At 45.7% G+C, this 72,089-nt stretch overlaps 2 protein-coding genes across 2 annotated transcripts; both read left to right on the top strand.

The window, feature by feature from the left end:
• The first annotated feature begins 23,541 nt into the window (after nucleotides 1-23,541).
• Nucleotides 23,542-31,189, top strand: LOC119268761 (general transcription and DNA repair factor IIH helicase subunit XPB1-like). The gene is made up of 19 exons (XM_037550465.1): nucleotides 23,542-23,639; nucleotides 23,720-23,836; nucleotides 23,947-24,115; nucleotides 24,917-25,139; nucleotides 25,230-25,286; nucleotides 25,547-25,687; nucleotides 25,770-25,850; nucleotides 26,881-26,968; nucleotides 27,648-27,985; nucleotides 28,085-28,160; nucleotides 28,249-28,442; nucleotides 28,810-28,973; nucleotides 29,047-29,119; nucleotides 29,212-29,325; nucleotides 29,892-29,972; nucleotides 30,112-30,171; nucleotides 30,289-30,372; nucleotides 30,456-30,598; nucleotides 30,706-31,189. The coding sequence occupies exons 1-19, from the start codon at nucleotides 23,624-23,626 to the stop codon at nucleotides 30,779-30,781; spliced, it is 2,295 nt and encodes a 764-aa protein (XP_037406362.1). The 5' UTR covers nucleotides 23,542-23,623; the 3' UTR covers nucleotides 30,782-31,189.
• A 2,725-nt stretch (nucleotides 31,190-33,914) lies between these two features.
• Nucleotides 33,915-40,246, top strand: LOC119268760 (phytochrome-associated serine/threonine-protein phosphatase). The gene is made up of 10 exons (XM_037550463.1): nucleotides 33,915-34,226; nucleotides 34,468-34,614; nucleotides 34,711-34,778; nucleotides 37,467-37,524; nucleotides 38,322-38,432; nucleotides 38,517-38,567; nucleotides 39,296-39,439; nucleotides 39,518-39,613; nucleotides 39,746-39,817; nucleotides 39,928-40,246. The coding sequence occupies exons 1-10, from the start codon at nucleotides 34,146-34,148 to the stop codon at nucleotides 40,009-40,011; spliced, it is 912 nt and encodes a 303-aa protein (XP_037406360.1). The 5' UTR covers nucleotides 33,915-34,145; the 3' UTR covers nucleotides 40,012-40,246.
• The last annotated feature ends 31,843 nt before the right edge of the window (nucleotides 40,247-72,089 follow it).

Genomic DNA, 72,089 nt, shown 5'->3' with positions numbered 1-72,089 from the left:
AAGCAAAGTAAGGGCGCTAGCAGCTCACTTAAGTTGTTGAGCGGACTCGAAAACAAAGTAAGGGCGCAGCTAGCTACGAGTTGGTTCTTCCGCGCACAGGTTTTCCATACAAAGCACGGTCGTTCAAGGAAAATAACTCAAAAACTTAAAAAACTGATTGCTCAAGCTTTAGCAACTTAGCTTTTCTGTCGTCTGCTTCCCGGCAAGGAGAAACTTTCTTGAATAGCCTGGTCCACACCATTATCTTCTCCTTCCCCCCCCCCCCCGGTAAACCTTGTGGGCGATGGAACCTTCCTCCTTTTGAGAAAGAAACAGAGAAATAAAGTAATGATATGGAGCCTTGGGCTCGCTATTGCTTACCGGGATCTGGTGCTGCACAAAGTGTCAGATAACATATGCGAAAAAGGATTATAGCATAAAAAAAACTGACAAGATGTGCGGGGCACATGAGCTTTACTGGTGCACGGGGTCTGCGCCCGGCTTTGTACAAAGGATTACATGCAACAGCGGCAAGACTTGTACAAAAGGTGGTTGCCGGAAAAGCTTCCGGCAACCGCGCCTTACGGGTAAAACTTACGAAGATGTTCAATGTTCCAGGAGTTGCTCACCGGAATGCCATCTTCGGTCTCAAGGCGGACTGCGCCGGGCCTAGTGACTCGTTTCACCCGATAAGGGCCTTCCCACTTCGGCGTCAACTTGTTGGAATTCTTGGCGGACTGAACGCGCCGAAGAACAAGGTCGCCTTCCTCGAAGCTTCTGGCTTTAACTTTGCGGCTATGGTAGCGACGCAAAGCTTGCTGGTAGCGAGCGGCTCGCACAGCAGCCTGAAGACGGTCTTCCTCAAGGAGCAGCGCGTCATCTTGTCGCAGCTGCTCTTGCTCGAGCTCATCATAAGCGAGCACTCGAGGTGACCCGTAAACGAGTTCCGTGGGGAGAACTGCCTCCGCTCCATAGACTAGAGCGAAGGGTGTCTGGCCAGTGGCTCGATTTGGCGTCGTCCTGATCGACCAAAGAACCACCGGCAGCTCCTTGATCCAGTTTCTTCCGCACTTGTGCAGCTTGTCGAAAGTTCTGGTCTTGAGGCCTCGCAGCACTTCAGCATTTGCCCTCTCCGCTTGACTGTTGCTTCTCGGGTGAGCAACAGAAGCGAAGCAGACCTTGGCGCCAAGATCTTGGGCATACTGCATGAAGGTGCGGCTCGTAAATTGCGTGTCGTTGTCGGTGATGATCCTGTTAGGAACCCCGAAACGGCAAACAATCGACCTGAAGAACTTGACTGCTGACTGTGCTGTCACCTTCCTCACTGGTTCCACTTCCGGCCACTTTGTGAACTTGTTGATTGCAACGTACAAGAACTCAAAGCCCCCGACAGCTCGGGGGAAGGGGCCGAGGATGTCGAGCCCCTAGACCGAAAATGGCCAGGATAAAGGGATCGTCTGGAGAGCTTGAGCTGGCTGGTGTATCTGTTTGGAATGGAACTGGCACGCTTCACACTTGGTTACTTGTGCAGTTGCATCCTGGAGGGCTGTCGGCCAGAAGAAACCTTGTCGGAAAGCTTTGCCGGCAAGTGCTCTTGCGCCAATGTGGTGACCACATATGCCTCCATGTATCTCTGCCAATAGCTGTTGTCCATCTTCCCGACGAATGCACTTCAATTTCACACCGTTGAGTCTTATTTTATACAGTGTGTTGTCGACAAACTTGTACATACTTGACTGCCGGGCTACTCTTTCAGCTTCTTCTTGCTCTTCGGGAAGCTCTCCTGTCTGGAGAAAACAGACAATCTGCTGCGCCCATGCTGGAGCTTGTGGCTCGACAACAAGGACTAAAGGCATATCTGTTGCTGCGGGAACATCCGCTTCTATGGCAAGAACCTGCGGTTCGGCCGGAGCGTGATATTCCCCGGCAAGCTTGCCGGAGCAAAACTTGTCGGGAGCGTCTGCTTCAACGGAACAAACCAAGAGGTTCGCCGGAGCAGACTGCTCCTCAGCACTCTTGGCGTCGATCTTGGGGACCTTCTTGGCGGCGGCTTCGGGAAGCTCTGCCGGAAAGTAGTCACCAGAAACCAACTTCCTCTTCTTATTCTGTCCAGTTGATGGTGTCACGGATGGTTCAGTCAGCTTGAGCACAAAGATCCCTGGTTCCACAGGCAACTTTAGTGCAGTGCACTTTGACAGGCCGTCAGCAATATCGTTCTGAGCTCGCGGAACATGTTCCATTTGCAGGCCGTCAAAGTGTTCTTCTAGCTTTCTCACTTCATCAACATAAGCTTCCATCAATGGACTCAGATAGCTTTTGTTTACTTGGCGGACGACCAACTGCGAGTCCCCCCTTACAATGAGTTTCTTGATCCCAAGGTCGGCTGCGATTCTGAGGCCGGCAAGCAAACCCTCATACTCTGCAGTATTGTTCGTTGCTTGCTCCTTGGGAAAGTGCATCTGGATTACGTACTTGAGGTGCTCTCCGGTGGGTGCGATAAGCAGCACGCTAGCACCGGCGCCTTGCAGCGAGAAGGCACCATCAAAGTACATCAGCCACTCTTTGCTTGTCTCCTTGACGGGGATGCTCGTCTCTGGAATTTCTTCATCTGGGGTTGGCGTCCACTCTGCTATGAACTCTGCTAATGCCCTGCTTTGGATCGTTGCGGTGCTCTCAAACTTGAGGCCAAAGCTTGACAGTTCCAATGCCCACTCGACAATCCTGCCTGTTGCTTCTGGATTCTGCAGTATCCTCTTCAGCGGAAAGCGAGTGACAACTATGATCTCGTGTGCCTGGAAGTAATGGCGCAGCCTTCTCGAGGCCATGAGAAGGCCGAAAAGCAATTTTTGCACACCAGAGTACCTCGACCTAGCCCCCTGGAGAAGGGAGCTGACAAAGTAAACTGGGCGCTGCACCATCTTCTTCTGCACCTCCTTGCATGCCTGCGCAGACTCAACTTTGTCGGGGCCAGAGCTTGTCGGAGAAGCCCCCTGCTTGTCGCTGGATTCACTTGTCGCGGTCACTGGCTCATCATCCGCCTTCCTCTCCGCTACTAACGCAGCACTAACCACTTGATTGGTTGCCGCTAGGTACAGCAGCAACTTCTCTTGTGGCTTAGGTGCGACAAGTATTGGAGTGGAGGACAGGTACCTCTTCAAGTCCTGCAGCGCATCCTCCGCTTCCGAAGTCCATTTCATCGGACCTGCCTTTTTCAATATTTTGAAAAACGGCAAGGCGCGCTCTGCGGACTTAGAGATAAACCTGCTGAGAGAAGCCACACATCCGGCAAGCCTTCGCACATCCTTGACGCGCTTCGGTGCTTCAATCTGCTCGATGGCCTTGATTTTGTCGGGGTTGGCTTCAATTCCCCATTGAGACACAAAGAATCCGAGAAGCTTGCCGGAAGGGACTCCGAACACGCACTTCTCAGGATTGAGCTTGAGGTTGATCTTGCGCAGATTTGCAAAAGTTTCTTCTAAATCTTGGATCAGGGTAGCCTTGTCCTTGCTCTTGACCACTATATCATCCATGTAGGCTTCCACATTTCTGTGTATCTGTGGCTCAAAAGCGACATGGACCACCCTTGCAAATGTTGAACCAGCATTCTTCAACCCAAAGGGCATCCTTACAAAACAGTATGTGCCGCAAGGGGTGATAAATGCGGTTTTTTCCTCATCCTCTTCTGCCATGAAGATTTGATGGTATCCTGAATATGCATCAAGAAATGAAAGCAAATCACATCCAGCTGTGGAGTCAACAATCTGGTCAATGCGCGGCAAGGGAAATGGATCTTTGGGACAAGCTTTATTGACATCAGTGAAGTCTATACAAAGCCTCCATTTCCCGTTCGCCTTGCGCACGACTACAGGATTGGCCAACCACGTGGGATGGAGCACTCCTCTGACAAGGCCTGCCGCTTCCAATTTCCTGATCTCTCCTGTGATGAATTCTTGGCGCTCCACTGCCTGCTTCCTAACTCTCTGCTTGACGGGCCGCGCATGAGGACAGACGGCAAGGTGGTGCTCAATTACTTTCCTGGGAACACCGGGGATATCAGACGGTTGCCATGCGAACACGTCGACATTCGCCCGCAGGAAAGCAACGAGCACGCTTTCTTATTTGGGGTCAAGAGTGGCACTGATGGTGAAGGTACCACCAGTGCCGTCCTCCTTGGCGGACACCTTCTTGGTCTCGGGTGGAGCTGCCATCGTCTTCTTGCACTTGCCGGTGGAGCTCGATGGTGCGTCCTCGACGGTAGCGCAGCACTCCGAAGAGGTGCGCTTGCCGGAGTGGGCATCAGAGCTCTTGCCGGACTTTGTCTTCTTCTTCCCTCCGGGAGCTTCAGCGGCAAGTGTCTTGCGCTCTACTGCGGCTGCTGCTTCCCGGTAGATCTTGTCGGCGCAGATAAGGGCATCCTTCTTGTCGCCGGGGACAAAGATGACACTTATCGGGCCTGGCATCTTTAGTATGTTGTACGCATAGTGAGAAGCTGCCATAAACTTGGCGAGCGCTGGATGGCCAAGGATCCCATTGTAGGGCAATGGAAAATCGGCAATGTCAAATGTGACCCTCTCAGTTCTGAAGTTCAGCTCGCTGCCAAATGTGACCGGCAGCATGATCTTCCCCTTCGGCTTGCTCCTTCCCGGGTTGATTCCTTGGAATGTGCCGGTCTCTTCGAGCTCGCTGTCAGGGATCTGAAGTTTCTGAAGGACCGCGGAGGATATCAGGTTCAAGCCGGCCCCGCCGTCAACTAGCATCTTCGTGACCTTGAGGTTGCGATAGTTGGTGAAACCAACATCGGCAAGCACCCGACCGCAGTTACGCGATCAGGGTGATCCTCAATGTCGAAGATGATAGGCGTGCTGGACCATTTCAGAGGCTTGTGTGACTCTATGGATGGCTCTGTTGCATTCACTTCCCGCATCCACTGCTTGAGTTGGCGGTGCGAAGTATGCAGAGAGGCGCCACCGTTAATGCACAGGACCTTTGTGGCTTTCTGAAATTCCTGCTCCTCGGCCTCATCATCATCCACGTCTTCATCATCGTCGTCGTCATCTTCATCCTTGTCGTGGCCGCGGGGAGGTCTGTCTCCTTGCCGCTGCTTGGCCTTGCCGCGGCGTCCTCCTCGGCCGGGACGTTTCTTGCCGGATCCACCAGTTCCTTCCTGGGCCTTCTCCTTGTCGCGCCGCTCGTACTCCGCTTTCTGTTGCTCAACAAGTTGCTCGACTTTCTTGCAGTTCTGGAGATCGTGACCCTTGGTGCGGTGGATCTTGCAATACTGCTTGCCGGAGCCGTCCTGCTTGTCGGCGGCCGCCACAGGCTGGGCCTCCTTGCCGGAGCCACCAGCTTTAGCTTCCTTGGCGCCACCTCTGTTGCCGGTCTGCTCGACAGCTAGCACTTCCTTGCCCTTTTTCCTTCTGTTGTTTCGCCACCAGCCTTTCCTTGCCGGGGCGGCATCCTCACTGTCAGATCCTCCTGCTCCTGTATCCTCTCCGGGGAGCCTCCTCCCCTCTTCAGCGCGCGCACACTTGTCGGCCAGGGCATAAAGCTCGCTGACGTCTCTGATCTTACACATCGCCATCTCCTCCCTCATCCTTTGGTTTCGCACATTCTGATGAAACGCACTGATGATCGCGGCAGGGTGGACGTCCGGGATGTTGTGCTGTACACGGCTGAATCTCTGAATGTACTTGCGCAGTGGCTCTCCTTCCTTCTGGGCGAGCAGATGAAGATCGCTCTCTTGGCCATGTGGCTTGTGGACGCCTGTAAAGGCGCCGACAAACTGATGGCATAAATCTGCCCAAGAAGAGATGGAATTGTCCGGCAAGTGCATGAGCCAGGACCTGACGTTGGGCTTGAGTACTAGCGGGAAGTAGTTGGCAAGGATCTTGTCGTCCCGTCCCCCGGCAGCCTGCACCGCGATGGTGTAGATGCTGAGAAACTCCGACGGATGCGTCTTGCCGTCGTACTTCTCTGGTACGTCTGGTTTGAAATTCTTTGTGCTGGGCCACTGGACTTGCCGCAGCTCACGGGTGAACGCAGGACAACCTACCGCGTACTGCAGATCGCCTGGTTCCCCTGGCGCATGCATGTCAACAGAGGGCCCAGCGCGCTTGTCGGATTGACGTCGCGCTTCTCTTCGGTGCTCGATGCGGGTTCGAGCATATTCTTGTTGTCGTTCATGGAGAACTTGGCGCTGGTTGCGACGAGCTCGTGGGTCCGACGATGCGGTGGAGCCGCTGTCGGGGTGGACCCGGCGAGTCGGCGATTTTGGCCTTCGTAGTGGAGAGTGCATGGAAGTCGCACCTCCCCCAGTCTTGTTGCCATCGGCTCACGTCCGGCTGTCCTGCCGCGGCAGCGAGGTGCTTGGTTGCCGCGCAGTGTCGCCGTTGGCGAAGCCGATGAGGCTCTGGATAGTGGCCCTCCATTCGTCGGTCTTGTCCGTCGTCGGAGGATAGTCTAGGAGCAGTTGAGCTCACGCCAAGGCTTCTGCTGGAGTGGTGGGCGGCGGAGGTGAACGGTGCGAGGAGTGGGGCGTGCTCGGACTCCTAACCACGTTAGAAGGAGCAGTGCCCCGTCCAGGCGACCGTACTTCGCTCGAGCCAGCATGTTGACGTGCATGTTGGTCTTGAGCGCCACGAGAACCACCAGCTTGATCTTGGCCCAGCGGACGTATGGCGCTGCGAACGCCATGACGCTGCTGGTCCCGCGCCTCCTGAGAGGGACGCGGTACGCGCATGGACGCCGAGGTCTGTGCCGCCTTGTCCTTGGACTTGGCCGCACTGAGAGCTCCCTCGTCGACGCCCATTCTTCCGCCGGCGTCCACTCCACCACCCGTTTGCTCCGGAGGTGGTGAAAGCGACGCAGACGGAACAGCTACCTCCGAATCCTTCTTCTTCGGTGGCATGTCGATGAAGACGATGAAGATTTAGCTTGCGTGCACGCCGGATCGGGTTCGCACAATCTCGATGCCCCCTACCTGGCGCGCCAGAGATGTCGGGGGAGGCTGATCCACCAACACCTATGGGGACAGCGCCCCTTTCGGTTCGGAGGGGGGCGGAGGTCGCACAAAGAGCGGATCGAGGCAGTACACGTGAGCAGTTTTTACCCAGCTTCGGGCTGCACGGATGCGTAAAACCCTACTGCTGCTTGTTCGTGTGTATTGAATTCTTGCTCGGGAGCGACGGACGCTACCAGACCGAGCGTGAGGGTGTTCCTAATGTTTCGAATGAGTCGAACCTCTTCTACGTTGCGCTTGGGCCTCCTTTTATACTTTCAAGGGGTCACCGACAGGTGGCAACGTAGATTAGAAGGGTAAAAATGGAAAAGGATGCGGTAGGTGCAGCTACCGCTACTGTGGACACAGTGCACCCTACCTAACTCTGATGGCAGGGGACAAGGTCATTGAATGCCTGTCTGAGTTGCCTAAACAGTGCCGAAAGTGACCGTTAGGAGCGCCACCGTTTGCCACGATGGCCTTCTCTTCATCTCCGCTTGCCACCGCGCACCCCTAGCTGCACGGCCTCCTGCCACGTGTGCTTGGGAGAGTCCTAGAGCGACATGTTAGCAGGTGTGCTGGAGCGCGGGCACGAAGTGGGGGGTTTCCCGCGGCAAGCTCCTTGCCGCGGTCGTCGTCTTGTCGTGTCCGGGAGCTTGTTGCTCACCGGGCCTTGCCGGGACGCAGGGCGCGTCGCGGCAAGCTTTCTTGGTATGCCTTGAGTGGCCTTCCCGGCAAGCTCCTCTTGCCGGGGTCTTGTCTCTTCCCAGCAAGACCCTCTTGCCGGGGCCTGGGTTGGCCTTCCCGGCAAGCTCCTCTTGCCGGGGCCTTGGTTTGCCTTCCCGGCAAGTTCCTCTTGCCGGGGCCTTGGTTTGAGTACTTTGTTCTTGAATGGTCTTCAAGGGAACCACGGAGGGTCTTGGCGGTCACCCGGCAAGCCTTGCCGCGGGGCGCTGCAACTGCCCGTGCACGAGTTCGGGATACTAGGGTACCCCTACTCTAGTACACCGACACCAGCTTACAATGAATGCGCATTAAGTCGCCATCGGCCAAGAGCCGCCGAGTATTTAAACTCCGGATTTACTTATCAATTGGTAAGATATTCATATCTTTCATAGCCAAAATTGGCTGGATTTTCATGATGATATTGAATGATTGAGGTTTTTAAACCGGATTATATTATTCAAATCTTCAAATAGCCAAACATGGCTGGATTTTTTATGGTTATCAATAACTAGTATTATGATTGAGGTTTTCAAAGTCGCTTTAAGCGCAATGGCTATTATCTTATAAATAGATATAATTTATTCTACAATTGAAGGAATAGTCCCGAGTCGATGCAGGCTTACGACCCGGCACTTTGCTCACCTTATTGAAGACCCGACTCATCACATTGTAATGAGCCGGCCCTTGGGGGATACCAATTGCTCCTATCAATGATCCAAGGTACACAAGTCTTAATCCGTTATATTCAAGGGTCCACTGCTCAGTTGGTAAAACACAAAGCTCTTAACCTTATGGACGTGGGTTCAAGCCCCATGGTGGAGTTACATCATATGATGTTATTTTCAATGAAGCATGATTATATTTATAAAGGCCCTGCTCATTATTGCATAATGACCCGGCCCTTGGGGGCTACACTGGTTGAAGTTTTGTGAGCATCAGGCAATTACAGTCCTAGGTTGTTGCAAGCATGACAACCCGACACTTGGGGGCTACATAATATGGAGTATTCAGTTTTTACTAAGTGACTGGGATGAACAACATGGATTTCTTCTTAAGTGGCAGTATTTATATTGAAGCAAGTCTTAGAGCCATCACTTTGTTCTGCTCAAGACTTGGGGGCTACAGGTAATATGGATATAAGGGAGAAAAATCTTTAAATTCTCAGTTTTGAATAAACCAGATTGACCCGGTGTCTGCAACAATCATAATCCGGTGTCATCAATAATCATGAACCGGCATTGGCAATAATCATAAACCGGCGTTGGCAACAATCATGACCCAGAATTATCAGTTTTTATAACCCGGCGATTTGGGAAATTGTAGCTTGGCAAGTGCTATATTTTCAAGCTGGCTGAATATCAATTGAATATTTGTGACCAATATTTTTGTCAAGTCAGAGCATTGAAGGCCGACTGAAATGGATTCTTTATTTACAATATTTATTTTACAAGGAAATTGATTATGAAGCTGGTCTATTGACTCGGATTTTCTAGAAGGAGGAAATGACAAGTACTTAAGGATGATTAGGTGCCGGTTTACAAGAATTCTTAACCCGGAGCACAACCTGTCAAATTTGTTCTTGTATTTATTTTGCAGCATAAGTTTACCATGGATAAATCCAAGCTAAACTTGGGGGCTAATGTCGGGGATATACCCCGCGGCGTAAACCGGATGGAAGTATAACCCAGCCGGACTTGGCGTTTCATTGGTAACCCACCAGAGGATTGGCGACTTACGTGTCTGGCGGTTCACTGGTATGACGATTTACGAGCCTGAAGACTCACTGGTAACCCAACGGGCAGGACAAACGGATGACAAGGCCCAAGGCCCGGAAGGCCGGTTTATGTTAATGGTGGGCCGGTTTAAGGGGAAAGGCGTGAGGAATATTTGTCTTACAAGGAGTTATGACCTGGACTTGTATCCGGTTTGTATTAGAAGGTAGACTAGTCCTAATCCTAATAGGAGTCCACATGTAACCCACCCCTTCAACATATATAAGGAGGGCAGGGCTCCCCGAAGAGGGAGAAGAAGAAGAAACAATCTCTAGGGCTAGACAAAGAGCCGGTTTACCGGCGACTCTCTCGTGATCATAATGAGACCTAGCCTCAAACAGCATGTAGGGCTATTGCCGGATGATGTTTCCCGGGGCCCGAAGCTGTCTAAATCCTTGTCTTGTGTTGCGTCTCTCGATTCTGCTCAACCCCTCTCAAGCTACCACATAGATGTGTTGGCCTCGCGACTAAGTCCTGACACTAAGGACATCTGCCGTGACAAAACCACAACACCCTTGGTACCGATGTTGTTGCCGACATAACCGACAGACTATCCTCTGACATGCCTTGCTTACATGATCGTGCAAGATGTCACCGCTCCTCCTACTTTTAACCCACATGGTGGGCCCATAACCCACAGTTCCACAGGATCGAAACATGACTCTCCTGTACACCTCTATCTCCGAAGTTATCCCTCGCGCTTGACTTCATATGTAATTCACGGGGTCACTTCCCCAGTAATATATTCTGGTATCAGACGCAATATTTATTCTCGGTGCTCTGAACCCCTTTCTCGCCTTGCGTCAGGCATCGATCGATTGCCTGCCCGCTCGAAACTTCCCATGATACCTCCTTACTTTGCTCTCGATATTTCTTAAGTTTCCATTCGAGAGTTACTTTCCGCCACCATCCCCGATGTTATCAACCAGATAATCAACCTTTCAGAGGTCCATTTTTCTGAAGTTACCCTTGTCCTTCATACGTACAATGAAGACTCCAAAGAAAGGATGACGACTTCATCATGATGACCTGAAGCCGAGGTATGAAGACATCAACGTTATGGATCGAACACATAGAGAAGAGCAACCAAGACCGAGAAGACTCGTTAGAATTTCGTAACCAAATCTTTTCCCCATTAGTCCCCCTCTTGAATCTCAGGACGAGATTTCTTGTAGTGGAGGAGAATTGTGATGCTCGGATAATTAAGCTACAGTGATCCCTCGCTAATGATGCCACGTCACCTCAGCTACTGTGGATAAACTCTCATCAGTTCGAAACCCAGTTCAAACTTCAAATTTAAAACAAAAGCAAACAATAAAAGTTTTCAAATAATAAAACTAAAATGTTCGGGGTGAACCAAATATTGCATAGGTAAATTTGGTGGAGAAACCACACTTTTATAAAAGTGTAAAATACTCTAGAATGTTTTAAACAGTAGCAAAAACAATTAGTTGAATGCCTTCTACATTAAATAAAATATTAAACTATTTTATTTAGTCGCCCGAACTTATGTGGCAGTAGCCTATTTATTAACACTAAAGTAGGGACTACTTTTATAGTTTATAAAACTAAAGTAAAAGATGAACTTAAATTAAAATAGGAAATAAAATAAAGAAAAAGGAAAAGAACAAAAATAGAAAACAAAACTAACTGAAAAAAATGAAAAGAAAACCCCACCCCCTGGGCCAACCGACACAACAGGCCGGCCCAGCCTCCCTCCCTCCCACTCGTCGTCTTCCCCCCTCCTATTCCCCGCGGACGAAACCCTAGCGCCTCTCTTTCCTCCCTCGCATCGCCCCCTTTCTCCACAACTCATGCCCGATGCCGTCCTCGCCATCGCCGTCGTCGCCCTCGCGCTCACCATCGCCCCCGCCGTCGAGGAGCTAGCCCAGGAGCTCCGCCAGCCACACCTTCTTCTACCTCTCCACTGGATCGGGGTCGGGGAGCTACAACCACGACGACCCCTTCGTCTCCGTCTCCGTCGGCCGCCGTGAGCTCCGCCCGGTCCGTCGCCGTTCTGCAGCTTCTAAGCCATCGACGGGCCTCCGTGCGCCTGCTATGTGAACCCCGCGCCTTACCTTTCCTCTCCGGCGACGCTCCCCTCTCGTAGTTCGCTCGCTGCTGCTGTCGAAGCTTGGCCCCGCCGCGGAGCTCCTCGTCATCGCTACCGACGCCGTCGAGCTCAACCGAGCCCCGCGTCGCGCTCAGGGCCTCGCGGCGACGTCGCTCGCGCCCTTAAATGCCTTGCCGCGTGCAGCGACATCGACCCCGTCGAACGGCCGAGGGTGCCACCGCTACAGCTAGTCGCCGGCGCCCTTCCCCGCCTCTCCAGCTGCTGCCGCGGCCGTCCCTAGATGCGACTCATCGCTCCCTTTCAAACGTGCCCTTCCGCGTGTCTGATGGACGTTGGGGGACGAATCCCACCCGGCTCCGGCGTAGATCCGCCGCGGAAGAGGCTCGCCGGAGCTCTCTCCGGCGCCACACCGACGTGGCCACCTGGGGCCACCCCGCTGGGTCACTGACCAGTGGGCCCGGCCCCCCTGTTGACCAGTTGACTAAGTCAACTATGATGACTGGGCGGGCCCTGACAATGACATGTGGGTCCCGCCTGTTAAAATGTTTTTTTTATAAATAACTAAATCGATTAATTAATTAAATTAATTAGTTGAAACACTAATTACCCACTGACCAGTAGGCCTCCCCACTAATTAGATTAAACTAACTCAGCTAATTAAACCACTATCAATGACATGTGGGTCCCACTGGACCCACATGTCAGTTTTCACTCCAGTCAGCGGACTGTTGACCGCTGACATCACCTCTATGTCATGCTGACGTCACCAGACACTGTTTTGGATAATGTTGATTAAATAATTAAATAAATCCTAAAAATGATTTAAATCTTTTAAAATTAATATAAAATAAATCGTACCTCGGATGGAAAAACTTTGTACATGAAAGTTGCTCAGAACGACGAGACAAATCCGGATACGCAACCCGTTCGTCCGCCACGCATCCCTAGCATAGCAAACACGCAACTTTCCCCCTCTGGTTCACCTGCCCGAAAACGCGAAACACCGGGGATACTCGGATGTTTCCCCCTTTTCCCTGTATCACTTAGTACCGCGTCAGGTCACCCCTAGCACAACGTAATGCCGCATCTTGCTTTTAGTTACATTGATTGCTCTATTATTTATTGTGTTCCCCCTCCGTTACTTCTTTCCGTTAGACCCCGAGACTGCTGGAGACCCCTAGTTCAACTACGGTGTTGACGACCCCTCTCTCTTGCCAGAGCAACCAGGCAAGCCGCCCCCTTGATCACCAGATATCGCCTATTCATTCTCTCTACTGCTTGCATTAGAGTAGTGTAGCATGTTACTGCTTTCGGTTAATCCTATTCTGCTGCATAGCCTGTCTTTGTTGCTACATTTGTTACCTTTACCTGCTATCCTAATGCTTAGTATAGGATGCTAGTGTTCCATCAGTGGCCCTACACTCTTGTCCGTCTACCATGCTATGCTACTGGGTCGTGATCACTCGGGAGGTGATCACGGGCATATGCTATATACTTTATGATGTTACATTACTTATGATATTGCTCGGAGATGAGGGCTGAAGGGGCAGGTGGCTCCATCCCGGTAGAGGTGGGCCTGGGCTCCCGACGGCCCCCGACTGTTACTTTGAGGCGGAGCGACAGGGCAGGTTGAGACCACCTAGGAGAGAGGTGGGCCTGGCCCTGGTCGGCGTTCGTGTTGACTTCAAGATAACACGCTTAACGAGATCTTGGTATTTGATCTGAGTTTGGCTACTGGCCTATACGCACTAACCAACTACGCGGGAACAGTTATGGGCACTCGACGTCATGGTATCAGCCGAAGCCTTCGTGACGTCAACGACTGAGCGGCGCGCGCCGGGTTGGACCGCATAACGTAACTTCCTTTGTAATGGAGGTTGCTAGGTCTGCTCTCCGGCCGCCCTCGCAACGTGCAGGTGTGCAATGGGCGATGGGCCCAGACCCCTGTGCCATAGGATTTAGACCAGCGTGTTGACCTCTTTGTTGTGCCTAGGTAGGGCTGCAACATGTTGATCGTCCAAGGCCGGGCATGACCCAGGAAAGTGTGTCCGGACAAAGGGGATCGAGCGTATTGGGAAATGTGGTGCACCCCTGCAGGGAAGTTAATCTATTCGAATAGCCGTGATCTTCGGTAACAGGGCGACTTGGAGTTGTACCTTGACCTTATGACAACTAGAATCGGATACTTAATAAAACACACCCTTCCAAGTGCCAGATACAACCGGTGATCGCTCTCTCACAGGGCGACGAGGGGAGAATCATCGATTAGGATTATGATATGCGATGTTACTTGGTGAACTTACCATCTACTCTCTTCTACATGCTGCAAAATGGAGGTTGCCAGAAGCATAGTCTTCGACGGGACTAGCTATCCCCCTATTATTCCGGCATTCTGCAATTCAGTCCACATATGTTACCCCCTTTTCCATTTGATACCAATGCATACATATGTAGTGTAGCTCCTTGCTTGCGAGTACTTTGGATGAGTACTCACGATTGCTTTGTTCCCCCTTTTCCCCCTTTCTATACTCGGTTGCTGCGACCAGACGATGGAGCCCAGGAGCCAGAAGCCACCGTCGACGACGACTCCTACTACACTGGAGGTGCCTACTACTACATGCAGCCCGCCGCCGACGACCAGGAGTAGTTTAGGAGGATCCCAGGCAGGAGGCCTGCGCCTCTTTCGATCTGTATCCCAGTTTGTGCTAGCCTTCTTAAGGCAAACTTGTTTAACTTATGTCTGTACTCAGATATTGTTGCTTCCGCTGACTCGTCTATGATCGAGCTCTTGTATTCGAGCCCTCGAGGCCCCTGGCTTGTAATATGATGCTTGTATGACTTATTTTATTTGTAGAGTTGTGTTGTGATATCTTCCCGTGAGTCCCTGATCTTGATCGTACACGTTTGCGTGTATGATTAGTGTACGGTCAAATTGGGGGCGTCACACCTTTCTTCACGAGGAATCCCTTCAAAGTATCATACCACGCCCGTGGGCCTGCTTGAGGCCATAGAGGGCCTTATTGAGTCTGAAGACTTTGTCAGGATGCTTTGGATCTTCAAAACCTGGGGGTTGTGCAACATATACTTCTTCCTCAATCTTACCATTGAGGAATACACTTTTCACATCCATTTCATATAAAGTGATATCATGATGGTTAGCATAAGCAAGTAATATGCGAATAGCCTCAAGTCTAGCAACAGGTGCAAAAGTTTCATCGAAGTCAATTCCTTCAACCTGTGTGTAGCCTTGAGCTACAAGTCATGCTTTATTCCTCACCACAAGGCCATTTTCATCTTGCTTGTTGCGGTAGATCCACTTTGTGTCGATGATATTGTGCTTGCGAGGATCTGGACGTTTGACCAGTTCCCAGACGTTGTTGAGCTCGAACTGATGTAATTCTTCTTGCATGGCCTGAATCCACTCAGGCTCCAGAAATGCTTCATCTACCTTAGTGGGCTCTGTGATAGAGATGAAAGCAAAGTGCCCACAAAAGTTAGATAAATGTGAAGCTCTTGAGCGTGTGAGAGGACCTGGAATGTTGATGTCGCTGATGATTTTCTCAATTTGCACTTCATTTGCGACGCGAGGATGAGCGGGTTGACGTTGAGGAATTTGATCAGCATTTTCTTCAGCACCATTTTCCTTAGGTGCACCAGCATGACGTACTTCATGTTCTAGAATAACTTCTTCAGCAGATTCTTCAGTAGGAATGACATCCTCTGTAGCCTTGAGCTTAATAGATTCCTCGGGAGGTATTTCATCTGTCACAGGAGGTAGGTGCTCTCTTTGCAAGCCATTAGTCTCATCGAACCGCACATCTACAGTTTCAACAACCTTGTGATGACAGGTGTTGAAGACTATGTAGGTGTGCGAGTCCTTACCATAACCGAGCATAAATTCTTCATGTGCTTTCGGTGCAAATTTAGAACTGTGATGATAATATCTAATCCAACATTTAGCACCAAAGACTTTGATATAACTCACATTGGGTTTTCTTTTCAATGAGGAGTTCATAGGCAGTCTTCTTGAAGAATTTGTGAAGATATACTCTGTTGATGATGTGGCACGCAGTATCAATTGCCTCAGGCCAGAAGCAAGGAGGCGTCTTGTACTCATCAAGCATAGTGCGGGCCATCTCAACAAGAGTTCTATTCTTGCGCTCCACGACGCCATTTTGCTGAGGAGTATAGGGAGCAGAAAGCTCATGAGTGATACCAAGTTCATTAAGATAATCATCAAGGCCAGTGTTCTTGAACTCAGTTCCATTATCACTTCTGATGTGCTTGATCTTCACACCAAAGTTGGTTGAAGCCCTCGAGGAAAATCGTTTGAAGACTTCCTGCACTTCAATTTTGTAAGTGATAATATGGACCAATGTACATCGAGAGTAATCATCAACAATGACAAAGCCATATAAGGATGCAACATTGGTAAATGTGGCATAGTGGGTAGGGCCAAAGAGATCCATGTGAAGCAATTCAAATGGTCGAGTAGTAGTCATGATAGTCTTTGTTGGATGCTTGGCCTTGGTCATCTTTCCAGCTTCACAGGCTCCGCATAAGTGATCCTTAAGGAATTTGACATTTTCAATGCCAATGACATGCTTCTTCTTCGTGAGCGTGTGCAGATTCCTCATGCCAGCATGACCAAGTCGTCGACGCCATAACCAGCCTTCTAAAGCTTTTGCAAGTAGACATGTAGCAGGTTGTGGTCCTATAGAGAAATCAACAATATACAAATCTCCTCTCCTAAAGCCTTCGAATACTTTGGAATTGTCAGCTTCCATGATCACAACACAACGATACTTGCCAAAGACAACCACCATATCAAGATCACAAAGCATTAAGACAGACATGAGGTTGAACCCTAAGGACTCAACAAGCATGACTTTGTCCATGTGTCGATCCTTTGAGACTGCAACCTTACCTAGGCCCAATACCTTGCTTTTGCCCTTGTCAGCGTAGGTGATGTGCTTCATATGTGATGGAGATAAAGTAGTGTCCATCAATAAGCTCCTGTCACCAGTCATGTGATTTGTATATCCACTATCGAGGACCCACTCAGTGGCTTTGGGTTGATCATCCTGCAGATGAATTAGTGCAACTTACGAACTCATATACTTCATCAGTGAAGAATATGACATCAATTTCATCAGACAATAGAACAGATAAAACAGTATGAGGACGTGAGAAATGAAAATTCATTTCTTCATGACTAGCTTGCGTCCTTTCAAGCATATTCAGGTCTCCAGCAAATTCATCAGACGTTTAAGTTCGTCTGGAGACCTGACCCTGCATAAGAGGTTAGTTCTTTTTCTTCACCACACACATCTGAAGGGGTGGCAAAGAATTCATCATTCTACGAGCTCCATAAGAGAAAGGCGGCATAGATGCCAATCCACTTTGTTTCACATAAGAGTGGTTAGGATAAGCATAAGAGTAAGTAGAGAAATTCTCCGAGGACTTATGAACATAATGATTTGAAGAATAATGCGCTTATCCATAATCCTTAGATCTTCCCTGTGAAACAGACGGGTTAGCACGATGATGTTCATATGAGGACTTTGATCCTTTTGAGGAATTTGATCCACGTGAGGAGTTTGGTCTGTATGAGGACCTGGGTCCATATGAAGAATTTGTTCTGGGGTTCCTATTCTTCACAGGTGGTGTCATGATGAAATTCACCTGAAGATTTTCAAGGCACCTTTTGGGAACCCAGATTTTCTTCATAGGAGGACCGTTCCTGCAGTTAGTACCAACATATCTAGCAAATACTTCACCATTCTGATTTTTGAACAGTTTATAGTTGGAGTCAGTTGACTCATCAGAAGAATATGAAGATTCACATGTAAAGCTAGATAAGGTAGATGGATCCACTGAAGGTCCCTTTGCAGCAACCCATGAGGTTTTGGGATACTACTCAGGTTTCCAGTAGGTCCCATCAGCATTGATTTTCCTTTCAAAGGCAATACCCTCTTTCCTAGGGTTCCTGTTGAGAATCTGCCTTTTAAGCACGTCACAAAGAGCCTAATGCCCTTTGAGGCTTTTGTACATGCCTGTCATATACAATTCCTTCAGCCCTGCATTATCAGTAATACTAGCAATGTCCTCAGATGAGGAATTAGTGATAGTAGAGGCAGTTGAAGAAATTGCAGCAATGGAAGTATTTGAGCATTCAGGTGAAGAATTAGTAGTTTCATGTTCAATGCACTTCAAACATGGAGGAACAAATTCATCCTAAGTGGCGCTGATCTGTTGAGCAAGTAATGAATCACGCTCCTTCTGAAGATCTTCATGACTCACTCTTAACTTCTCAAGATCTTGCTTTCTTTGAATAAATTCATAAGAAAGCTTCTCGTGATCAGATAGGAGAGTGTTATGATGACCTTGAAGATTGTCAAACTTGGACTGGAGTCTTTGAAGATTTCCAGTCAAGATTTTAGTGCGATCCATTTCCTCACCCAATATATCATCGCTTTTATCTAGCATATTTTGAACCTTTTCAAGAGCCGTTTGCAGTTTCACAGCAATCTTAGTAAGTTTAGAGTACCTGGGTTTGAGGTTTTCATCAGATTCATCCTCACTAGATTCAGAGGAGGGATATTTGAGTACCTTTGAGCCTTTTGCCATGAAGCAATAGGTGGGAGCGTAGTCCTTGTCGTCGTCATCAGTAGTGTTGGGGAGGTCCATTTCTTCAGAGTTGAAGATAGACTTGTTGACGAAAGCAGTTGCGAGGGCTAGGCTCGCCACACCAGAGTATGACTCCTTAGATTCCTCCTCTTCCTCATTTTCTTCAGATTCAACCTCAGAGTCCATTTCCTTGCCAATGAATGCTCGAGCCTTCTTGGAGCTACTCTTCTTGTGAGATGAGGACTTTGAGGGTCTTAATGATGAGGACTTTGAAGATTTCTTCTTCTTCTTTGAATCATCAGAACTGTAATCCTGGGATGAGGAATCTGATCTCAAGTCACCACCTCTTGAGGATTTACCAAAACGACCACGTTTTGAGAACTTTTGGAACTTCCTCATAAGCATTGCTAGCTCCTGGCTCAGTTCTTCAGGGTCACCATGACTGCTGTCAGAATCTTCACCATCAGATTCGGATACCGCCTTGGCCTTCAGAGCCCGTGATCTACCATAGCTTGGTCCATAGAGATCTCTCTTCTCAGCAAGCTGAAACTCATGAGTGTTTAGTCTCTCGAGGATATCAGCGGGATCAAGTGACTTATAGTCTCCACGTTCTTGTATCATCAATGCCAAGGTATCAAATGAGGAATCAAGCGATCTCAGCAATTTCTTCACCACCTCATGGTCGGTGATATCGACGGCACCAAGTGATTGAAGCTCATTTGAGATGTCAGTGAGGCGATCGAAGGTTTGCTGAACATTTTCATTGTCGAGTCTTTTGAAGCGGTTGAAGAGATTTCGAAGAACGTCAACTCGAGAGTCATGCTGTGTTGAGACTCCCTCATTGACCTTGGACAGCCTGTCCCAGATAAGCTTGGCTGTCTCCAAAGCACTCACTCTGCCATACTGTCCTTTGCTCAGATGGCCACATATGATATTCTTCGCTTGAGAGTCGAGTTGCTTGAATCTCTTCACATCAGCAGCATTGATGGTGGGAGTGACAGAGGGAACACCATTATCCACAACGTACCAGAGATCGTTATCAATTGCCTCAAGATGTATGCGCATCTTATTCTTCCAGTAGGGGTAGTCCGTCCCATCGAAGGTAGGACACCCAGCAGAAACCTTGATCATACCTGTGGTCGACATAACTAAAACTCCAGGTGGTTAAACCAAAATCACACAGAACAAGGGAGTACCTTGCTCTGATACCAATTAAAAGTGTGTTATATCGACTAGAGGGGGGTGAATAGGCGTTTTTTATGAATTCTTCATCAAGGAATTTTAGGGTGAGGAAATTCCTTAGCGGAGAACTACTTGCAATGAAATAAGTACTCAGAAGTAAACATAACGGAACACAAACATGGTCATCATGATGAAATGAAGATAAGCACAGAGTATGGAAAGCGTAAACACAGGATGACACAGTATGAAGACAACAGACTGGAGAAATTGAGAAAGTCTTCAGTCAAAGTCTTCAAACAGATATGAACAAGCACTCAACACATAAATGAGGAAATGGAAGGGTTGAGGAAATGGAACCAGGTAGCTTGGTGAAGACAATGATTTGGTAGACCAGTTTCAACTACTGTGATAGTTGTACGTTTGGTTAGGGTGGCTAGGTATTTAAACCCGAGGACACATAGTCCCGGACACCCAGTCCTGAACACGTAGTTCAGAACACTCAGTCCTCATCGTATTCCCCTTGAGCTAAGGTCACAAAGACCTCACCCAATCACTCGTGGTAAGTCTTTAGGTGACTTCCGAACCTTCACAAACTCGGTCACTCCGCGATCCACAATTCCTCTTGGATGCTCTAGACCATGACGCCTAACCGTCTGGAAGATGCACAGTCTTCAAAGGTAACAAGCGTCGGATCCACGCAGGATCAATCTCTTCAATGATGCTCAATAACTTGGGGTTTGTAGATGTTTGGGTTTGGGTTTTCCTCACTTGATGATTTTCAATCAAAGTCCTCGGAGGATGGGATGCTCTCAAATGACAAGTGTCAGTTTCTCTCGGAGCAGCCAACTAGCTAGTGGTTGTAGGGGGCGACTATTTATAGCCTAGGGAGCAGCCCGACATGATAAGACATAAATGCTCTTCAATGATATGACCATTAGGTGGGTAGATATTTTGGGACAGCTGGCGCATAGCACAACAACTGTTGGAAATTTGAGTATCAAATTCCTTAGGGCTATCATGTTCCTCACTGTGTAGGCAATCCGCACTGGCGAATTCCTAACTCCTCAGTCAGAACAAATTCCTCAGAGACCAGAAGAACTCTATCTCTGTCACTGAAGAATATGACTGAACTGTATGAGATTTCCAATGACTTCACTCGAAGGGATTGAAAGGTGTAGGATTTTGAGTTGAGCATCACTTGGAAATTTTTTCTTAGTATTTCTCGACCCCCTTTAACAGTACGGTGTTTCCTATGACTCAAGAAAGAGAAAAATGAAACTATAAAAACAAAAGTCTTCACGCTTCATGTTTCTTAAATGAATACTAAGTCTTCAAGGTCACACCAATTTCTTCACTTTCAAAGTCTTCAGAAAGTCTTCAGAAATCCAAAGTTTTCAATCGAAGAACTTCATTTTTAGGGATCGATTTTCTCTGTAAATATCAAACTCCTCATAGACTTATAGACATGTGTACACTCACAAACGTATTAATCCCTTAACCTATAAGTCTTCAATACACCAAAATCACTAAGAGGCACTAGATGCACTTACAGTAGCAAAATTGTACATTGGTTGTACAAAAAACAAATGACATGGTAGCAAAAATTTGGGTTTGTTCCATCAAAGAACGAACATGATGGTAGCAAAATAATTGATTGGTTCCAGCAAAAATTGAAGATGGTGGTAACAAAATTGTACACTGGCTGTACCAAAAAGCAAATGACATGGCAGCAAAAATTTGGATTGGTTCCATAAAAAAACAAACATGGTGGTAGCAAAATCTTACACTAGTTTCAGCAAAAGGTAAGGGCGTTGGCAGCAAAAACTGGGGCTGCTTCCAAGAAAAGAATGGCCGGATCTCCATCACTTGTCGCCATCGTTGCAACGCCCCAACGCTGGCCGCCACGGCTCTCCATCACTTGTCGCCGCCATCGGCAGCACATGTGGGTATTGGTTTGAAGCACTGGTCGCTGGTGGGGAGTGAGGGGGCGGGATGGGGGCAGCCACGGTGGGGAGGCGCGATGGCCATGGATGGCGGCAGAGCCAGTCGCCGGTGGGGGAGGCACGGTGGCCATGGTCGGCGGCACAGCCAGTCGCCGGTGAGGAAGGCGCGAGCATCTATAGAGAGGAATAAAAGGGGAAGAGCGGAGGTTGCGGTGTAGACGAGATGCACTATGAGCGGATGACATTGTCTCTGAAGAGATGAGATAACATGGGAGATGGTCGTTCGGTGATGGGCCTGCCTGCAGACGAAGCGAGTCACAGAGCGAGCGGTGCGACCGGCCCAATGATTCGACCGGCGCACCAAAATTAGTATGTACTTCAGCAATTTTTTGAGAGGAGAAAAAAAACAAATGATCGAGTCAGCCATCAAGCGGGAGTCAACGATCGAGCGGGAGCTCCTATAGACCGCTCGCTGCGGCAAAGTGCCGGCACTTCGCACAGGAGCAGCTAGCGTGGGCCGGCCCATTTACAGTGGCACCTGACGGCACCTTCCTTAGATGAAAAAATCACAAAAAAGAAAATCGCGCTAGTGCTGTAACTCGAACACACGACTTCGCACCAATTGGCCTGCCGTGCTAACCACCGCGACGAAGACAATCTCATGTTCACTTAGCAGCCGGACAGTTAAAGACGTATACGAGAGAGACTAATGTTAAACATTAATTCGCAAAAAATCCAAAAAACTACAGCCCATTTTTCGAAATTATGAATACTTTCTTCAAAATAAAAACATTTTTCGAATTTTTGTACAAATTTTGTAAAACAAGAACATTTTGATGATGTGAACAAATTTGAAAAAGGGGAACATTTCTTGAATTTGTGAACAAAAAATAAAAATGTTTACTTTTATAAACTTCCAGAACATTTTTTGAATTTGTGAACAAAATTAAAAACATGAACTATTATTGAATTTGTGAACAAATTAGGAAAGCTGGAACATTTTCTTCAATTTCCAAACATTTTTTGAATCTTGAGAACAAATTTTGAAACAGAGAACATTTTTGAAAAATCCTGAACAAACTTGGAGGCGCGAACAATTTTTTAAAGTACGAACATTTTTTGAATTTTGAGAACATATTTTAAAATAGAGAACAATTTTGAAAAATCCCGAACAAATTTGGAAGCGCGAACATTTTTTTAATATGTGAACACAAAATCGAAATCTGGTACATTTTATGAATTTCGAAAGTTTTGTACTTTTTTGTGTAACAAGATTTTTTTTTAATTTTGAGAACATTTTTTCAAAAACTGAACATTTTTTGGAACAACAACAACAACAAAGCTTTTAGTCCCAAACAAGTTGGGGTAGGCTAGAGGTGAAACCCATAAGATCTCGCAACCAACTCATGGCTCTGGCACATGGATAGCAAGCTTCCACGCACCCCTGTCCATAGCTAGCTCTTTGTTGATACTCCAATCCTTCAGGTCTCTCTTAACGGACTCCTCCCATGTCAAAATCGGTCGACCCCGCCCTCTCTTGACATTCTCCGCACGCTTTAGCCGTCCGCTATGCACTGGAGCTTCTGGAGGCCTGCGCTGAATATGCCCAAACCATCTCAAACGATGTTGGACAAGCTTCTCCTCAATTGGTGCTACCCCAACTCTATCTCGTATATCATCATTCCGTACTCGATCCTTCCTCGTGTGGCCACACATCCATCTCAACATACGCATCTCCGCCATACCTAACTTTTGGAAACACGAACAAAAATTAATTTTTTGATTTTTTTTAAAAAAAGAGAAGAAAAGGAAAAGAAATAAAAAAGGAAATCGTAAACATTTTGTAAAATTGTGAACAAGTTCTGAGAAAGAAAAATAAACTTGAAAAAGAAAATGAAACAAAAAACAAAAAAGTAAAAAAAAGAGAAATGGAAAAACAATAGAAAGCCGAAAAAGAACCAGAAAAAAACGATACAGAAAAAAACACGGTTCAGGGAATCTTCTAGAAGGTTCCCAAAACCGGTTGGACGCATTATGTATAAGTGGGCCGGCCCAAGTTTGTCGCTCGCTGCGCTGCCCTGTGCGGTAGCCCGACATTTTGCCGCAGCAAGCGGCGAATAGGGATTTCCACTAACTTGATCAGAACCTTTCCAGATGCAACCAAAGCTTGGGCCAGGCCCACAACGTCTCTTATATTTGTCCAAGCCCCCATAGCACATCCCGTAGGTATACCCGTCCCCGACTTTCTCGGTCTTCCTCGACTCGACTCGACTCGATTCGTGTCCGTGCACCGACCTCTACCGCCTCCTCGCTCCCAGCCATGGCCGGCGGCGATGGTGAGGCGGCAACCCTAAATCCCACCAGTATCCTCCTCTGTCTCACTCTCCGTGATACCCTTCCCCTCTCTCCCCTGCAGGTGACCGCGCCCGTGCGCCGAAGCGGTACAAGTCCTCGGCGCCATCGAAGGCGGCCCTGGTGGACGAGACCGCCGAGATGAACTACGCCGACGACTTCGACGACGATGCCCGCGACGGTACCACGCGCATGATTCCCCCCCAAATCCACCCATCTTTCGCGAATCGGTGTGATTCCTGCCGTTTAATTGATTGGGGATTTCGGGGGTGGAACTTCGATTCGTTTCAGGAGATAACGAGGTGAAGAAGAGGGACTTCACCAAGCTGGAGCTCAAGCCGGATCACGTGAACCGGCCGCTGTGGGCGTGCGCAGACGGCCGCATCTTCCTCGAGACCTTCTCCCCTCTCTACAAGCAGGCCTACGATTTCCTCATCGCCATCGCCGAACCTGTATGCAGGTCCATTCAATCACCACTACCTCAAAATCCCAGCCAACCGCATATCTTGTTTTGGGCTACCCATGGTTGTATCAAACGAGTGGACCTTACCCAACTTTTACCAGTTTTCCCAGAAAGTTCATGTTCTGGTAGGCCGAGTTAGCCTTAATTTCGCCATGCTTAGTAGTAAGGTTATATGCAGTGTATAGGTCTGGTGCGGCACTGCATCATTCATTTGATCTGATTCAAAAGGGTTCTTCAATGGGACCTGCTTTTTGGGGATCTTGCTACTTACTTGTGAATTTAATGGTTATATAGGCTAGTGTTGGAGAAGACTCGGTTTGGGAAACTAATGCCACTTAATGTAATTAACCATGAATTTCTTGTGGTAGTATCATTTCAAGGGATTTAATGCCCCACATGGTTATCTGGAAACTTGACTTGCGTAAGGTGCACCATGTTTAACATTCTGAGTATGAGTTCAATAGAAAAGAACTATAATGCTTGTCCTAGTTGCCTTGGAAACCAATTATAGGATTGGGTCTGGAGTTGGGATGTTTGGATCGTGCATGCTGTGTTAAAGAGATAATAGACTATTACTTCCTGAGTGTTGCTTAGTGCACGGAACAGCAATGGATTTAAGTTAAAATGCAATTGAACCTGACCTAAAAGGATGCCGGTACTTCATAGTGGAAGATGTAGTCAAATTGCTCAGCTTTCCCCCCTAAACATCCAAACTCTACTCAGGTTAATGTCTGGAACATATGCGTTGTACAAAATGTGTGGGATATTTGAAACTTAAATATCACTTTGGTGGTGCAGGCCAGAATCTATGCATGAATACAATCTAACGCCACACTCATTGTATGCCGCGGTCTCAGTTGGACTTGAGACAACCACTATCATTAGTGTCTTGAGTAAGCTCTCCAAGACTAAGTTACCTCATGAGATAATTGATTTCATCCATGGGTCAACTGCGAATTATGGCAAAGTAAAGCTTGTTCTGAAGAAGAATCAATATTTTGTGGAGTCGCCGTTCCCTGAGGTTGTATCATTCTTCCTGCAACTAAATAATTTGGATTACTCTGTCACTCGTTATTTACTTATTTATTTGAGCTGTGATGCTTGTGTCCAGGTTTTGAAGACCCTCCTGAACGATGACGTAATTTCGAAAGCACGAAAAGCTCCCGAGGTTAATCTTTTGTTCTCGTCACTTTCATACAATTTGCGTGGAACGCAGTTAGTGTCTGTTAGAACAGAACTTTGTATCATATGGAAGTGCTTATCTGTACCATCCATGTGCATTATCTCCTTCCCTAATAATTATTTCATTTGACTGGCATAAATATCGCCTCCATTTTTTTTCAACTGCTGGTATAGGTCATCATACTGGCCATTTTGAACTAGTTGTTTGCTATGCCTCATTATCCGAATCCATTTATGTCCCTTCAGGACTGTCTAGGAGCATCTTCATTCGCTGTTAGCAAAACAGCTGGGGAAATAGCTAGTGGACATGATTTGTTAGATGGAATAGAGCTGGCAGCTGCAACTGAAGACAAGGAAACACATTCTTTCGAAATTGATTCCAATCAGGTATCGTGTCTCTTTAAGCAGAAGCTTTGGTAGCTTCAGTTTGTAGAGACTGGTGTTTAATACTTTGATCCATCATGTTCAGGTTGAGAACGTAAAGCAACGGTGCTTACCAAATGCACTGAACTTTCCCATGCTAGAGGAGTATGATTTTAGAAATGACACAGTAAGTACTTTCCACATGAAGAAACAACTATATTTATCAGATCTAGTATGGTGGTTTGACCAAGAAAAACTACGCTTTGATCCTTGATGCATCAGCTGGACTGAGATTTTTTCAGGCATTTAAACCGTGTTAACATAAAACCAGATTGAGCTGGCCAATTTTCAACCAACGAACCGGCCCAAAATGGCCTTGTGCTGGAAGCAATTTCTTACCTTGTGGTTCATTGAGTTCGAAACAACTAGTACCTTTGTATACAAGTAGGGCCTACCAGCTGAATTAGTTAGCTCTTAGCTAGTCATTTTGCTACAATAAATGCAGACATCGTAAGAAAGAACAAATGTGGCAGTAATAACAGAGCTTAGGTATTGCACAACATCGTCTCAGAACATTGTAGTATGTAATGTGTCGTACTGACATAACCGATTAAAATATGCATGTATAAATCAAAAGTGTTAAGTTTATATTGATACATCTCATAATTTGTTGTTCCTTAACATTTAGTTAAGCTGTTGACTCAAACCCTCACTTTATTGATGATTGGGCAGCAACTGCCAACTGGTACATGTTGTTATTTGATCCCATCATATACAACTGAAAGTTAAAACCATGCAATGATGTAAAGTTGATACAGGGAGCTCTTTGACATCTGCAAGTTTAAGGCTGAACACAACAGAGTAGCACACGTACCATGTGAAATAAACTTAAGCCCTTCCATTCAGTCATGATCTTTTGGTACATTATGAATATTCTCATAATACATAAAACCCCAATTGTTTAAATCCATGGAGAAAACAGGCGTTTTATATGTCCATCTATCGAGTGTTATCTCTAGCTGAACAAACAATGTAGACAATGTTCTTTGCTATTTCCTGTCGAGATTTGAGACCCATAGTATTCTCGGCCCATTTTACTTGTCACGTGAACAGGCAATTTACAATTTTTTAGCTTTGCAGTTGCTTTCTAGTGTGACATATGATGAAGCATTCACTACAAGATTTAGAATTGAGATTGACATATAATTTTACTGCAGGTAAACCCAGATTTGGATATGGAATTAAAACCTCAAGCACGGCCAAGGCCGTATCAAGAAAAGAGCCTCAGTAAGATGTTTGGGAATGGTAAGTTCATGATGCAATATAAGGGAATAACTGCATATTAAACTCAGTAAACGGCTTGTCATGATACCTTTACAGATGCATGCAACACTCGTTCATAGTTTGCTACCCTTAGCCTAGCAGTTATATTGATACTTTGAGAGTTTGAGCTAAAATCAGGCTCTCATCTCTAGTAGTTGGCTTGGTTGGACCGATTGTGTCGAGTCAATCCTGCAAGTAACTATGCGGTTGTGACTTATGAGATCTAGTTGGGCGCCATCTCCCTCGTGCAAGGGTTATAATGGCATTTAGAAGTTTAGGCATGGTAGCTTAAGTAACTGGGTCTTCAAATCAAGCATATCGATGCCGGTCTTACCAGATGACACTTTTGCTGATTGGCCACCAGATTTGAGAACAGATATATAAGTTGCTCAATGTCACATGGCCTGCTTGATCTGATCTGATTTTAATAATGAGAAGATGTATTTTAAGCTAATGTGAACTAGTAAAGTTCGGGATACCTGTGTTACTAAGAAGACAGGAAACTAGGAATGTTAGGGGGCAGTCTCACTGCTCTCAGTGTTAGCTAGAAAATCTACTCCCTGGCATCATTTGGTAATTGTTAGTTTTGGAACTCAAGAATCTGCTGAGTACTGTGTGTGCTTCTTCTCCTTTGCTGAACAATTTTCCCACCATTTTGTAGGTAGAGCAAGGTCAGGCATTATTGTGCTACCTTGTGGTGCGGGAAAATCCTTGGTCGGTGTATCTGCAGCATGTCGTATTAAGAAGAGCTGTCTATGCTTGGCCACAAATGCTGTGTCTGTTGATCAATGGGCATTCCAGTTCAAGCTTTGGTCAACTATAAGAGACGAACATATCAGTAGATTTACATCAGATAACAAAGAGAAATTTCGAGGGATGGCTGGTGTTGTTGTGACTACCTATAACATGGTGGCATTTGGGGGCAAACGATCCGAAGACTCAGAGAAGATTATTGAGGAAATCCGGAACAGGGAGTGGGGTTTGCTCCTTATGGATGAGGTGAGATCTCCACTCTTCGATAAGTTAGGCTTGCAAATTTCATTAGCACATGAAAGATCATAATAGTGTACATTCCCATTTTCTTATTTGTGTTTGCAGGTTCACGTTGTCCCTGCTCATATGTTCAGAAAGGTCATCAGCATTACGAAGTCTCACTGCAAGCTTGGTCTTACTGGTCCGTTTTCATCATATAATAGTCTTGTGTGATTTTGACTACTCACTTGTCAAATTGTTCTAAATTACTTCAATTCTTACAATTACAGCTACGCTTGTGAGAGAGGATGAACGTATCACAGATCTAAATTTTCTAATTGGACCAAAGCTGTATGAAGCAAATTGGTTGGATTTAGTGAAAGGTGGATTTATTGCAAACGTGCAATGTGCAGAAGTATGGTGTCCCATGACCAAAGAGTTCTTTGCTGAGTATTTGAAAAAGGAAAATTCAAAAAAGAAGCAGGTGAGCTGTCCATGCAGTGTTTTTATTCAACTTTGGAACCTTTCTGAAAGATAAAACACACATGTTCGAGCTTCCGTTATTGCTTTCGGTGCTACCTCATTTGATTTTTTACTTTTATGCAATGATTACTTTGATTTGTTAACGTGTTGACTTTTTGTTAAGTTATGTCATCTTAATTCCTGACAAGAAAGTATCTTCTTCGCCCTTAGGGGGCATGTGATAAAATTGGAACGATACACTTCTTGACCTAAGTAATATATAAACTTATGAATATTTTATTGGCATGCTTGTCTCTGAACTCCCTTTGCAGTCCTCAGATATGTTCATTCATATTGATGTTTGCATTATATTGGCTCTTGTCTACCAGGTACTCTATGTGATGAATCCAAACAAGTTCAGGGCTTGTGAGTTTCTAATTCGATTCCATGAGCAACAACGCGGGGATAAGATCATTGTATTTGCTGATAATTTATTTGCACTAACTGCATACGCAATGAAGCTCCGTAAACCAATGATTTATGGTGCCACAAGGTAACCTCTCGTCTTAGACGATTCTATTTATGCGCCATAAGTTGTATACTTATGTTGGCTTTGCATCTCACAGCCATGCGGAGAGGACACGAATTTTGTACCAATTCAAGAACAGTCCAGAAGTCAACACTGTTTTCCTCTCTAAGGTGTACTTATTATTAATTTTGCAATCCTGTTTATTTGTTTCGAAGCCGCCATCATAGGTAATCTTAACGCCATCTCTGCTATTAATGCGTAGGTGGGTGATAACTCCATTGATATCCCAGAGGCAAATGTCATCATTCAAATATCATCTCATGCTGGTTCCCGGCGTCAAGAAGCTCAACGGTTGGGACGTATTCTCAGGGCAAAGGTAATGTAGATTGAAGCTTGCGGGGTTGCTGCATGCAGCGTAATAGACAAACCAGTTGCAATTTTGCTGTGTTCCTTCTCTTGATATTCAAAATTTTAAAAAGGGCAGCCCGGTGCATGTAGCTCCCGCTTGCGCAGGGTCCGGGGAAGGTCCGACCATATTCAAAATTTAGCATGGATTTTTTTATGTTTCGGATACATCGATAATTTGGATGTATATGCTGCAAGTGAGTTTCCATTAAAAAAAGACCGAAAATGAGTTGGTATGAAGAACAAAAATCTTGAATCAAAATTGATTATGCAAAAGGAAACAATTTTATTTCTATATAACTTGCTTTTCAAACTACTGTATGTGGTAATTCATTTCTAGATTTTTTTAGTGTAAGTAAATTATTATTACTCCAACTCTGGCTTTTGAGGTGGTCGTGCAAGGGATTTCAGTAGTCTGGATGTGAGTTATGCCAGTGATGTGGCCAATCAGATGGGCAGAAGTGATCTATAATAGTTAGTGATACAATGTTTTCTATGGCATTTCCACTGAATCTGTTTCAACTACTGTGGCTGCAGGGTAAGCATCAAGATAGGATGGCAGGTGGAAAAGAAGAATACAATGCCTTTTTCTATTCTCTTGTATCAACTGACACACAGGTTTGTCTCACTAATGTTTACTGTATTAGTTTTTCATTTGGCTTTATTCCATTTCCTGATATTCTTGAAATGGAGAATGCTGAAACCATGCCTGTGGAATTTAGATCAACTTTAGCATATGACATATTTTTTTATGCAGGAAATGTATTATTCAACAAAAAGGCAACAATTCCTTATCGATCAGGGATATAGTTTCAAGGTTTATTCCCAAGCATTTCTCTAGATATTGGGAATCTTTTTGACACTTCGGGTTTAGTGATAAATATAAATATATATATATATATATATATATATATATATATATATATATTTCCAGGTCATCACTAGCTTGCCGCCACCTGAAGAAGGACCTAACCTGAGTTTTCACACGCTCGATGAACAGCTTGACCTTTTAGGCAAAGTGAGTGTTTTCTATACCCATTGTTTGTCAGTTTCTTGCTGTTTGTACCTGACTGCAATTTCTGTCTGCACTACGTCAAACAGGTGTTGAGCGCAGGGGATGACATGATTGGTGTTGAGCACTTGGAAGAGGATTCTGATGGCAAGGCTCTCCTGAAGGCTCGGCGCTCTGCCGGATTGATGAGCGCATTTTCTGGAGCGGGTGGAATGGTCTACATGGAGTACAAGTGCTGCCTTCTCTCCACTTCCATTTTACTTTCGTCTCTATGCTGCGATTCCATTGCAGTAGTTCGTTTGCTGAATGCTTACATGTGAGTCTTACCTTCTCATCCAGCACTGGAAAGGGCAAGGGAGCCAAGAAGAAGGACCCGGCTAAGAGGCATACACTGTTTAAGAAACGCTATACATAGAGTTCTGCTGCATGTCATTTGCAACGAAGCCAGGAACCTATAGGGTGTGATTTGCTTTGCTGGGACATGGTATGGTTCAAGGGGCCCTTTTCATTGGACATAAAGCGCGTGATCCACAAGTCCTCGTCGTTAGTGAGTACTACCAGGAAGGGAGCAATTTTGGTCTCTGCTGCTTCGTTATGATCATCTCCAGTTTCTTAACAGAAGGGTCAATTTTGGAGCTTATGAGAAGGAGAACGAGGACATTTATCTTTCATGGAAATGTAAATATTTGTGCAAGTGCCTGTATAACCAAAATCCACATTGCGAAGCATGTGATGAACATATTGTTTCATTGTATACAATTGTGACTCACGCTTGCTCTACCAGTTAAACAATCGGGAAAAGTACCAATGCTTCCTCCATTTACTCCCACCGTCCCACAATATAGGATCGTTTTTCAAGCTATGTTAGTTTTCAAACGATCTTATATGGAGGGAGCATGTGTTTTCAAACGGGTTGGCACAATTCGTTGTTGCTGAAACAGTGTTTGCAGGTTCCTTATTTTTTGGTCATTATAAGCTTTATTTATATGATGGCCCAAGTCGACAAATACGATCTCTTTCATTTGAGTTGAGAAATGTGGCTACCAGGCTTGCATTTTGTTTTACAAATGACGATATAAAAGCAGCCATGATGATATATCTCAAGCATGGTACTACGTAGAGTAGTGATCTTTAGAATTCTCTTGGCAGGATTGTGTATTAACAGTTGGAAAACGCGAGGTGTTTGTACAAATATAAGAGTGTTTAACGATCTTATATTATGGGATGAATATAAGAGTGTTAAAACACGGTTATATTATCGGACGGAGGGTGTATAATGGTAAGGAAACTATCCAAATCTAAGAGTGAATTATAATAATGGACATTGTTGTCGAATTGCGACATTTCATCAAGCACTTCGAGGGGTGTAGCAGCCGATGATGCGACGTTAGGACGCAGACGGGGTGAGAAGCTGACGTTGAGGTTTCGGATGGCGCCACTAACAACCACAATGCAGTGCGGGAGCAAAATGGTCTTGACGGCGAGACATAGTGAGTGGGCGGCAATGGGGCAAGAGACGAGGCGAGGCGCGTGGGAGTAGTGCGGCAGTGGTGGGAAGTGGAGGGACGTGAGGCAAGCGACGATGGTGCATGATCCCACACGGTAGGATCCGAAGTGGTGAGGTGACCATGAGGCATGAGGCATGGAGGGTAGTGGATGGCCGACAACGGGGGCATAGTGGCGAGCAAAAACGAGGCTGTGAGGGGAGAGAAAGGAGGCGGGCGACGGTTGGGGAAGTGAAAATTTTCAATTGCCCTATTCTTGTGGTATTGGTGCGGGAGAGAAATTCCCTTGCAAATAGGACGGTAGGAGTTAAAAGAGTTACGTGAATTGTTTGGTTTTACCCCATGCTCACCCCATCAAAACTTGGGTACGCCAGAAAATTGGCGGCCGATATCCCCGTCCGCGATTCGCCATGAATTGGGGTCAAATAAATGAAAATAGTTAAGGTAGGATTGCACTGTGAAAAGTTGAAGCCCATCCAAACAACCACCTAAATCTTAGTCAACACCAAATATTGGCAGGGTGATGAGGACTTTGATCCAAGCAACCTCATAGAGAAAGGATTGAATGTTTTTTTACTCATTGTATTTTTCCAACCCTTCTAGAAGTTATAAGATTTTAGGAGAACATTAAACACCCACGAGAGGTCATGGATCAAAATGATGTTGTGGCTTAGCCAATATTCACATACCACGTGTATGGACTGAGATTCGCTGCCGTAACTGCATGTGCCTTTGGGCCACTGATAAGTGGGTCCAACAGTCGGCTGGCCCACATGTCACTGACCTAAAGGCATGTGCGGTTAAGTCACTGAAGCAACGTCCCACGTGCATGCTTGTGGATGTGTGAGTATATAGCACATAGAGGATTGCACAGACCACTAATTGTTAGGGTTGATTTTGTGTAGAACACTCACTCTATGGGTTTGCTGCATAAAACATGATCTATTAGTGCAACTCATTATAACTAGCTCTAATCCATAGTTTGGTTCGGTTGACATGATTCTTGATTGGTTGTTCGGCTTCACACATGGTAAAAATATATTCATGACATGATTCTTGAACGAGCTAGCTAAAAGAAACCCAGAGCCTCTTTGATATGTAGGATTTTAAAAGCGCGAGAATAGGAAAAAACACAAGGGCTTCTTTGATTCGAAGGATTCTGAAAATACATGAATAGAAAAGGTATAAGATTGAAGTAATATATCCACTTAAAATCAAGGATTAGCAAGGAGTGTCTGATGTCATTGGATAAACAAAGAAATTATAAAAAAGGTTGGAGAGGATGTTAGATTTTCTACGAAATATAGTACAAAGATTTTATAGAAAAAATTCCTATGAAATCCAATGTTATGAATCAAGGGACCAACATAAGAAAAATTCCTAAGAATTATGGTCCTCCAAAAATTCTATAAAATTCCTTTGATAAAATGTCATGCCTCATCTCAATCACACATGATTTTGGGTTGTTTGATTGCATCATAGAAAAAAAACAAATGATTCCTTGAAGATGTTTGGGTGTATGCTAGAAATCTTATGGAAAATAGTAAAAAAAACCGTTAGAAATGAATCTTATATGATTCAATCCTACAAATCAAACAAATCAATATAGAAAAAAATCCTAAAGATTACATTCCTCCAAAATTTATACGAAAGTTCTTTGAATCAAATGAGCCCTAAACATCTTTCAAATTTGTCAAGCAACCCAGTATCTTCCCTGTGCATTTACAAAGTGGGACCCATTTGTTAGAAGTCATGTCAGTGGAGCGAACGACAGATTAAAGCTACCTGCAACGAATCACATCAATGTTGGTGTTTCGTGCAACAAACTCTCAATAGTCGGTTTTTTCTAGTAGTAGAATTTTACCGTGTAGCGCTTGCTTCTTGCACGCGTTGTCTTGATGTTTTGTAAAATTTATAAATCGGATGTCACAGAGAAAAAAAACCAACAAAAAATATAAACTCCACACACGCGCATGCCTGGCCGCAGCGGCTGCACCACCCAATCTGAGCCGCACGTCCAAGTGCTGCAGACCCCGTCTCGTCCGTCTCGTGCTTGCGAGGCTGTTGTGACCTGCGAGGCAGCCCAGAGCCCGGCGCAAATCGCAACCTTATTTTTCCTCTCCCCTCCCTCTCGCCTCGCCCCCCCAGCCGCGATCGAGGAGGCGAAACTAATATCCGCACCAGGAATCAAGAGGGGATCGACCTCCCCCCAGTCCGCACCTCCGCCCTGAATCCCCTGCCGCCGGTTCGCCGCCGCCGCCGCCACCGCTCCCGATGGATTTGGATCTGTGGATCTCCAAGGTCAAGGAGGGCCAGCACCTCGCCGAGCACGAGCTCCAGACCCTCTGCGAATACGTGAGCTTCCTCCCCCTCTTTATTTATCACTTCCGCTAGGGTTTTGTTCGCGCGGCGTTCTGGCGCGCGCGTGCGCTGCGGCGTGGCCGTGTTAGGGTTCGTACCAGCAGTAGCAGGTAGACGGGCAAAATTAGTTGCTTTTGCTGCTCGCCGAGAGACTTGAGTGAACCGTGTATGTATTCGTGGGTGTGTCTGTATGCCTAGTATGTAACCGATGTGTATTTCGCTGATCATCATCCAGGTTAAGGAGATTCTCATCGAGGAGTCGAACGTGCAGCCAGTCAACAGCCCGGTCACAGTGTGCGGCGACATCCATGGGCAGTTCCATGACCTTATGAAGCTCTTTGCCACCGGAGGACATGTGCCTGAGACCAACTATATTTTCATGGTCTGGCTTCCTCAGCCCTTCTATTGTTTCTTGTGACTGGTTTAGGTAGCCTCTGATGTTCTTGTGTTGCTTAACTGAGCTGTGATTGACTCGTAGGGTGATTTTGTCGACCGCGGCTTCAACAGTCTCGAGGTTTTCACCATCCTTTTGCTACTAAAAGCAAGGTATTTGGTTAGTTTTCTGTTCGCAGATAATGAATCGTCCTTTTGTTTGTTCCAAAGCTTTGAACTTTATACCGTATAGCTGCGCCTTCAGCTTCTTCACTCTTTTCTGAGTATAAACTTCATTATCATATCACCGTACCTTTTGGTTAACAATAATACTACATGATAGTGATACACGAATAACCAGATCATGAGTAGGTCACCCCAAAAAGGCAAAAAGGATTGTCAATAGGCATTCCTTAGATGGAATTAAGCTGTTGAATGGTAATGTCTGATTGCTGCTTGATAGTATGTCAAATTCTGTTGTCTCTTCATAACTGACTTTTCCCCTTGTATTTGCTGGATAATACCACGAGTAACCTATGGGGTCGATGGGGTTGATTTAGCTTATTGTTTTTCATGAAACTAGAAGTGTGTAATCTTTTATGGTTCTTGTACAATCATACAAAGATCAGGAGTTGAGCCGAGTTAGACTGGGATGACCTTGCACTGCACAATCCAGCTATGGATTGAACTCGAATTTGGAAGCTGCCAGCTGAAATTTGAAGTTGAAACTCGTCTATATTTTTACTATTTGAACATAGGGCTGTCAACGACTGAGTTTGAGCGAATAGCCGAATACACCCACACTTCCCTCAAGCTCGATTTGCATCTCAAGCCATTTGGTGAGCGGGAGCTTCTGCTCACCTCATGAGCACAGGGATGAGCTCAAGCTCAATTCGTTGGAAGGCTCGACAAACTCGCAAAGCTTGTTAATATTTTTTAATTAAAAGTCCGGCCAGTGCATCTTATCAGGCTGCAAAAAGCTTCTTTATCTGAGGAGGATAGGCCCGTGAGATGTCCAGACTTGTGTATAGTGAAATGGATCAATGAGTTGCTGTCATGGGTTAGAAAATTAAGAGGGACAGGTCTAGGATGATGCTTGGGTCCTATAGTTATTTTCTTCGAAAATGAGCTAGGTTGTGTTGCTCTACCAAGCTTTAGCGAACTGTTCGATCTGGAGCTAGTTGGGCTCACATGCTTGAGACTGGGCTTGTGCTTGTCTTACTTAGCTCTCGAGCGGAGCTTTATTCAAGCCCAAACAGTTTGGACAGCCTTACTTAAACTGCAAGATTGAAAATAAAGATTGCATCTCACCATTTTTTGTGATGAACTGCTAAAAAGCACGGATACAGCGACACGGACACGGTGACACGCATACAGGGACACGAGATACAGCATTTTCCAAAAACAACCCATCGGGGACACGGCAAGTATATATAAAGATAAATAAATGTATGCCATGTAATATAGAGTTAAAGACAAAAAAATGAGAAAGAGATAATGCCCCATTTGTTGTCTCCTGTTTCAAGTGCTTGATTGATCATCCAGAGTTCCAGACCAGATCCATGTCATTGCAACTTGCAAAACACATCAAACAATAGTCTAGTACTCCTCCGTCTGAAAAAGCTTGTCCCAAGCTTGTCCCTCAAATGGATGTATCTAGCACTAACTTGGTGCTAGATACAACCATTTGAGGGACAAGCTTTTTCGGACGGAGGGAGTTACAACAACAACAACAGCAGCAACAACAACAAAGCCTTTAGTCCCAAACAAGTTGGGGAAGGCTAGAGGTGAAACCCATAAGATCTCGCGACCAACTCAGGGTTCTGGCACATGGATAGCAAGCTTCCACACACCCCTGTCCATAGCTAGTTCTTTCGTGATCTTTTGGGTTTCATCTCCACAAGAGTGGCTGAGTTTTTACGTTGGCTCGCCAAGCCTATCCGGGAGGGACCGGCTATGTTGAGACAACATAAGCGGAGTTAAAACAATAGTCTGGTATTAGTGTCATAATAATCTGAAGTGGTACTGGTACTTGACAAACAGCAAAGAAGTTTGCTTACCCAATCTGCAATGCTAGCTCCCAATAGCATTATGGTTTGGCAATCCCTAACATGAAGCACCAAGCATTCAATCAACAGTTCAAGCAGCATCAGCAATAAGCAAGCAGCAGAAGTAAGCAAGCAGCAGCAGCACTAATAAGCAAGCAGCAGCAGCACATGAACAGCATAGGGAAGCTACTGGCGAGCAGCAACAGCAAGGGCATGGCGGACAGGGGCAGTAAGCAGCAGCAGCTCAACAACAAATCGATTTGAATAGATGAAAAAGGGCGAGGTTACCTGCTCCAGCTTGGTTGCCGTTGGGAGGAGAGGCCGCTCCACTTGGGGGGCGGTGGCGGTCGAGTCCAGGCAGCGGCGTCGAGTCCAGGAGGTGGGAAACCCTACTTTGTGGCATCGACTGGTCCAGGAGGTTTCCCAGCTTACCCTTTTGTGGTGCCTGTTTATGCGACCTGCAAAAAAAGGGTGGGCCGAGGAATAGTAGTTGGGCCTCCCGAGTCCCACACGTGTCCCAGCCGTGTCCTCCTTTTTTTTAAATTAGTATTACAGGAAATCAGCGGGATACGCGTGTCCGGCCGTGTCTTAGCGTGGCCCCGTGTCCCCGTGTCCAGCCGTATCTGCACGGCGATTCGGCAAGTTTGGCCGTGTCCGTGCTTTGTAGGTGAACTGTATCAGTCTTAATTAGTGAAACAATGACCACACCTGTTAGTGTTGGTTGCTTCTTTTCAGTAAGAATTCTTACTGTATTACATTTTTCCTGAAGTGTCATCATATATGGCTAACTCTCAATGTAATTTCCTACTACCAGGTATCCTGCCCACATAACCCTTCTGCGTGGGAACCATGAAAGTAGGCAGCTGACACAGGTATGTCCTGATATGGAGAATGGTATATGTTATCCTGTTGAACATTTAGGATTTGAGATACTTCTGCTTCAATTAACTTTGTTGTAGTTCAATTTGTATTCGCTCATGATTTTCATATTGTACTATCTCCCGTTGCCAAAAGATCTTGTAGTTAGTGAAGTTACATTTGTTGCTTTCGCATTAAAATGCATCCTGCACTGAAAAGCAGTAGATGTTGATTGATTCTGGACGAAATGATAACACTTTCGTCGAAGTTAAAACAATCCAGCTACTAAGCGATGATTTGAAAACCTACATTTCATGCTAATGATTCTGTTTGGCAAGTTGAACAGTCTCTCTTTCACATGGCATGTTAGGACTGTATAGTAATTGTGTACATAATTGCCTGGGCCCCTTGGAGCCATCGGAATCATTGTTTTTCAATGTTGCTGCCCCAGTGTGGCTGCTGCCTTGTTGCTTGCCGAAGAGGAGGCACAGCTTTGGGGAGTGGCTGGGACTCGAGAGCTTTCCCTTGTGAGCGCCCTAGCGCCCAGGGCTTTGGTTATCTGTAGTCCTTTGTTCTTTTTCAGGCACGGGTGAGTACTGTAACCTATAAAACATATGGAATGTGTGTGTGTGTACTCAGGGTTTCTACCCTTCCGTCTTCTCTAATATAATGGCATATATCTCCTGCGTATTCGAGAAAAAACAATAATTACAGCTTGAACGCGTGTATGGTACCACAAACAGGTCAATACGTATCATTCAGTACTTCTTTTATCATGCAGGCAAACTAATATAATGTTACTGATCTGTAGGTATATGGCTTCTATGACGAGTGCCAGAGGAAGTATGGGAATGCCAATGCGTGGCGGTATTGCACCGATGTTTTTGATTACTTTACTCTTTCAGCAATCATTAATGGCACGGTAAGTTCCTTGTATTTGATAATTTCTAGATTATGAATTCATACTTTGTGCTCAGTCATACTAAATGATGTAGTGAAAATTCAGGTCCTTTGTGTTCACGGTGGCCTGTCTCCTGATGTACGTACTGTTGACCAGGTTAGTTGGACTTCTTTTCTTCCGTAATTTTTTCTTAACATCATTCAGCCAATATGTTACTTATGGTTTGAATGAGAATTTTGACCCATCTTACTGTCTGTTTTACCTAACGGATATAGAAATATGTGGTGCTTGGTTTACAGAATAAATTAGGTTTCCTGATTCATATAGACGTACCACACCTGGTTTATACAACTATTTAATGGCCTGATTCCAATTATAAAGAAGTTCACACTGTTAACTCTGTATATCTTTAATTTGATAAGAAGATAATCTTGATGTTTACCTTGCCGCTAGCCAGGTGCAGATCAGTGGCTGGTGCGTAAAAGCCCATTAGGTGGGTCTAGGCGGGTAATAGGACAAAAGGGTGCCGCTGAATGCCTATGTAGCTACTTTCAGAACACGGAATATTCTCTAGAAGTTTTCAAGGAGCTAGTAAACAATTAACATCCTTGAACATTTCAGGAAAATGTTGGACCCTTATCATCTGTCTTTTCAATAATTGTTTTATTACTGCTTTTTTTTGTTTCAATTGATTCTGTTATAGTACTTCTCTTTATTAGTTGATCCTTAGCATTTGCAGAGTTAGGCTCATGATCTTAAGGATGCATGATTCTGAGGTTGATTTGTTCTTATGTGTTTACTGGTGTTCTCATGTAAGATATGAATGGTGTTGCTAGGCAATACAATGGAAGCAATAATCTGATTAAATATCACTTTGTCACCAGATACGGACAATTGATCGGAATTGTGAAATTCCCCACGAAGGTCCTTTCTGTGATCTTATGTGGAGTGACCCTGAAGAGATAGAGACATGGGCTGTTAGTCCGCGTGGAGCAGGTTGGCTTTTTGGATCACGAGTGACAACAGAGGTGGGCATGGAATCTTTTCATTGAGGATCACTTTTTCATCATCTCTTAACAAATGTTGTTGGTTTATTCTCTATGCAGTTCAACCATGTGAACAATCTTGACCTAGTTTGCCGGGCTCACCAGCTGGTCCAGGAAGGCTTAAAGTACATGTTTCAGGACAAGGGTCTTGTAACTGTAAGTGTCTGTTCACATGTCGCTAATTAGTCCAGATAACCATAGCATCTTTTTCTTGGAAATTACATACTTGTTCAATAAAACCATGCTAATGATGCTCATATCATATGCCTTGCACATTTAATTTTGCAGGTGTGGTCTGCACCTAATTATTGCTACAGATGTGGCAATGTTGCTTCTATACTAAGCTTCGACGAGAACATGGTATGTTAGCGCATCTGTGGAGTGAGAGCATGGGATAATGCATACTGTCATTTCAAGCAGATCTTCATTATCAAGTCTTTACTGATTAGTGTTCACTTATTCTTTGTCAGGACCGCGACGTCAAGTTCTTCACGGAGACGGAGGAGAACAACCAGATGCGTGGCCCAAGGACTGCCGTCCCGTATTTTCTCTGACTTCAGTTGTACAATTTTAGAAGTCGCTGTTTTAAGTTGTAAGGGTTAAAAGACGAACCGGAGGTGGTTATTGTTGTAGGGTTCAGATGATAGTCCAATCTGATGCGTTTTATTTCTCGCGCTTCTTTTAACCACATGTACAATAGATCCTTGGGAGCATCATTGCTCCTGTATTCCTTCTATGACAGTGTCCAATTTTGTTTCTTTTTATTGTTTATTATTATTGTTATTGTTATACATGTTGTACGGGTGCTATTTATGTGACATATATGCATTTGACAACATACAAGTTTGGGTACGTGGCTTCGGAGTTTGTTTCACGGTTAGATTCTTGTGTGTGGAACACATGCCCTGAAGAGGTGCACACGAGTTTAGGTATTTCTTTACTTGTGAAAAGAAGAAATACAGGTAGTACATGATGTGTGGAGCATCTGTACGATGGACCACTCTTTACTTGCACTTAAAAAGGCAGGTATATGTTCTCTTTTAAAGATGAGAAGAGGTATATGTTCTGTTGAACATGTGGATGATGGCCACTCTTTATTCACACAGGCGTTCCGTCCTTTTTTATCTGCAATCAGGGACGGTCGTTGGCGTGGCGCGGCTGTTAGTCTCGATCCACCTTATCCCGATACTCGGAAGATAATGTACGCAGGGCTTGGTTCCGCCGCCGCCCACCGGCCGGCGTGGCCATGACACGGAAGAGATTTGCCTCCGACGGCGCGCGCACCGGGGTCACGGTCACGGGTCACCCCGTGGCATCGTACCAAGATGGTGACGCGTCTTCTTTTTGCAACCGTGGTGGGCGGGGCGGGGAGAAGTATATGCCTCCCCGCTGCCGAAAACAGTCGCCCACCCAGCCGATAGCCAAAGAATCTCCGGCGCAGCTTGCACGCGCGCACGAACGCGCCGAGCTTGCTGGGCTGTCGCGGGGTCGGCACCCCCGGCCGCGTCACCGCCACCCGGCACAGTATACGCTCAAACCCGAGTCGACAGCGACGGCGCCTGCGTGTCCGCCTTCAGCAATTATTTGTTATTACCCTCGGTTCGCTGCCCAGCGGAGCCTCTCCCCACTCGTTCGCGCGTCTGAACGGGACGGCGCCTACTGCTCGCGGCCTCGGATCATCGACTCGTCGTCGGACCCCGCATGACCTGGACCGGACCGGGGTAAGGCTGCTGATGAAGTGATGATGCTCGTCTCGTCCCGCTCAAGTAAATAAAGAGCGTTATCTAAAAAAAAAAGGTAAATGCAGAGTGCACTGCGTGCATGACGCTGGCCATGTCTCGTCGTGCCTGCGTATCACGACGACTCGTGGTATGCGCCATGCTCCAAAGTGTTTTCTAGCTAGGTGATACTCCAAAACTAGGATTGGATTCGGAGGGGGCACCTTTCGGCAGGCTGCTGGTTTTTTTAACACTGACCTCCTGATCGTCCAGGTGGGGATGGCAGCACAAAGTTAATTTGATTAACTGCTCGCCGTGTCAGACACCCCCTGGTTGTTTAATACAGTACTACTAGTAATTACAGTGGCCTCTCACTGAAAGAGAGAATTTTAAGACGTTGTTTAATAATGGCTCCCATGTTTGACTCTTAACTGACGAACTGCAACGGATCATTTTTCCTTAACAGTGCTGGTAGCAGCAGTTCGTGCCCACTCGCAATTTTCACCAGCTTTCCATGAGACAAATCCTGTGATCCCCATACTACCAGTGTTTTTAGGGCAGACAGTGATGGGAGAGGTAAGAGTACAGTAATGCGCTCGGCTTTATTTTTGGCGCAACCATCTCAAACCAATAAATCATCTAGACTACAATCTAGATTGAAAAATCTGGACTCGGCAATGTGGTGCCGAATGTGCACTGGGCAGCAACCTTGCTGCTTTGCCGAAATTTCTGGCTGAGCTAACCACTAACCGACGGCGAGAATGAGAGAATGAAAGAAAGCGAAAAAAAGAAGAGAAAGAGGCCGCACAGATCGAAACGGCTCATCATCCTACTTGGCAGATCACAGCAAAACTGGAGAAAAACCAATCAGCCTAACTAACTAACAAACCCGCTACCTATCTCCTCCGGTCCTCGCGAGGGGGCGGTTGCCGCGGGGACGCCGGCGATCCGGCCCGGCCGCTGTCCTCGTCCGCCATTGTCCGCACCCGCCCCTGCCGGAGGTCCCCGAGCTCGGCGTCGGAGAAGGACGACGACCCGCCCGGCGCGAGGCGCCGCGCCGGCCGCCGCCGCCACCTCAGCCGCCAGCACCGGCGCGCGGCGCGGACGGGCGCGCGCGCCACGCAGCAGAGCACGGCCACCGGCAGGCACGCGCAGAAGACGCAGCACGAGACGGCGCACTCTGCCAGCGCCCCGTCCTGCCCGGCGTCCTCGCGCGGCGCCGCCGGCAACGCGTCGCGCCCCCGCGCGTCGTCCTCGCCGCCCCACCGCTTCCCGGCGGCCGGCTTCTTGCGCGGCCCGCCGGCGTCCGCCTCCTTCTCGGCAGCGGCGGCGTCCATTCCCGTTCTCGTCGATGGTTTCTTGTCCCTGGCTCGTGGGTTCCGTGTGAGAGATTCGAACGGGACGCGTGGGGTGGTGGTGGTGGGGGGCACGGGCGCGTCGTGGGAGGGAGGAAACTCTCTCCCTCTCGCTCAAGAAACTTTGTCTGCTCCCTCGGATTTAAATTGTGGTGCTCACGAAAGCGTCTCGTGTGGTTTCCTCTCTCTTTTCGCCATCGCTATTGGTTACTGGTAGGAGATAAAATAAATCAAAAGGAAGCTAAGCTAGGGTAGCCACTGAGCCGACCTGGAGTCATTTCATCGATTAGGATCTTATAGTCTTGAGAGATTGATTAAACTCTTGTTACGGGTCTGGGTCTTTTCTATTAAATTTGCGAACCGAAAGATGGTTAAGTGGGACAGGACAGCTGTTGGCAAGGCATCACACTCGTAGGATCAGTGCTCCTTTCTTTTGATCCAACAAAAACTGTGACGGTGTGATCGGATGGTAGTGCTCGGGATATTTTGTCTGGTAGGGCGTGCTAATCAGTCAGCCACTAAGAAACTTGATCAAAACGCTCTAATCCGTCCAGGTCCAGGTGTACACATTAGCGATCGATTATTGTGGGACTGGACGTAGCCGCCGCACGGTGGGCGCCGGGCAGGGCACGAGACAGGACGGGAGTAGGGGTGTGGCCCGCGGTGCCCGGCACGAGGCTGTTCGCCCAGCCACCGGCGTCTCTGTCGACATTGCTGGACTGGTGGTGGCCGCCGCTCGCTTTTTATTTGGTCACTGTCACTGTCACGGATGTTGGAAATATGAGCAATTTATCATATGATTTTATTAACAGAAATAATAAATAAAGCATGACTAAAATAGCAGAGATAGAACAAGTCATGCGATCTGACAGAGTGAAGGTAAATAACATCTGTAAATATAAACTAGAATCAAACATCTCTAGAGCAGACAATAGACCAAGTTGCATATATGAAGTAGAACCTGTCATGTCTAGGGCAAAGACTAGAACAAGGAACTGTGACAGAACCTCTAACAGAAAAAACAAGAACACGTATGGGACAACAGCAGCAACGGTAGCACTGGACTTGGGATCGGTGTCCTCGGTAGCCATGTCGTCGGGGAAGTAGTCGTCGGAGTCCGGGGCGTCCGTGAGAAGAAGTCAGTAGACGCGCAGAGCGCTCCCCAAAAACCTTATCACCCTTCTCCCGTACAGGACTCAAAGAGGTGAGGTTTCGGAGGCATACTGTCCCGACCTGCGGTGCACGCCGCAAGCCGGGATGAGGAAGATCGTAGCAGCAACGCAGTGTTCAGGAACCGGTGGCGAGAGGAAGAATGAGTTCTGGTGTGTCTCTCTGAGAGAAGCGACCTCCCTTTTATAGGCGCAAGAGAAGGAGGCGAGAGGGCAGCGATGGAAGGTGAAACGAAGAGACGAAGATGAAGCGAACAACCAGCAACCGAAGGGCTGCACCGTTCGCATTCAAACTCCACTATCGCTTCAGCTTCCGTGTGACCTTTCGTATACCCGTCGTGCGTGAAAAAAATTTAGACATCGGCTCGGCTCATTCCCGCAACCCGCGTCGCGTCGCGTCGTGACGAGGCGTGGTGAGGCGGGCGACGGAGGAGGAGCGCGCGTGGATGTCCCTCATGTTCTCATGCTCATACATGTGGTGAAAGAACCTCCCTTATAAAGAGGTCCAACTCTCTCTAAACTAGCAATGTGGGACTAAACTTTAGTTCCACCTCTTGCCTTGCATGAATGGGCTGCGTGGGCCTTTAGGATTTATTAGGAATTTCTGAAACTGCTATTGGGCTGGCCAAAATAGATAAAATTCTAGCAATCCCCCACCAGATTCCAGAGGCACACAAAATTTGCCTTTGGTTCCAAAACACTGTTTTATATACCGGCACTGCAGTGGAGACTGTTAAGTTGAATTTCCACCTAGAACTCTATGCTACACTAGTAAGCAACTTGAACAGTGGACTGGGCCTTGAACTGCAAGTTTTCTGCGAATCTAACTTCACACAAAGCCTTAACCATTACGTGGCTACCGTGGGTCTTCCCCGCGGGTGGAGCTTATGCGTCATACTCCGAGACCTTTCATGAGTTTACTAGAGAGAACCATACTCTCATATATTGCGACGTTTAACAACCAGATTCATATAGGTGCGTTCTTCAAAAGATGTTCTGCAGGACAAGATCTCTGCTTCAAAGAGCCACTTAGAACACATTAAGATTTACATCAACCTGCCATGCAGATTAGGAGAGTATTGCATCTTCATGGAGTGGTATTTTAATAGTAAGGGTACTCTCCTCTCAGTTGACCAACAGCTTGTCTTCCACATCTAATTCACGGGATCTCCGATCACAAAGAATAGGTTATCACTGTGAACAACTCATATTGTGGGTCTCATACCTATCTCCTTCGATGCATTATCTATCACATTACGTGATAGACCCTTAGTGAAAAGATCTGCCAGATTTTTAGACGTTTGGATATAATCCAATGCAATAACTCCGGAGTTTCTCATTTTTCTGACAGACTTTAACCTTCTCTGAACGTGTCTTGATGACTTCATGTTATCCTTTGAGCTGTTCACTTTCGTGATCACAGTTTGATTGTCGCAGTTCATAAGGATACCCGGTACAGATTTCTCAACAACCGGCAAGTCATTCAAGAGCCGGCGAAGCCAATCTGCTTCGACCGTAGCTGTATCTAGTGCTGTGAGTTCTGCTTCCATTGTTGACCTCGTTAAGATGGTCTGCTTGAAGGGTATATCCTTATGAGATTGAAGCAATGTAATCCCACCATCATCGTCTCTCAACAACTTGATGTTCAGAATGACATCAGCCACTCCTAAATCCTTCATCTCAAAGCAACGAGATAGGAAATCCTTGACCTCCTTAATAACATTCAGATTTGTTCCGAAAATCAGTATTGTCATCAACATACAAGCAAAGCATAACTCCCTCGCCCCCACCATGGAGATAGTACACACATTTGTCAGCTTCGTTCACAACAAAGCCTGCAGCTGTTAAAGTTCTTTCGAACTTCTCATGCCACTATTTGGGTGCTTGCTTGAGTCCATACAAAGACTTCAACAACTTGCACACTTTCCCTTCTTGACCATCTATTACAAACCCATCTGGTTGTTCCATATAAATTTCCTTGTCCAAGTCTCCATTTAGGAAAGTAGTCTTAACATCTATTTGATGAACGAGAAGACCATGTGAGGCAGCTAGTGAAAGTAGAACTCGAATAGTGATCAGTCGAGCCACATGTGAGTAAGTATCAAAGAAGTCTTCACCTTCCTTTTGGGTATAACCCTTAGCCATGAGCCGAGCCTTGTACTTTTCAATTGTACCATCAGGCCTAAGTTTCTTCTTGAATACCCATTTGCATCCTATAGGTTTGCACCCATAAGGACGATCAGTTATCTCTCAGGTTTCATTCGCCAAGATGGAATCCATCTCGCTACGAACTGCTTCCTTCCAGTAGTCAGCATCTTCAGATGCATAGGCCTCTGAAATAGAATTGGGAGTGTCATCTATGAGATACACAAGAAAATCATCACCAAAGGACTTTGCAGTCCTCTGTCTCTTGCTCCTAGTAGGAACTGCATTGTTCTCCTCCACATGACTTTCAAAGTGTTCCATCGAAATGGCAGGTTCAGTAATTGTAACTGGTTCCTGATTCGATGAACTAGGCATCTCCTAATTAGATGAGGTAGCCATATCCTTCATGGGAAAGATATCTTCAAAGAAAATCGTATCATTCGACTCCATGATCGTATCGACATGCATGTCAGGTATCTCAGATTTTACAACCAAGAAATTATAACCAATGCTATGAAAAGCATATACCAGGAAAACACAATCCACCATTTTTGGTCCCAGCTTCCGCTTCTTTGGAATTGGCACATTGACTTTCGCCAAACAACCCCATGTTCGTAGATAAGAGAGCTTTAATCTTTTCTTCACCCATTCCTCGAATGGAGTTATCTCTTTGTTCTTTGTGGGAACTCGGTTTAGGACATGACATGCAGTCAATGTCGCCTCCCCCACCATGCCTTGGAGAGACCCGATGTGTCTAACATGGCATTAACCAAATCAGTTAGAGTACGGTTCTTTCTTCCGGCCACCCCATTTGACTAAGGTGAATAGGGAGGCATCCTTTCATGGATTATACCATGTTACGCACAAAAGGAATCAAATTCATTTGAGAAATACTCTCCACCACGATCGGACCTAAGCCTCTTGATCTTTCGATCAAGTTAGTTTTCCGCTTCAACTTTATAGATTTTGAAGTAGTTCAAAGCCTCATCCTTAGATTTTAGAAGATACACATGGCAATATCTAGTGGAGTCATCAATCAACGTCATAAAATACTTCTTTCCACCTTTTGTCAAAACACCATTCATTTCACATAGATCTGAGTGTATGAGCTCTAGTGGTGCAAGATTTCTCGTTTCCGCAGTCACATGAGACTTACGAGGTTGCTTAGCTTGCACGCACACTTGACACTTAGATCCCTTGACAGTGGTGAAACTAGGGATTAAGTTTAACTTCGCTAGTCGCGACATGCAACCAAAGTTAACATGACAGAGACGTGAATGCCACACATTTGATTCACTATTGTTGCAAACATGATTAACAACTTTATTGCAAACGTCTGATAAGGATAAACGAAACAGGCCTCCTGACTCATAGCCTTTACCAACAAAGTTTCCATACTTGGAAATTATAAATTTATTCGACTCAAAGACAAGCTTGTAGCCATCTCTACACAGAGTAGATCTGCTAACAAGATTTTTATTGACGGAGGGGACATAATGCACGTTCTTCAGCCACACGATCTTCCCCGAAGTAAACTTCAGATCGCTCGTGCCAACACCACGAACAGAGGCACTTGAACCGTTGCCCATCAGCACGGTTGATGTCCCTGCGGTCTGATAAGACGAAAACATGGAAATATCACCGCATACATGCACATTAGCACCCGTGTCAATCAACCAATCAGGAGAATGACATACTGAAAGAATAGTGGAAAATATACCATACCCAGCATCCTTCATGTCAGTCTCCAATGACAACATTAGCGGTCTTGCCGCCTTTCCCAGGATGACGCTTGTTATAGCGATTTTAGGGCAACTAGGAGCCCAATGATCAGGATCCCCACACACATGACAAACACCTTTCTTCTTGTCATTCTTCTTCTTGAAGTTCGTGTGCTGCACAGCCTTGTTCTTCCCATTAAACTTTGCTTTATCATCAAACTTGCACTTGTTCTTGAACTTGCGGGGCTGGAAGTTCTTCTTCTGTACCAGATTGGCACTAGAACCTCCCTCAATACCTCGAGCACGGTTGTCCTTTGCTCTCGCCTTTTCTTCCACATCAAGAGTACCAATGAGATCCGGAACGGAAAACTCCTGCCTCTTATGCTTTAGTGAGGTAGCAAAGTTCCTCCACGTGGGAGGAAGCTTAGTGATGATACCTCCGGCAATAAACTTGTCCGGCAGGATACAATTGAAGTGCTCAAGTTCTCTAGCAAAAGAATGTATTTCATGAGCTTGCTTAACCACGGAGCGCTCTTCAGTCATCCTGTAGTCATAGAATTGCTCCATGATGTACAGCTCAATGCCAGCATTCGAGACCCCAAACTTGGCCTCGAGTGCGTCCCACATATCTTTTCCATTATCAATTGACACATAAGCATCAACCATGTTCTCACCAAGAACACTCAAGGGAGCAGCCTTAAACAAGGTATCCATTTTCTAAAAAGCTTGTGCCTGTTGAGCATCTTGCTCTCCTTCAGGTTTGCCAAGAGTGACGTCATAGCAACTCATGGTTTGAAACAGTAAGACTGCTCTCACGCGCCACCTCTTATAGTGGATACCCTCAAACATAGGAGGTCTCATGGAAGCAGCAAAACCACTTGGGGTAAATTGCCTATCATAAGGTTTTTGGATTGTTGGAAATATGAGCAATTTACCATATGATTTTATTAACAGAAATAGTAGATAAAGCATGACTAAAATAGCAGAGATAGAACAAGTCATGCGATTTGACAGAGAGAAGGTAAATAACATCTGCAAATATAAACTAGAACCGAACATCTCTAGAGCAGACAGTAGACCAAGTTGCATATATGAAGTAGGACCTATCATGTCTAGGGCAAACACTAGAACAAGGAACTGTGGCAGAACCTCTAACAGGAAAAACAAGAACACGTACAGGACATCAGCAGCAATAGTAGCACTGGACTTGGGGTCGGTGTCCTCGGTAGCCATGTCATCGAGGAGGTTGTCGACGTTGGCGAAGTAGTCGTCGTCGGGGAAGTAGTCGTCGGAGTCCGGGGCGTCCATGACGAAGAAGTCAGTAGTCGCGCGAAGCGCTCCCCAAAAACCTTATCACCCTTCTCCCGTACAGGACTCAAAGAGGTGCGGTTTTGAAGGCCTACTGTCCCGACCTGCGGTGCACGCCGCAAGCCGGGATGCGGAAGATCGTAGCAGCAGCGCAGTGTTCAGGAACCGGTGACGAGAGGAAGAATGAGTTTTGGTGCGTCTCTCTGAGAGAAGCGACCTCCCTTTTATAGGTGCAAAAGAAGGAGGCGAGAGGGCAACGATGGAAGGTGAAACAAAGAGACGAAGATGAAGCGAACAACCAACAGCCGAAGGGCTGCACCGTTCACATTCAAACTCCACTATCGCAAAAACTTTTCAACTTCCGTGTGACCTTCCATATACCCATCGCGCGTGGCAAAAATTTAGACATCGGCTCGGCTCATTCCCGCAACCCGCGGCGCGGCGGGCGGCGAAGGAGGAGCGCGCATGGATGTCCCTCTTGTTCTCATGCTCATACATGTGGGGAAAGAACCTCCCTTATAAAGAGGTCCAACTCCCTCTAAACTAGCAATGTGAGACTAAACTTTAGTTCCACCTCTTGCCTTGCACGAATGGACTGCGTGGGTCTATAGGATTTATTAGAAATTTCTGAAATTGCTATTGGGCTGGCCCAAAATAGACAAAATTCCAGCAATGGAGTACCTTAAGCTCAGGGTCAGGGGTCAGGGCCCTCCTACCTTTCTAGCAATGGAGCAATGGAGTACCCTATTGGGCTGGACCAAGGCAAGTATAAAAGGGAGCAGGGTGCCGCTGTAGAGAAGAGGTCGGATCGATTCCTTCCCCCCAACTCTTGTACTCACATCCCCCTCACAAGAGCAATTCAACCACCAAGCAGGGGGGTCTTACATCGTAAGGTGGCCCGAACCTGGGTAACTAACGTGTCTACTGTTCTTCTTCTCTAGTTCGTGCTCGCCGGAGCGTCGCCATGAGGTTGAGAGGTTGTGGAGTAGAGCAGAGTGGTAGCAGCAAGCGCACCCTAGTGTTCGAACGTCTTGGGTCCTGAGCCCCGATTCCGACAATTTTCCGTAAGTAGAGCATGTCGATGATCGGTTTCCCGGTAAGACAAACGCAAGATGCAATGCGGCCGGCGGAACAGATCCATCAACCGGCCGGATGCAAAATTTAGTGGAGTATCTCCATTGATTGACGCATGCATGCATGCATGTACAGATAAGTAATTATACATGATCTATTGCTAGCTAGTACGACAACAATCTGTCTACACCCATGTCTCCATCTGGATTGCCGCCGGTGAACTGTTCACACACGAGAACAATGCAAAGACCGCAAAGTAAGAATCCTACGGTGCAGAACAGAAGCGAGAGGAGGAGCACGGTAAAAGGCACAGGGCAGGTCTCGAAGTCATCCATCAGGTAGATGGTTAAGCCGAGAAGCGTGACACCCCCGCAGCCCAGGAGGCAGATCATCGCCCACCTGCTACACTCCCGGGGCTCCGCCTTCGCGGTCGCCACCAGTTGCTCCTGCTCGCCGTCGTTGGCCATCGTATGCGTGCCCTAGCTTCGATACATGGTTTCTTGATTTTCTAGGGTTAGTTATTTTGGTGTTGTTTGGTCTGGTACCAACGATTGCCTGTATTTTGTACTATAACGCACGAAAAGATAAAGTGCATACCACGTATAACGTTTAAAGGAAGGTGTACATATAGTATTATACATGTACCTGTAGATTGTTCAGTTTACTTTTTGTTGAAATGAGATGCTGCTTGTTCCCGCGAAAAAATAAAAATAAAAAAATGCTGCTTGTTTGTTTGGATTGGTCGTCCACTAGCAGGTTACCTACGAGGGATCGATGTCGTGTAGTTTAGAAAAACCAGTTTGAATTTGTCTACACTTTAGGTGAATATATACTGAATTGAATCCAATCCGAGACCAATTCACACTAGCTAGCCCATGGCGTAATACTATTTTTTAGGAAAATAGTACGACTCTTCTGCGCTTTTTTTAATATTATTAGTCAACATGCCCGTGTGTTGCAACAGAAGAAAAAAATATCTGCATGTTCTCCCATTAAAAAACACAACATAGAAAGCACGGAAATCAGGATGTGGTAGACTGTTAGATAAATATGCAAATTTTGCTGCTTTTATCTTTTTTTTGGGTCACAATGTAAACATCTAGAAAACCTCACGTTGTCCAAAGTTGGTGTCGAGGAAGACGAATCTTTGATAAAATAATCCTGGATCAACATTTAATTTTGTGAATCCTGGATCTGGTTTTAACCATTTTGTTTGAGGCAACTCCAATGCCCTAGTAGATGATGATTGGAAATTCCGAATAATTGAAAGAATTCATATTAGACATCTCCAAGAAGGTGGGACTGCTTCATTGTGCGTAATTTTTCTTCTAATCCACCATAGGTACCATGCCCCTACAACCAAGGCTTGGTTGAAATTAACATTCGGGTGTAAAGGTAGTTGATGATCAGGTAGCGATAGGATATGCTCAAATGTAATTGAACCCGATCTATCAAATAGAACCGATTGTTCAATAAGCTCCCACATGCCCAACCGATGCCAAAGATCCTTCGCGTGCATGCACTAAAATAATAAGTTCCTAATGTCCTTTGCCCCCTCATGACTGATTGGGCAAGCTCCGTTTGAACCGACATGTCTGTTCGTCAGGATATCCTTTAATGGAATGATCCCACGCAAAACCCTCCATCCGAATACCTGAACTTTACGTGGCACTGATAGTTTCCATAGCGTATTCCGTACTGCCAAACGTGCAGAACCACTTGGCCACTCCATCCTATTTGCATGCGCCCTAAAAGTGTGCAACCATTGCAAGTGGTAAGTTGTTTGAACCGAGAAGAAACCTGAATGATTTGGTTGCCATGCTGTGAAATCATCGAATCCTTGATGGTGAATAGGATTTTGCAGTATTCTTCGAGCATCCACTGCATAGAATATATCTCTCACAAGGTCCTCATCCCAAGTGTCGGACACCGGATCTATAAGTTCACAAACCCTTGAGAGAACTGTTTGGTTCCTTGGCGTGATTACTTTCACTTCTGAGCTAGAAGTTCCGTCCAAATGTTCACTTCTTCTCCCGTACCGATTCTCCAAATGTACCCTTTTTTTAAGGTTTCCAATCCTTTTAGGATACCCTGCCATGTGGATGAAGACCCGTTTTTTTGTGTAGCACTTAATATATGCCCATTGGGATAGTACTTGGCCTTTAATACTCTTGTCACTCAGTAACAAGTCTTCAACATTGTTTTGCGAGCATAGCTAGGTTGAAAGAGTATAGTGAAGGAAATATGCCCTAGAGGCAATAATAAAGTTGTTATTTTATATTTCCTTATATCATGATAAATGTTTATTATTCATGCTAGAATTGTATTAACCGGAAACTTGATACATTTGTGAATACATAGACAAAACACCATGTCCCTAGTACGCCTCTACTAGACTAGCTCGTTGATCAAAGATGGTTAAGTTTCCTAGCCATGGACATGTGTTGTCATTTGATGAAGGAGATCACATCATTAGTGGAATGATGTGACATCCGTTAGCTTAGCATAATGATCGTTCAGTTTTGTTGCTACTGCTTTCTTCATGTCAAATACATATTCCTCCGACTATGAGATTGTGCAACTCCCAAACACCGGAGGAATGCCTTGTGTGCTATCAAGCGTCACAACATAACTGGGTGATTATAAAGATGCTCTATAGGTATCTCCGAAAGTGTCTGTTGGGTTGGCATAGATCGAGATTATGATTTGTCACTCTGAGTATTGGAGAGGTATCTCTGGGCCCTCTTGGTAATGCACATCATATGAAGCCTTGCAAGCAATGTGACTAATGAGTTAGTTGCGGGATGATGCATTATGGAACAAGTAAAGAGACTTGCCGTTAACGAGATTGAACTAGGTATGAAGATACCAACGATCGAATCTCAGGCAAGTAACATACCGATGACAAAGGGGATAACGTATGTTGACATTGCGGTTCGTCTGATAAAGATCTTCATAGAACATGTGGGAACCAATATGAGCATCTAGGTTCCTATATTGGTTATTGACCGGAGAGGTGTCTCGGTCATGTCTACATAGTTTTCGAACCCGTAGGGTCCGCACGCTTAACGTGTTGGACATATGCCCAAGAGGCAATAATAAAATGGTTATTATTATATTTCCTTGTTCATGATAATTGTCTATTGTTCATACTATAATTGTGTTATCCGGAAATCGTAATACATGTGTGAATACATAGACCACAACATGTCCCTAGCGAGCCTCTAGTTGACTAACTCGTTGATCAATAGATGGTTACGGTTACCTAACCATGGACATAGGATGTCATTGATAACAGGATCACATCATTAGGATAATGATGTGATGGACAAGACACAATCCTAAGCATAGCACAAGATCATGTAGTTCGTATGCTAAAGCTTTTCTAATGTCAAGTATATTTTCCTTAGACCATGAGATTGTGCAACTCCCGGATACCGTAAGGGTACTTTGGGTGTGCTAAACATAACAACGTAACTGGGTGGCTATAAAGGTACACTACGGGTATCCCTGAAAGTATCTATTGGGTTGGCACAAATCAAGACTGCGATTTGTCACTCGTATGATGGAGAGGTATCTCTGGGCCCACTCGGTAAGACATCATCATAATGAGCTCAATGTGACTAAGGGGTTGGTCACGGGATGATGTGTTATGGAACGAGTAAAGAGACTTGCCGTAACGAGATTGAACAAAGTATTGGTATACCGACGATCGAATCTCGGGCAAGTGCTATATCGGTAGACAAAGGGAATCGTATACGGGATTGATTGAATCATTGACATCGTGGTTCATCCGATGAGATCATCGTGGAACATGTGGGAGCCAACATGGGTATCCAGATCCCGCTGTTGGTTATTGGCCGGAGAGATGTCTCGGTCATGTCTGCATAGTTCCCGAACCCGTAGGGTCTACACACTTAAGGTTTAGTGACGCTAGAGTTGTAATGGGAATTGTATGTGGTTACCGAAAGTTGTTTGGAGTCTCGGATGTGATCCCGGACGTCACGAGGAGTTCTAGAATGGTCCGGAGGTGAAGATTTATATATGGGATGTCTAGTTTCAGTCACCGGAAAGGTTTCGGGGTTTATCGGTATTGTACCGGGACCACCGAAGGGGTTCCGAGGGTCCACCTGCCCCGAAGGACCTAATGGGCTGTAGTTGGGTGGGAACCATCCCCTTAGTGGGCTGGTGCGCCCCCAAGGGCCCAAGGCGCCTAGGGTTGGAAACCCTAGGGGGGCGCTGCCCCCCCGGGGAGGGTGCCCCCCTAGTTGGAAACCCTAAGGGGGCTGCCGCCCCCCCTTAGGTGGAAACCCTAGGGGGACGCCGCCCCCCCTCTAGATGGATCTAGGGGGCCGACCCCCTCTCCCCTTCCCCCTATAAATAGTGGGGGGGGGGGAGGGCAACCGCACCCCTTCTCCTAGCGCATCCCTCCCCCTTCCTACACCTTCTCCTCCTCCGTAGCGCTTAGCGAAGCTCTGCCGGAGAACCACGAGCTCCACCGCCACCACGCCGTCGTGCTGCCGGAGCTCTCCCTCAACTTCTCCTCCCCCCTTGCTGGATCAAGAAGGAGGATACGTCCCCGGGCTGTACGTGTGTTGAACGCGGAGGCACCGTCGTTCGACGCTTAGATCAGAATCAACCGCGATCTGAATCGCTACGAGTATGACTCCTTCATCCGCGTTCTTGTAATGCTTCCACATCGCGATCTTCAAGGGTATGAAGATGCACTCCCCTCTCTCTCGTTGCTAGTCTCTCCATAGATTGATCTTGGTGATGCGTAGAAATTTTTTAATTTCTGCAACGATCCCCAACAGTAGCATCATGAGCTAGGTCTATGCGTAGTTTCTATGCACGAGTAGAACACAAGTTGTTGTGGGCGTCGATTTTGTAAATTTACTTGCCGTTACTAGTCTTATCTTGATTCGGCGGCATCGTGGGATGAAGCGGCCCGGACCGACCTTACACGTACATTTACGTGAGACAGGTTCCACCGACTGACATGCACTAGTTGCATAAGGTGGCTAGCGGGTGTCTGTCTCTCCCACTTTAGTTGGATCAGATTCGATGAAAAGGGTCCTTATGAAGGGTAAATAGAAATTGGCATATCACGTTGTGGTTTTGGCGTAGGTAAGAAACGTTCTTGCTAAGAAACCTATAGCAACCATGTAAAATTTTGCAACAACAATTAGAGGACGTCTAACTTGTTTTTGCAGCATATGCCGTGTGATGTGATATGGCCAAAAGGATGTGATGAATGATATATGTGATGTATGAGATTGATCATGTTCTTGTAATAGGAATCAGGACTTGCATGTCGATGAGTATGACAACCGGCAGGAGCCATAGGAGTTGTCTTAATTTATTTATGACCTGTGTGTCAACATAAACGTCATGTAATTACTTTACTTTATTGCTAAACCGTTAGCCATAGTAGTAGAAGTAATAGTTGACGAGACAACTTCATGAAGACACGATGATGGAGATCATGGTGTCATGCCGGTGACGATGATGATCATGGCGCCCCAAAGATGGTGATCAAAAGGAGCAAAATGATATTGGCCATATCATGTCACTATTTGATTGCATGTGATGTTTATCATGTTTTACATCTTATTTGCTTAGAATGATGGTAGCTTAAATAAGATGATCCCTCGCAATAATTTCAAGAAAGTGTTCCCCCTAACTGTGCACCATTGTGAAGGTTCGTTGTTTCGAAGCACCACGTGATGATCGGGTGTGATAGATTCTAACGTTCGAATACAACGGTTCTAAGCCAGATTTACACACGCAATACACTTAGGTTGACTTGACGAGCCTAGCATGTACATACATGGTCTCGAAACAAGGAAGACCGAAAAGTCGAACATGAGTCATATAGAAGATACGATCAACATGAAGATGTTCACCGATGATGACTAGTCCGTCTCACGTGATGATCGGACACAGCCTAGTTGACTCGGATCATGTATCACTTAGATGACTAGAGGGATGTCAATCTGAGTGGGAGTTCATTAAATAATTTGATTAGATGAAATTAATTATCATGAACATAGTCTAAAACTTTGCAATATGTCTTGTAGATCAAATGGCCCACGCTAATGTTGCCCTCAACTTCAACGCATTCCTAGAGAAAACCAAGCTGAAAGACGATGGTAGCAACTACACGGACTGGGTCCGTAATATGAGGATCATCCTCATAGCTGCCAAGAAAGCATATGTCCTTGAAGCACCGCTAGGTGACGCATCTGTTTTCCCAGCAACTCAAGACGTTATGAACGCCTGGCAGTCGCGTAGTGATGATTACTCCCTGGTTCAGTGCGGCATGCTTTACAACTTAGAACTGGGGCTCCAAAAGCGTTTTGAGCATCACAGAGCATATGAGATGTTCCAAGAGCTGAAAATGGTTTTCCAAGCTCATGCCCGAGTCGAGAGATATGAAGTCTCCGACAAGTTCTATAGTTGTAAGATGGGGGAGAATAGTTCTGTCAGCGAGCACATACTCAAAATGTCTGGGTTGCACAACCGCTTATCTCAGCTGGGAGTTAATCTCCCGGATGATGTGGTCGTTGACAGAATCCTTCAGTCGCTCCCACCTAGCTACAAGAGCTTTGTGATGAACTTCAATATGCAGGGGATGGAAAAGACCATTCCTGAGGTATATTCAATGCTGAAATCAGCGGAGGTGGAGATCAAAAAGGAACATCAAGTGTTGATGGTGAATAAAACCACTAAGTTCAAGAAAGGCAAGGGTAAGAAGAACTTCAAGAAGGACGGCAAGGGAGTTGCCGCGCCCGGTAAGCCAGTTGCCGGGAAGAAGCCAAAGCATGGACCCAAGCCTGAGACTGAGTGCTTTTATTGCAAGGGAAACGGTCACTGGAAGCGGAACTGGCCCAAGTACTTAGCGGATAAGAAGGCCGGGAATACCAAAGGTATATGTGATATACATGTTATTGATGTGTACCTAACCAACGCTCGTAGTAGCTCTTGGGTATTTGATACCGGTGCGGTTGCTCATATTTGTAACTCAAAATAGGAGCTGCGGAATAAACGGAGACTGGCGAAGGACGAGGTGACGATGCGCGTCGGAAATGGTTCCAAGGTCGATGTGATCGCCATCGGCACGCTACCTCTACATCTACCCACGGGATTAGTTTTAAACCTCAATACTTGTTATTTAGTACCAGCTTTGAGCATGAACATTGTATCTGGATCTCGTTTAATGCGAGATGGCTACTCATTTAAATCCGAGAATAATGGTTGTTCCATTTATATGAGAGATATGTTTTATGGTCATGCCCCGCTGGTCAATGGTTTATTTTTGTTTAATCTCGAACGTGATGTTACACATATTCATAGTGTGAATGCCAAAAGATGTAAGGTTGATAATGATAGTCCCACATACTTGTGGCACTGCCGCCTTGGTCACATTGGTGTCAAACGCATGAAGAAACTCCATGTAGATGGACTTTTGGAGTCTCTTGATTATGAATCATTTGACACATGTGAACCATGCCTCATGGGCAAAATGACCAAGACTCCGTTCTCCGGAACAATGGAGCGAGCAACCAACTTATTGGAAATCATACATACTGATGTGTGCGGTCCAATGAGTGTTGATGCTCGTGGTGGTTATCGTTATGTCCTCACCCTCACTGATGACTTAAGTAGATATGGGCATGTCTACTTGATGAAACACAAGTCTGAGACTTTTGAAAAGCTCAAGGAATTTCAGAGTGAGGTTGAGAATCAACATGACAGGAAAATAAAGTTCTTACGATCAGATCATGGAGGGGAATATTTGAGTCATGAAGTTGGCATGCACTTAAGGAAATGTGGAATTGTTTCACAACTCACGCCGCCTGGAACACCTCAGCGTAATGGTGTGTCCGAACGTCGTAATCGCACTCTATTGGATATGGTGCGATCTATGATGTCTCTTACCGATCTACCACTATAATTTTGGGGTTATGCTATAGAGACTGCCGCATTCACTTTAAATAGGGCTCCGTCGAAATCCGCTGAGACGACACCGTATGAATTGTGGTTTGGGAAGAAACCTAAGCTATCGTTTCTGAAAGTTTGGGGATGCGATGCTTATGTCAAGAAACTTCAACCTGAAAAGCTCGAACCCAAATCGGAAAAATGCGTTTTCATATGATACCCTAAGGAAACTATTGGGTATACCTTCTACCTCAGATCCGAAGGCAAGATCTTTGTTGCCAAGAATGGATCCTTTCTAGAGAAAGAATTTCTCTCGAAAGAAGTAAGTGGGAGGAAAGTAGAACTTGATGAAGTATTGCCTCTTGAACCGGAGAGTAGCGCAGGTCAAGAAAATGTTTTTGTGGTGCCTGTACCGACTAGAGAGGAAGTTAATGATGATGATCATGAAACTTCAGATCAAGTTGCTACTGAACTTCGTAGGTCCATAAGGACACGTTCCGCACCAGAGTGGTACGACAACCCTATCCTGGAAATCATGTTGTTAGACAATGGTGAACCTTCGAACTATGAAGAAGCGATGGCGGGCCCGAATTCCAACAAATGGCTTGAAGCCATGAAATCCGAGATAGGATCCATGTATGAAAACAAAGTATGGACTTTGACTGACTTGCCCGATGATCGGCGAGCCATAGAAAATAAATGGATCTTTAAGAAGAAGATAGACGCGGATGGTAATGTAACCATCTATAAGGCTCGGCTTGTCGCTAAGGGTTATCGACAAGTTCAAGGGGTTGACTACAATGAGACCTTCTCACCCGTAGCGAAGCTGAAGTCTGTCCGAATCATGTTAGCAATTGCCGCATTCTACGATTATGAGATGTGGCAAATGGACGTCAAAACGACATTCCTTAATGGTTTCCTTAAGGAAGAATTGTATATGATGTAGCCGGAAGGTTTTGTCGATCCTAAGAATGCTGACAAGGTATGCAAGCTCCAATGCTCGATCTATGGGCTGGTGCAAGCATCTTGGAGTTGGAACATTCGTTTTGATGAGATGATCAAAGCGTTTGTGTTTACATAGATTTATGGAGAAGCCTGTGTTTACAAGAAAGTGAGTGGGAGCTCTATAGCATTTCTCATATTATATGTGGATGACATACTACTGATGGGAAATGATATAGAACTCTTGGAAAGCATAAAGGCCTACTTGAATAAGTGTTTTTCAATGAAGGACCTTGGAGAAGCTGCTTACATATTAGGCATCAAGATCTATAGAGATAGATCGAGACGCCTCATTGGTCTTTCACAAAGCACATACCTTGACAAGATATTGAAGAAGTTCAATATGGATCTGTCCAAGAAGGGGATCTTGCCTGTATTGCAAGGTGTGAGATTGAGCATGGCTCAATGCCCGACCACGGCAGAAGATAGAGAAAATATGAGTGTCATCCCCTATGCCTCGGCCATAGGGTCTATTATGTATGCCATGCTGTGTACCAGACCTGATGTAAACCTTGCCGTAAGTTTGGTAGGAAGGTACCAAAATAATCCCGGCATGGAACACTGGACAGCGGTCAAGAATATCCTGAAGTACCTGAAAAGGACTAAGGATATGTTTCTCGTTTATGGAGGTGATGAAGAGCTCATCGTAAAGGGTTATGTCGATGCTAGTTTCGACACAGATCTGGATGACTCCAAGTCACAAACCGGATAGGTGTATATTTTGAATGGTGGGGCAGTCAGCTGGTGCAGTTGCAAGCAAAGCGTCATGGCGGGATCTACATGTGAAGCGGAGTACATGGCAGCCTCGGAGGCAGCACATGAAGCAATCTGGATGAAGGAGTTCATTACCGACCTAGGAGTTATTCCCAATGCGTCAGGCCCGATGACTCTCTTCTGTGACAACACTGGAGCTATTGCCCTTGCCAAGGAGCCCAGGTTTCACAAGAAGACCAGACATATCAAGCGTCGCTTCAACTCCATTCGTGAAAATGTTCAAGATGGAGACATAGAGATTTGTAAAGTGCATACGGACCTGAATGTCACAGATCCGTTGACTAAACCTCTTCCACGTGCAAAGCATGATCAACACCAGAACTCTATGGGTGTTCGATTCATCACAATGTAACTAGGTTATTGACTCTAGTGCAAGTGGGAGACTGTTGGAAATATGCCCTAGAGGCAATAATAAAATGGTTATTATTATATTTCCTTGTTCATGATAATTTTCAATTGTTCATACTATAATTGTGTTATCCGGAAATTGTAATACACGTGTGAATAAAAAGACCACAACATGTCCCTAGTGAGCCTCTAGTTGACTAGCTCGTTGATCAATAGATGGTTATGGTTACCTAACCATGGACATAGGATGTCATTGATAACGGGATCACATCATTAGGATAATGATGTGATGGACAAGACCCAATCCTAAGCACAGCACAAGATCATGTAGTTTTTCTGCTAAAGCTTTTCTAATGTCAAGTATCTTTTCCTTAGACCATGAGATTGTGCAACTCCCGGATAACGTAAGGGTACTTTGGGTGTGCCAAACGTCACAACGTAACTGGGTGGCTATAAAGGTACACTACGGGTATCCCCAAAAGTATTTCTTGGGTTGGCACGAATCGAGACTGGGATTTGTCACTCCGTATGATGGAGAGGTATCTCTGGGCCCACTTGGTAAGACATCATCGTAATGAGCTCAATGTGACTAAGGGGTTGGTCACGGGATGACGTGCTACGGAACGAGTAAAGAGACTTGCCGTAACAAGATTGAACAAGGTATCGGTATACCGATGATCGAATCTCGGGCAAGTGCTATACCAGTAGACAACGGGAATCGTATACGGGATTGATTGAATCCTTGACATCGTGGTTCATCCGATGAGATCATCGTGGAACATGTGGGAGCCAACATGGGTATCCAGATCCTGCTGTTGGTTATTGGCCGGAGAGATGTCTCGGTCATGTCTGCATAGTTCCCGAACCCGTAGGGTCTACACACTTAAGGTTTGGTGACGCTAGAGTTGTAATGGGAATTGTATGTGGTTACCGAAAGTTGTTCGGAGTCCCGGATGAGACCCCGGACGTCACGAGGAGTTCCGGAATGGTCCGGAGGTGAGGATTTATATATGGGAAGTCCAGTTTCAGTCACCGGAAAGGTTTCGAGGTTTATCTGGATTGTACCGGGACCACCAAAGGGGTTCCGGGGGTCCACCGGGAGGGTCCACGTGTCACGAAGGACCTAATGGGCTGTAGTTGAGTGGGAACCATCCCCTTAGTGGGCTGGTGCGCCCCCAAGGGCCCAAGGCGCCTAGGGTTGGAAACCCTAGGGGGCCGCTGCCCCCCCGGGGTGGGTGCCCCCCCTAGTTGAAAACCCTAAGGGGGCCGCTCCCCCCCGAGGGGCCGCCGCCCCCTTAGGTGGAAACCCTCGGGGGCCGCCACCCCGGGGGCCGCCGCCCCTCCTCTAGATGGATCTAGGGGGCCGGCCCCTCTCCCCTTCCCCCTATAAATAGTGGGGGAGGGTGGGAGGGCAACCGCACCCCTTCTCTTGGCGCAGCCCTCCCCCTTCCTACACCTTCTCATCCTTCGTAGCACTTAGCGAAGCTCTGCCGGAGAACCACGAGCTCCACCACCACCATGCCGTCGTGCTGCCGGAGCTCTCCCTCAACTTCTCCTCCCCCCTTGCTGGATCAAGAAGGAGGAGACGTCCCCGGGCTGTACGTGTGCTGAACGCGGAGGCGCCGTCGTTCGGCGCTTAGATCGGAATCAACCGCGAGATGAATCACTACGAGTACGACTCCTTCATCCGCGTTCTTGTAATGCTCCCGCATCACGATCTTCAAGGGTATGAAGACGCACTCTCCTCTCTCTCGTTGCTAGTCTCTCCATAGATTGATCTTGGTGATGCATAGAAATTTTTTAATTTCTGCAGCGATCCCCAACATAACGTTCGATGATGATATGTATTATATGAGTTATGTGTTTTGGCGACCAAAGGTTGTTCGGAGTCCCGGATGAGATCACGGACATGACGAGGAGTCTCTAAATGGCCGAGAGGTAAAGATTGATATATTGGAAGGTGGTATTTGGACATCGGAATGGTTTCAGAGTGTTTCAGGTATTTATCGGAGTACCGAGGGGTTACCGGAACCCCCCAAGGGGAAGTAATGGGCCACATGGGCCATAGGGGAGAGGCAAGGCAGCTCGCAAGGGGGTGGTGTGCCCCCCATGGGGAGTCCAAAATGGACAAGGGGAGGGGGCGCCCCCCCTTTCCTTCTCCCTCTCCCTCTCCTTCCCCCTTCCCCCCTCCGTTAGAAGGAAGGGGGGGGGCGAATTGGACTAGGAGTCCTAGTAGGACTCCCCCCATGGGGCGTGCCCTAGGCCAGCCTCTCCCCCTCTCCCTCCTTTATATACGGGGGCAGGGGGGGGCACCTCTAGGCACATCAATTGTTCTTAGCCATGTACGGTGCCCCCTCCATCGTTTACTCCTCCGGTCATATTGTCGTAGTTGCTTAGGCGAAGCCCTGCACGGATCATATCACCATCACCGTCACCACGCCGTCGTACTGACAGAACTCATCTGCTCCTTCGACCCTCTTCTGGATCAAGAGCTCGAGGGACGTCTCACGCTGAACGTGTGTAGAACTCGGAGGTACCTTACGTTCGGTGCTTGATCGGTTGAATCGAGAAAACATTCGACTACATCAACCGTGTTAAGCTAACGCTTCTTCTTTCGGTCTACGAGGGTAGGTGGACATACTCTCCCCCTCTTGTTGCTATGCATCTCTTGTATAGATCTTGTGTGAGCGCAGGGAATTTTTTGAAATTGCATGCTACGTTTCCAAACAATGGCATCCAAGCCAGGTCTATGCGTAGATGATATGCACGAGTAGAATACAAAGAGTTGTGGGCGGTGATCGTCATACTGCTGACCACCAATGTCTTATTTTTATTCGGCGGTATTGTTGGATGAAGCGGCCCAGACCAACCTTACATGACCACATTCATGAGACCGGTTCCACCGACAGACATGCAACTAGTTTTGCATAAAGGTGGCTGGCGGGTGTCTGTTTCTCCAACTTTAGTTGAATCGAATTTGACTGCAGCCGGTCCTTCTGATTGTTAAAACAACAAACTTGATAAATCACCATTGTGGTTTTTGTGCTGTAGGTAAGTACGGTTCATCCTAGAAGCCCGTAGCGGCCACGTAAAACTTGCAACAACAAAGTAGAGGACGTCTAACTTTTTTTTGCAGGGCATGTTGTGATGTGATATGGTCAGGACATGATGTGATATAAGTTGTCGTATGAGATGATCATGTCTTGTAAAAGTTATCGGCAACTGGCAGGAGCCATATAGTTGTCGCTTTATTGTATGAAATACAAACGCCATGTAATTGCTTTACTTTATCACTAAGCGGTAGCGATAGTCATAGAAGCAATAGTTGGCAAGACGACCACGATGCTACGATGGAGATCAAGGTATCAAGCTGGTGACGATGGAGATCATGACGTTGCTTTGGTGATGGAGATCAAAAGCACAAGATGATGGTGGCCATACCATGTCACATATTTTGATTGCATGTGATGTTTATCTTTATGCATCTTATTTTGCTTAGTACGGCGGTAGCATTATAAGATGATCCCTTACTAAAAATTTCAAGGTATAAGTGTTCTCCCCGAGTATACACCATTGTGAAAGTTCTTCGTGCTGAGACACCACGTGATGACCGGGTGTGATAAGCTCTACGTTCAAATACAACGGGTGCAAGCCAGATTTGCACATGCAGAATACTCGGGTTAAACTTGATGAGCCTAGCATATACATATATGGCCTCGGAACACTGGAGACTGAACGGTCGAACGTGAATCATATAGTGGATATGATCAACATAGAAATGTTCAACATTGATGACTTCTCCATCTCACGTGATGATCAGACATGGTTTAGTTGGTTTGGATCACATATCATTTAGATGACTTGAGGGATGTCTATCTAAGTGGGAGTTCTTAAGTAATATGATTAATTGAACTTAATTTATCATGAACTTAGTCCTGATAGTTTTTTGCATATCTATGTTGTAGATCAATGGCCCGTGCTACCGTTCCCTTAAATTTTAATGCGTTCCTAGAGAAAGCTAAGTTGAAAGATGATGGTAGCAACTACACGGACTGGGTCCATAACTTGAGGATTATCCTCATTGCTGCACAAAAGAATTATGTCCTTGATGTGCCGATGGGTGAAAGGCCTGCTGCAGGAGCAGAAGCTGACGTTGTGAACGTCTGGCAAGCTCGATCTAATGACTACTCGTTAGTTCAGTGTGCCATACTTTACGGCTTAGAATCGGGACTTCAAAGATGTTTTGAACGTCATGGACCATATGAGATGTTCCAGGAGTTGAAATTAATATTTCAAGCAAATGCCCGAGTTGAGAGATATGAAGTCCCCAACAAGTTCTATAGCTGCAATATGGAGGAGAACAGTTATGTTAGTGAGCACATACTCAGAATGTCTGGGTACCATATTGATACGTCTCCATCGTATCTACTTTTCCAAACACTTTTGCCCTTATTTTGGACTCTAACTTGCAAGATTTGAATGGAACTAACCCGGAGTGAAGCTGTTTTCAGCAGAATTGCCATGGTGTTATTTTTGTGCAGAAATCAAAGTTTTCGAAATGACCTGAAACTCCACGGAGAATATTTTTGGAATTAATAAAAAATAGTGGCAAAAGAATCAAGGCCAGGGGGCCCACACCCTTTCCATGAGGGTGGGGGGCGCGCCTACCCCCTGGGTGCGCCCCCCTGCCTCGTGGGCCCCCTGATGCTCCACCGACCTCAACTCCAACTCTATATATTCATGTTCGGGGAGAAAAAAATTAGAGAGAAGGATTCATCGCGTTTTACAAAATGGAGCCGCCGCCAAGCCTTAATCTCTCTCGGGAGGGCTGATCTGGAGTCCGTTTGGGGCTCCGGAGAGGGGAATCCGTCGCCGTTGTCATCATCAACCTTCCTCCATCACCAATTTCATGATGCTCACCGCAGTGCGTGAGTAATTCCATCGTAGGCTTGCTGGACGGTGATGGGTTGGATGAGATTTACCATGTAATCGAGTTAGTTTTGTTAGGGTTTGATCCCTAGTATCCATTATGTTCTAAGATTGATGTTGCTATGACTTTGCTATGCTTAATGCTTGTCACTAGGGCCCGAGTGCCATGATTTCAGATCTGAACCTATTATGTTTTCATGAATATATGTGAGTTCTTGATCCTATCTTGCAAGTCAATAGTCACCTACTATGTGTTATGATCCGGCAACCCCCAAGTGACAATAACCGGGGCCACTCCCGGTGATGACCGTAGTTTGAGGAGTTCATGTATTCACTAAGTGTTAATGCTTTGGTCCGGTACTCTATTAAAAGGAGGCCTTAATATCCCTTAGTTTCCAATAGGACCCCGCTGCCACGGGAGGGTAGGACAAAAGATGTCATGCAAGTTCTTTTCCATAAGCACGTATGACTATATTCGGAATACATGCCTACATTACATTGATGAACTGGAGCTAGTTCTGTGTCACCCTATGTTATAACTATTGCATGAGGAATCACATCCGACATAATTATCCATCACTAATCCAATGCCTACGAGCTTTCTTTGCTTAGTTACTTTACCGTTGCTGCTGTTACAATTACTACAAAACTGCTACTGTTACTTTTGCTACCGTTATCGTTAATTCCATACTACTTTGCTGTAGATATTAAGTTATCCAGGTGTGGTTGAATTGACAACTCAACTGCTAATACTTGAGAATATTCTTTGGCGCCCCTTGTGTCGAATCAATAAATTTGGGTTGAATACTCTACCCTCGAAAACTGTTGCGATCCCCTATACTTGTGGGTTATCAAGACTATTTTCTGGCGCCGTTGCCAGGGAGCATAGCTCTATTCTTTGAGTTACTTGGGATTTATATCTGCCAATCACTATGAGGAACTTGAAAGACGAGAAAACCAAGATTTATCCCTCAACTACGAGGGGAGGTAAGGAACTGCCATCTAGCTTTGCACTTGATTCTTCTTCTGTTTTGAGTAAACTTGCGACACCTAAACCTTCTTCTGCCATTAATTCTGATATGTCTCATGTTATTGATGATGCCACTTCTGCTATGCGTGATGCTTATGATCAAACTACTTCTATGCTTGATAATACTGTGCCATTAGGTGAATTTCTTGATGAACAACTTGCTAGGGATAGAGAGAATGAAATTATTGAAACTGATAATACTGACGAAAGTGATGATGAAGATTCTCCCCCTAGATATGAATTGCCTGTTGTGCCTGAGGGTTATGTTATGGATGAAGAAATTGCTAGAGATTTTCTTGCTTGCAATGATAGATCTGATCTTAAGAAATTATTAGCTAAGCTAAAAGAAAAGTCTCTGAATGCTAGAATGAAATATGACCCTGCTTTTGCTACTTCACTTATCTGTGTTACTGATAAGGATTATGATTTCTCTGTCGATCCTGAGATAATTACTTTGGTTGAATCTGATCCTTTTTATGGCTATGAATCTGAACTGTTGTGGCACATCTTACTAAGTTAAATGATATACCCACCCTATTCACTAATGATAAGAAAATTCGTTACTACTATATCCTTAAGTTATTTCCATTCTCATTAAAGGGTGATGCTAAAATATGGTTTAATTCTCTTGATCCTGCTTGTGTATGTAGTCCCTAGGATATGATTTATTACTTTTCTGCAAATATTTCCCCGCTCATAAGAAACAAGCTGCCTTAAGGGAAATATATAATTTTGTGCAAATTGAAGAAGAGAGTCTCCCACAAGCTTGGGGGAGGCTTCTCCAATTACTTAATGCCTTGCCTGATCATCCTCTCAAGAAAAATGAAATACTTGATATCTTTTATAATGGACTAACCGATGCTTCCAGAGACCACCTGGATAGTTGTGATGGTTGTGTTTTCAGGGAAAGAACATTTGATCAAGCTGAATTGCTATTGAATAATATTTTGACTAATGAAAACAATTGGACACTTCCCGAACCAACTCCTAAGCCAACTCCGAAGAAAAGGGGTGTTCTATTTCTCAGTCCTGAAGATATGCAAGAGGCAAAGAAATCTATGAAAGAAAAGGGTATTAAAGCTGAAGATGTTAAGAATTTACCTCCTGTTGAAGAAATACATGGCCTTAATATACCACCTATTGAAGAAATACATGGTCTTGATAACCTGACACAGGTAGTAAGGTAAATTCTCTCTATAGATATGATAAAGCTGAAATCCCGTCTACTAAGTTTGATAGCCAATGCTTGGATGAGTTTGATGACTTTATGTCTAAACAAGAAAACTTCAATGCTTATGTTGGTAGGCAATTGAAAAGAAATGCTTATATGATTGAACACTTGAGTGATTATATGTCTAGAGTTAAAGGTGAACTTAAACTTATTAGTAAACATTCTTCTATGGTTACCACTCAAGTAGAACAAGTGCTTAAAGCACAAAATGATTCTCTCAATGAACTAAATGATAAGAAAAATGATAATGCTGTTAAAGTTATGACTAGAGGGGATAAAATGACTCAGGAACCTTTGTATCCTGAGGGCCACCCTAAGAGAATTGAGCAAGATTCTCAGAGAAATAATGCTGACGCACCTAGTCCTTCTAAAAAGAAGAAAAAGAGAAATGATAGGACTTTGCATGCTTCTAGTGAACCTGTTGTAGACACACCTGAGAATCCCAATGATATTTCTATTTCTGATGCTGAAACACAATCTGGTAATGAACATGAACCCAGTGATGATGTTAATGATGATGTTCATGTTGATACTCAACCTAGCAATAACAATGAGGTAGAGATTGAACCTGCTGTTGATCTTGATAACCCACAATCAAAGAATCAATGTTATGATAAAAGAGACTTCATTGCTAGGAAGCACGGTAAAGAAAGAGAACCATGGGTTCAGAAACCCATGCCTTTTCCTCCTAAACCATCCAAGAAAAAGGATGATGAGGATTTTGAGCGCTTTGCTGAAATGATTAGACCTATCTTTTTGCGTATGCGTTTTACTGATATGCTTAAAATGAATCCTTATGCTAAGTACATGAAAGATATTGCTACAAATAAAAGAAAGATATCGAAAGCTGAAATTTCCACCATGCTTGCTAATTATACTTTTAAGGGTGGAATACCTAAGAAACTTGGAGATCCAGGAGTACCAACTATACCATGCTCCATTAAAAGAAACTATGTTAAAACTGCTTTATGTGATCTTGGAGCCGGTGTTAGTGTTATGCCTCTCTATTTATATCGTAGACTTGATTTGAATAAGTTGACACCTACTGAAATATCTTTGCAAATGGCCGATAAATCAACTGCTATACCTGTCAGTATTTGTGAGGATGTGCCTGTTGTGGTTGCAAACGCTACTATCTTAACGAACTTTGTTATTCTTGATATTCCCGAGGACGATAGTATGTCGATTATCCTTGGTAGACCTTTTTTGAATACTGCAGGGGCTGTTATTGATTGCGACAAAGGCAATGTCACTTTTCATGTTAATGGTAATGAGCATACGGTACACTTTCCGAGGAAACAACCTCAAGTTCACAGTATAAATTCTATTGGAAAAATTCCAACTATTACTATTGGAGGTTTTGAATTCCCTCTCCCTACTGTCAAGAAGAAATATGATATTATTCTTATTGGGGATGTACATATCCCCATTGAGGTAACCTAGTGCTATTCAAAAATTCTCCGGTTTCGTGCGATTCGGAATGAGTTTGTTAACAAGACTTGATCAACCTTGTTAGTGGATTCCTTTTTGATGAGCATGAGATGGATGAAGTTAGAAAGCACAACCTTCTATACCCTCCTTTTAGTTTCTGTTATTTAGATTAAATAAAGCAAAAATAATATTTTCTGTCTGTTTTCTGAATTATCCTTGCAATAAAAAATACCCCCAAAAATAAAAGTTCTCCAAATGCCCGAAAATGAAATATGATTTTTTTTAGAATATTTGAGAATATCTGGCACCGAGAACACACCAGAGGGGGCAACCACCTGGCCACGAGGGTCCAGGGCGCGCCTACCCCCCTGGGGCGCGCCCCCTGCCTCGTGGGCCCCTGGTGGCCCCCCTCCACTTATTCCAGCACCCACACACTCCTTATTCCTCCCAAAAAAATCAGCAACCAACTCAAGCACGAGTTCTAGCTCATCTTGCTGCCATTTTTGATCTCCTTGCTCAAAGCTCCACTCAAAAACTGCTTTGGGGGATTGTTCTTTGGTATGTGACTCCTCCAATGGTCCAATTAGTTTTTGTTCTAGTGCTTTATTCATTGCAAATTTTTAGTGCCTAGGTGACCCTGTTCTTGAGCTTGCGTGTCAAATTTATATGGTCCCAAGTAGTTCTAATGCATGATATGGTCTGTAGGCACTTGTGAGAGTAGTTGCTATCAATTTTGTTGAGTTTGGTTCACTTTTATTTTGAGTTACTAAAAGTTTCAGAAATTTTTAGAAAATAATGAGGAGATTTTTGAGGGGCTCTTTGAGCCGAAGCTCGAAGGATAAGCAAGGTGAAGAGGATAAAAAGCCCAAATATAATCTCCGTCGCACCGCGGAGGTTCGGCCGTGTGAATGGCCCCGTGATGAATTCTTGAGAGCAGCCGAGATTCATGATGATTTTTATTATTTGGCTGAGAGTGCAGGCCTCACCGACTTCCTCCACGACCATCTCGATCAGTATCTCCTACTCACTAATATTTTTGTGCAAAATTTTTATTTCCATGCTAGGAAATCACCACCTTCGGTGCAGTTTCATTTATATGATGAGGTCAAGGAGATGTCACTATATGATTTTTTTGGGGTTTGCAAGATACCCTTTGAGGGCAGAATAGAGGAACCACATCGTAGTGATGTGGAAGGGTTTATTGATATGATCGCTGTAGGGGATACGAGGAAGGTTTCCGATGCAAGAATTACTAGCATACACTTTCCTATTCTACGTTACTTTGCAATATTTGCTAGTAGATGCTTAATTGGTCGCGAGAACTGTGGAAACTTTAGTGCCCCTGATATTGTTATTTTGTGCCATGCTTTGTTTCGCGATAACACTTTTAGTTTAGGCGCTATTATGGCTAAACGATTAAGTCTGAACCGTACAAAGGGCCCCATCTTTGGAGGCATCTTTGCTTCACGCCTTGCTAAACACTTAGATACCTATTAGGCATTATGAGAAAGAGGAAAAGTTGTTGCCCCCTATTTTTTCTAGATTATAAGAGTATGGTAGCACATGAATTTGTTGTTAAAAATAAGAAGAAGATGCTTAAGTATAATTTGATATTTAATAAGACTCACAGTGAGACTATTATCTTGCCTGCACCCTCTTTGTTTAGCATATTTTCAGGCACGTACCTCATCTTGCCGGAGGCCGTTTACGCATACCGGAGCCTGACACCAGCTCCAGAGGCTGAGCCGGAACCACCACTTGACCCTTATCGACAGTCCGTTTATCAGTGGAATCCGGAGGAGATCGCCAACCAGTGGCACCCAGATGACACTCCTCAGTACACCGGAGAGAGTAGCTTTAATCCATGGGCATAGACCAACTTAGGCCAAAAGCCTAAGCTTGGGGAGTATGTATTTCTCACCGACATTACATTCATGTTCACACACTCATGCTAGTTGTCGGTGCTCATACTTTTTCATTGTACTATCCATGCTAGTTTATTTCTTTTTCTCGCTTTCTTCTTACGTGTTTGAATAACCTTAAGAAAAAAACCAAAAAATCAGTTATAGCTTTTAGCTAGTTTACTTTCCATGCCTGTACTAGTAGTAATTAAAAGAAAACTCAAAAAGATTTCTCGTTCTTCTTTTGCTTGTTGGGAGCTTTCCCGTGTAAATAGTTTTATTTCTTTTCTTTTCTTTGGGGTCGAGAGGAGAAGACTATGATGAAAATGTTGAGTGGCTCTGTCAGTGTCAAAACCGGCGGATCTCGGGTAGGGGGTCCCGAACTGTGCGTCTAGGCGGATGGTAACAGGAGACAAGGGACACGATGTTTTTACCCAGGTTCGGGCCCTCTCGATGGAGGTAAAACCCTACTCCTGCTTGATTAATATTGATGATATGGGTAGTACAAGAGTAGATCTACCATGAGATCAAGGAGGCTAAACCCTAGAAGCTAGCCTATGGTATGATTGTTGTTCTGTCCTACGGACTAAAACCCTCCGGTGTATATAGACACCGGAGAGGGTTAGGGTTACACAGAGTCGGTTACAATGGTAGGAGATCTACATATCCTCACCGCCAAGCTTGCCTTCCACGCCAAGGAAAGTCCCATCCAGACACGGGACGAAGTCTTCAATCTTGTATCTTCATAGTCCAGGAGTCCGGCTGAAGGTATAGTCCGGCTATCCGGACACCCCCTAATCCAGGACTCCCTCAGTAGCCCCTGAACCAGGCTTCAATGACGACGAGTCCGGCGCGCAGATTGTCTTCGGCATTGCAAGGCGGGTTCCTCCTCCAAGTACTTCATAGAAGATTCTGAACACAACGGATAGTGTCCGACTCTGCAAAATAAGTTTCCACATATTGCCATAGAGAGAATAACATTTACACATATCTAATTTGCTGACGTATTCCGTAGCGTGACATCACACCACGTCCAAGCCTTTATTCGAATCGTTTTTACCGTCCCACCTCAGCGCGTTTAGCGAGGCGGTTTCCTTGGCACGTCCCGTCGAAGCAGAGATCGTGTCCCCTTTATTTACGGGATTCTCATCAATACGGACATGGGTAACTCAATCGTGCCCGTTGGCATGTTTTCTCGATTAAAGGCGAGTCCCAAACAGTTACGGGGAGGGCCCTTGGTATTCAACCTCTTATAAAGAGACCAAGGCCTTAGTTCTTTCTTTCAATCTCAAACGAGTTCGCCTTTCGCCTCGAGTTCCAACACCCAAGGCTCCAGATTTCAGGCGCTTTGGACCTTCGACAATGTCCGGTTCCGGCCTTCAAGGCCGATGGACGCCCTCCTCCGTCATGGAGGAGGACGTACTAAAGCTGAGAGAGGCCAGGTTCTTGACCGGCGAAATCTCGCATAGGCTGCCTGCTCAAGGGCAGGTCATTCCTACTCCCAAGCCTGATGAGAGCGTGGTGTTCATGTCTCACTTCCGTCGGGGGCTAGGCT

The sequence above is a fragment of the Triticum dicoccoides genome, chromosome 3A (assembly GCF_002162155.2).
Source record: "Triticum dicoccoides isolate Atlit2015 ecotype Zavitan chromosome 3A, WEW_v2.0, whole genome shotgun sequence".
Lineage (NCBI taxonomy): Eukaryota > Viridiplantae > Streptophyta > Magnoliopsida > Poales > Poaceae > Triticum > Triticum dicoccoides.
This window is presented reverse-complemented; position numbering and strand designations above follow the sequence as displayed.

Coding starts and splice junctions, on each gene's coding strand:
- LOC119268761 (XM_037550465.1), top strand. Junction 23,837..23,946: donor CGACGACGATGCCCGCGACG/GTACCACGCGCA, acceptor GATTCGTTTCAG/GAGATAACGAGGTGAAGAAG. Junction 28,443..28,809: donor AAAATTCAAAAAAGAAGCAG/GTGAGCTGTCCA, acceptor CTTGTCTACCAG/GTACTCTATGTGATGAATCC.
- LOC119268760 (XM_037550463.1), top strand. CDS start 34,146: ATGGATTTGGATCTGTGGATCTCCAAGGTCAAGGAGGGCCAGCACCTC. Junction 38,433..38,516: donor CAGCAATCATTAATGGCACG/GTAAGTTCCTTG, acceptor GTGAAAATTCAG/GTCCTTTGTGTTCACGGTGG. Junction 39,440..39,517: donor GATCACGAGTGACAACAGAG/GTGGGCATGGAA, acceptor TTCTCTATGCAG/TTCAACCATGTGAACAATCT.